At 32.1% G+C, this 72,089-nt stretch overlaps 1 protein-coding gene and 2 long non-coding RNA genes across 3 annotated transcripts; all 3 read left to right on the plus strand.

The window, feature by feature from the left end:
• Positions 1 to 9,142: 9,142 nt before the first annotated feature.
• On the plus strand, positions 9,143 to 23,086 carry LOC143070885 (uncharacterized). Its single transcript, XR_012976756.1, has 13 exons — positions 9,143 to 9,674; positions 10,422 to 10,490; positions 11,253 to 11,876; positions 12,625 to 12,693; positions 13,456 to 14,079; positions 14,828 to 14,896; positions 15,659 to 16,282; positions 17,031 to 17,099; positions 17,862 to 18,485; positions 19,233 to 19,301; positions 20,065 to 20,688; positions 21,436 to 21,504; positions 22,267 to 23,086. It is a non-coding gene; the product is annotated as an uncharacterized LOC143070885 (long non-coding RNA).
• A 2,853-nt stretch (positions 23,087 to 25,939) lies between these two features.
• LOC143070999 (uncharacterized) lies at positions 25,940 to 31,736 on the plus strand. The gene is made up of 6 exons (XR_012976766.1): positions 25,940 to 26,023; positions 26,786 to 27,409; positions 28,157 to 28,225; positions 28,989 to 29,613; positions 30,361 to 30,429; positions 31,192 to 31,736. It is a non-coding gene; the product is annotated as an uncharacterized LOC143070999 (long non-coding RNA).
• A 35,363-nt stretch (positions 31,737 to 67,099) lies between these two features.
• Positions 67,100 to 71,136, plus strand: LOC143070892 (beta-1,3-galactosyltransferase brn-like). Its single transcript, XM_076245001.1, has 2 exons — positions 67,100 to 67,694; positions 68,003 to 71,136. Exon 2 carries the CDS (start codon positions 68,413 to 68,415, stop codon positions 69,085 to 69,087), a length of 675 nt encoding a protein of 224 aa, XP_076101116.1. The 5' UTR covers positions 67,100 to 67,694; positions 68,003 to 68,412; the 3' UTR covers positions 69,088 to 71,136.
• The last annotated feature ends 953 nt before the right edge of the window (positions 71,137 to 72,089 follow it).

Below are 72,089 nucleotides of genomic sequence, written 5' to 3' on the forward strand. Positions count from 1 at the left end.
GAAAATCAATTGGTAGCTGCCTTACGGGTTCGGCAATGATGCTGCTTTGAGTCTTGATCAGGGGTTAATGAAGTACGTTATTTAAAAAAAAACAAAAAAAACTGTAAAATTTAGACAACAATTTCTGTAAAGAACTATACTAATAATTATCAAAAATATCAGTTTTACTCAAAAATAGTTTCCTCCTTAAATATATACACGGTAAAACTAATGTCCTAAATGCCTAGTTTTGTGTACACTTAACCTACACAAGGCCTACATTGACTATCGACTGTGTGTAAATAAAACATCATTTAAACTACATGTAAACATTGAGTTTTATCAATGGGAACGCAATTGTGTTTAGTTTACGTGTGAGTTACACTAACACAACACCGATTTTAGGTCAATGTGAACACGGCCTAACCTAACGACTACATAACGATAACATTTACGTGTGTTTCATAAAGAAAACGTAGAACAATAACTCCAATAAGGGAAATTTAACAATTTCATCACTTTTACTGTTATAATATAAAAAAGAAGATGTGGTATGATTGCCAATGAGACAACTGTCCACAAGAGACCAAAATGACCCAGACATTAATAACTATACGTCACCGTACGGCCTTCAACAATGATCAAAGCCTATACCGCATAGTTAGCTATAAAAGGCCCCGATAAGACAATGTAAAACAATTTAAACGAGAAAACTAACGGCCTTAATTATATAAAAAAAATGAACGAAAAACAAATATGTAACACATAAACAAACGACAACCACTGAATACGTCTGTTTACAGTTTCTCTTTATCTATTATACTGTTCGAGTCCCTAATATGAACTGGACTGTAAACAAAAATCGTGTTATACAAATGGTCGGAAGATTTCATGGCGGTGCTTTAGGTTTGAGATACAAGCCAAAAAACCCAATCCCCACTTTATGTTCAATTATTAACAATGGTGGCCATTTTTATTACGGATCAAATCCCGGCCCAGATACAATTGATAAACTAGACACAACTATAAAGAACATCCAGTTAAAGATGGATGTATTTTGAAAAGTTATTTCAGAGAAGATTTCTAAAATAATTTACGAAGACGGACGTCAATAGTTGACATAGGCTCTGAGGCACCGTTAAAGTTCACAGTTCTTATAAAAGTCCACCACACTGCTAAATTCCACAACAAAATTTGTCAAACATCTTATTTCTTGATGATGTTTGCTTCCAAGACACTTTTAGCAATAAGTGAACTTAATTTAGTGTTTGGAATTTCTTTGTCTGAAATATTTTAAAAGATTCTTAACAAAGTATGAATTTTTCAAAGGAAATTCTTGATTTTTCTTGACAAATGTCTTAAAGGTTTCCTCAATTCGACCCCAAATAATTACAGAGAAACATATTTTTTTTGTATTAATTAGAAAGATGTATGCTATATAATTTGAGCTTTACTTGGCTAATGATGACCTTACATTTCGGTAAAATAGATATAAAAAGATGTGGTATGACACAAAACTCTCGTGTATTCAGTTTTGAGTCTGTACAATCTCTCAACAATTCAAAATATGCAAATAAAATGATGAATTCTTAATATCTCTCATTCTAATCCAGACTAGTATTATCATTTTACATGTACACATATTGTATTTCCATCCTGTTTGTCGAGCTTGCGAATTTGTTTTCTCAAAAGCGGGACATACCGATATTAGATTATGTCAGAAGCGTCAGCAGCGCCGAGGTCAACATTAAGGTTTAGTATTGTTAAAGTTTTTTTTTGATACATCAATAACAATAACGACCAAAAGTATCCACTGTGAAGTTTTTTCAGCATTTTACTTTTAAAAATACTTCGATTTTTTTTACAATTAACAAGTCTGGGGTGAAAAAAAAATGTAAACATTCATGGATTTTTATGAAACTAGCTAATCTTCAAGACCAAGAAATTGCATCTAAAGAGAAGTTTTTCTTTATTCTGTAGTTCACTGATAAATGCACTTTTATTTTAGTTAACAGTACTATTTTACGCTAAAAGAAGCAACACAGGCAATACAAAGGGTTATAATATGGTACGCTAGACGTGCGTAGTGTCTACATGTTACATTTTCTGGTAATATTTTCCTACTCCTTTCCTTAACACCGTAATATTTTTTGTTGTGTAATAAACCTTTTGAAACGAAAACGATCAATAAAATACACACAGTTATCAGTTTCTTCTTCTTTTTTTAAGACATGAGTTTTATTTTATGACAATAACACGTTATATAAAGAGAACTGTTTTAATAAAAATGATTAGACCTGAACCATCCACATCAACAAAGATATTTAATGTACAACAAAAACTTATTAATGCGTTTACCTTACGTCTGAAAACATTAATTGTCTGTTTAATGACATAATTTACATTCCCAGGACATATCTGGTCTTATTGTTCGATATTAGGTTGTTTAACTGAAGTAAAATGATTGCTGCTATTTTTTAGACTTCCTATTCAAACCAGAGTTATATTATCGATCACTCTAAACATACTAGACAGTACTAAGACTTTTGATAAATAATAGATAAAGGAACAGCTTTACTTGGTCTACAGATTTATTATGTAAAGAATAATTATTCCTCTAGTCTTTTCAATTAGCACGTATTCGGCAAAACACCCAAACGACAGATATTTATTACTAGTATGTAATAAGGTATGAGGACAGTCAAGGGGTCTTAATCAGTTAAATCCTTGTCAGATTATGAAATAAACTTTCTTGTGTCTCACCTGGAAACAAAGTCACATATTTTTTGTGGCTTTTGTGGTCACTTCCAAAGCGACCATCAAAGAATATTTTTACAAATTAATTACATACAGTACTGGTGGAATTACTGCAAACACCATCAATGTCCTCAGCCGAGGCCATCCGTCATCATGTGTTTCGACCCCTTGCGTATTTGTGGTGGGTTTCCAGCTACTACTGTCTCTCTTCATTCATATCCAGCAAGGTGCTTTCTCTCCTGCTTGGTCCAGTTTCTGAATTGCTGCTCTTCTATGCCGGCCAGTCACTCCAACTTACGAAAACAACCACCACACTCACTGTGCAGGGAAACCTCTGCAACCAAGCTCAACAGGAAAGTTCCATGTCTGCCATTTTCTATCTCTGCACTCTGCCAACAGTAAATCATATTTTGCACTCTCTTTTTTATTGGCTACGCCACATCTCTCCTCTCATGTAATTGTCAACTCGATAATTACTACTTTTGTACTGCTGGTAGACAATAGAATCATGTCTGGTCTTAGATAAGTTGATACAATATCAGGAAATTGCAGCTTCTTTCCTATGTCAACCTCTAACTGACAATCTCTCGCCAGATTTAGTATCCCAGATATGATCTGTTTACTTTTCTGACATAATTCCCCTCCTTCACAAACTGGATCTTGATTGGTTTGTTTCTAATGTGTTTTGCATCTTTTTTTTTGTTTCTCTATCACTTCAGCAAGTTCCCGGAGTACTTGACTGTGTCGCCATGTTTATCACATCTGTGTAAGAGTGATATTGCACCCTGAAAGTATATGTTGTAGAGTTTCTCTGTTTCTGCACAAGGAACAATCTGGTGTTTCTGCAAAGTTCCATCTGTGCAGATTTGCAGGTGTTAGTAACACATCACACACTGATCTAAGAAGGAACTGTAGTTGGTAATGAAGATATCTCCACATTTCCGACCATGTAACGGATCGTTGTTTAAATTCCCATCTCGACCAAAAACCTTGGCTCGCTAATTCTACTGTCATTGCTTGTCTGTTTTGTTTTCTTCTCTAGATTGTATTCCTTATTTAACTAGACTTCGCCTCTCTTGTGTGTTAGCGTTTGTCCAGTAGCAACATTTTGATATATCAAGGCCCTGTCTTCCTACTGTCACTGTTCCTACGATATCTGTATGCCTTAATCTACTCTCTGCCTCTAAAACTGCTTTGGAGGCTAACCACTTCATCCTGTTCTTACTTGGTCACCTGCTGTTTTTAATTTGTCATATCTGGATTCTTTTTATGTCATTATATGGCGAGTTTTGCTAACTTTAATCTCTTCCACTATAAATGTTAATTGTAGCTGTAACTTAAAGGTCCTTCTGTACACTCCTACATTTGTAAAACTTGGAGGGACACCCAACTATTTCCTCAGATGTCTGTTGATAGGTTTTTACAAACTTCTCAACTATTGTCAATGTAATTTCGTACAACCTAAGTGGCCATGATATCCTTGTCAGAAGTACATGTATATATATATATAAATGCCTTTAATTTTCCTGTAAGACCTGTCTTGTCGATGTTCCTTATTCCCTCTGAAACCTATGGTCGATTCTGCTGATATTTTTCTTAACACTTAAAGCGTCATCTTACCACTTTCCGAAACACTTGATGGGATTGTCAATTATTGATGGAATTGACATTGCTATGGTTATATTTATAAATTTACTGTTTACAATTGTTTTTTAATTTTTTGAAATATTAAGGCTTTTCTTCCTCAGGCATAGATTACCTTAGCTGACTATTCCTTTTTGTAGTTTCTGTCATGTTCTTGTAAATGTGCTTGTTGTAAACCGCTGCTAAATTCCACTGAGATAACTTCTTATTACTCTCTTAAAGTGGTCGGGAATATAGAAACGATCTAGTGACTAATGTATCAGCATGTGAGGAATAGTGCCGTAGGCATTGGCCAAATCTAACCATACTAATGTAAAATCTTTCTTGTTCACTTTCACCTCTTGAATCAGTTTTAAAATAATGCTTGTATGTTCAATGCATCCTGATAATCCTGGTACTCCTCCCTTCTGTACTGAAGTGTCCACATAGTTGTTATCTTTTGTAAATGATGTCATCCTTCTAACCATGATAGAGAAAAAGATCTGTCCTTCTACATTTAGAAGAGAGACTGTGCGAAATTGTTTGTTTCTTCATGGCTGGATTTTTTATTTTGTTCCTACCGACTTGATAACAAAATAAACCAATATTCAGCCTCCACTGTCTAATGTCAGATTAAATCCTTAAAATATGTTGTTTGATGTTAAATAATAGTAGAAATAGAGTTTTAAATACAACTATTTTTAATATTTTGTTTCAAGTATGATTTTCAATAAGACAACTCTCCATTTAAGTTCAAACAAAGTGGAGACAAGCAATGATAGAACGTTATCAAAGATACCAGGATTATAATTTAATACGCCGGACGCGCGTTTCGTCTACATAAGACTCATCAGTGACGCTCAGATCAAAATAGTTATAAAGCCAAACAAGTACAAAGTTGAAGAGCATTGAGGACCCAATATAGGCCAGTGCACGGTCTTCAACAATCAGAAAATCCCATACCGTATAATCAGATAAAAAATGCTCCCACATGAAAAATATGAAAAAATTCAGATGAGAAAATTTACGGCCTAATTTAGAACGAAACAATTTACGAAAACAAAAAAATGACAGATGTGAACTAACTACAATTACTGAACTACAGGCTCCTGACATGGGACAGGCACAGACAGAACACCAAACCCTTTTTCTGAAATTATTTTAGATTTTCATAAATATCGTTCTTTACACCAGAAATGTTATTTATAAACAAACGTATGCGTTTAGTAATGACTAGTATATCACAATCGGACACGCAAGACAGATATGTATGTTATTTTCCATATCACGTTAGTTAGTCAGCTAAAACAACCGTACGCTATCGGCACACAATTACGACTACGTTAGGTTACTGCTGGTTTTGGTCCTTTGTGATATATCGTGTTATATAAACCGAGAAGATGTAAAAATGACCACCCGAAGAGAATTGATACTCCAAATTTAAAATCGTTGGTGATCTCATATCTAGCAGAATAAAATATGTATTAATTTGTGCTGTTTTATACAGAATGGACATAATATCAACTTTTAATTTTTTTTCAAGTTTCCCTTTAAGTGTAATAAAGAACAGCTTGGTGCCTTTTAGAAATACAAACTCGTTAACGTTGGAGTTGACATAGTTGTACCGTATTGTAATATTTAATGTTTTGTAAATATTTACCTCTAGTTTGGCTTTATAACTGTTTATTCGTGTATAGAGAAAAATTTATGACTCAAGGCTTATTTGACAAGTGGCTAGTTTTATTATCTGCAGTTAAAGTTGAACTGTCAGATGTGATTAAGACCAGAAACGATGTCTTGGTGTGTAGGGGAATAAAATTAGTTATGCCTATTTGTTTGTCTAGATATGAAGTAATTAAACTTTATTATAAGGTCAGTTGCTCAAGAGACTGGCATATTATGTATCAGCTGTGATACTGGAAGGATGTTGTGTATTCCTTAAGTCTTGAATCAGTGAAATTGCGGAGGACTTGTATTTAAAAGTTGATATGTTTAAACTTTGTAGCTAACTGTCAATAAGTCGGAAGTAATGTACATTTGTTAATAAACTTGTATATAAATACCGTATTATTTTGTTACTGGGAATTTATCACAGGATATATTGTCGTGCCATATATGGCTATGTCCGTCCGTTTGTGTCGGTGTTGACCTCCCCTCGATCACGTTACATTGTTTGGTGGCAGCGGTGGGATATTATTAACATTGTTTAATTATATTCAGTGGATTTATAGTAATGTTCCGATAATTTTGTGTGATAGGATTATTTCAAATGAAATAAGATATTTCGTGTGCGTAAATTAAGTAACTGTAATTGAATTGTTATAAAATGGATAAACGTGATTCCTCTGATATATTTCGGAGGTGCAACACCTAAAGTATCAATGGATACGGGAATAGGATTAAGTTCAACTGTGTTATCAGCTTCAACGCGTAGAATGATTTAAACACAAAGAGAAATTCAGCGTTTAACTAAAGAGTATGAAACTCTTCAGGAAGAAATTTCAAGTGCTCAGACTCCGAGAAGATCACCGATTCAATCCGTGTTCCAACCTTTCGGTAATCAAGGATCGCATTCATCCATGCGTATGAAAATTGAAAAGCCAGTTGTCCCACCCTAAAAATATGATGGTTCTGTTCCTTGGGAAGATTACAAAATTCAGTTTGAAATGATATTCGAATTAAATTGTTGGACATATAATCAGAAAGCGATGTTCCTTGCGACAAGTCTAAGGGGGAATGCGCAAAGTGTTTTAGCTGATATTGATCCGATAATGCGTAAAGATTATTAATCAATATGTGCAGCATTAACAAGTAGATTTGGAACCGAAAACAGAACAGAGCTTTTCCGTGTGCAGCTTAAGAATAACCGTAAAAGAAGAGATCATGAACTGCCTGAATTGGTGCAGCATATCAAGAGACTAAGCCGTAAAGCATATACCAAAGCTCAACTGGAATTACAATAGATGTTGAGCCAAGATCATTTCATTGATGCATTAGATTACGCGGATACACGGTTGCGTATACATCAAGCTCATCCAAAGACACTAGATGATGCAGTTAAGTTGGCTGTTGAGCTCGAGGCTTTTTTTTATTGCGCATAAACAGAGGGACAAACCTTCAAGTGGACGAAATTTTACTATTTCGGAAAATTCAGAAGTGTCTGGTCAAATTAAAACACTGACTGATGTGGTAGAAGAACTTCGACGTGAGCTTCAGTTTCTGAAGAACTATATGATTCAACAGAGACGCGGATTTAACAACAATAACAGCAAGCAGTGGAAAAGCAGATGTTGGACTTATGGAGAGATAGGCCATATTAGAAGAAATTGTCCTAAACATGACAAAAGTAACACAAAAATATCGACAAAAAAACAGAGTTAGAACTGGTCTTGTTGCGAGCGACGATGAAGAAATGTATATTCCTGTTAAATTTCAAGATACAAACGTTCAATGTTTAGTAGATACAGTTGCAAATGTGACAATTTTGAACGATAAGGTATACGATTCCCTGTCCGTTGGAAACAAAGTGGTGTTGCGTCAAACACAAACCAGCATGAAACTTGCCGATGGTAAACCACTTAAAGTTAGAGGAACTTTTCTCACACACGAGGTTTGGGTAGCTGATATTAATGAAGATATAGACTGTATTATCGGTTATGACTTCATGAAACAAAATATGTGTTGCATTGGTGTGTCTAACAATACAATGACTGTGAACAAAGAACAGATATCTTGCATGTGCTGTATTAAATACACAAGGTGTGCGATGTTGTCGGGTTGCTGTGTCAGAGACAACAGTTATTCCGACGGGTGTCCAGCAGATTATTCCGGAGAAAGTTATTGATTTTGGTTTTGCTCCAGATTGTAGCATGTTAGATAGATTTGTGGAGAAGCATCCGCTCCTGTTGGCCAAAAAGGTAGTTAATTCATCATCAGATGTCGTTCCGATTCCAGAATTGAACGCAACAGATAAGTCTGTAAAGGTGTATGAACAAACTATTGACAAGCCATGTGGAGATGTAACAATACTTATTTAGTTAGCTTGTTCTCAAGATTCGCCGAAAGAAGATATTCCAGAACATTTATTCAGTTTAATCACAAACAGTATTAGTGACTTGGTATACCGGATTCAAAAGTTAGAATCGTCAAAACCAAGAGTTGTTCATAACAACAGACGTAAACCGTATCATGGAGATTTTGACAATTGGCTAATTAATTTGTAATTCAAAGAGACACCGAGTCTCACGCTTCCGCAATCGAAAAAAATAACATTGAGTCTGACCTTGAATTGGGTGAAAATGAACAGTGTGATATGTCTAATTTCCCAACTGACAATATTGAATACGTTCGCGGATATCGTGTGAAACGTCCACCCTACAGATACGTGTCTGATTAGAACTTTGTTTAAGTTATGAACATTTAATATTGAAATGAACATTGCATGTTTTCATGATTATGATTGAGTTATTTGATTTATTTTATTGCTAAAATATCGAAATTATTTTTTGATATATTTTGATTTTTTCTGATTATTTTTATTGCGTATTTTTTTTGGTTTAATTTATGAAAGAGGGACGAAAGATACATTTGTACCAGTGGGACATTCAAACTCATAAATCGAAAATAAACTGACAACGCCATGGCTAAAAATGAAAAGGACAAACAGACAAACAATAGTACACATGACACAACAAAGACAACTAAAGAATTAACAACACGAACCTTACCAAAAACTAGGGGTGATCTCAGGTACTCCGGAAGGGTAAGCAGATCCTGCTCCACATGGGTCAGGATCCCTAATAGACCTTGAGATGAGGAACTCAGATGACGTAATTAAAAAAAAAATATTAGTCCGCCATACCATTGTGGATGCTGTGATTTTAAAAATGGACATAAATGAACAATAAGAACTGTTTTATAGAGCTGATGTGATGAGAAAAGAAAGATGTAGATTTGACCTGAAATAAATTATTAGAAAGGACTATTTTTTTATTGAATTTTATGATCAGAATTTTGGGATTATTTCATGAGGAGAGTGACATTTTCACCATCTTCCGGGGTCCAGCAATTTGCGAAAAAAGTAATCTCACTTGCCACCCCGAAAATTTAACCAGACATGTATAAATGTATCAGCTTCGATATGAGCCATCATACATGTTCAAGTAAACGATATGGACTGAGCAACGGAGGAAAACGTTACCATTACGGCCTATGGAGAATTAATTGTAAATGTATACCCAAATTAGAAGCTTGATTCCAGAAGTTTTCAGGCTGATTTATGGATGATTTCACCTTGTACACCACCGAAAATGATGGTTAGTAGTTTTTTATTTATACCTAGTTATTATAAATGGTTTAAGATAAATATTATTGATAAAGATCAGCAAAAACTCAATGAAATTTTCGCTTTTAAAATGCATTACTGGCACGGGGCTGAACCCTTTTTTAGGCACAATCATAACTTTGTTTACTTCCGAGATATCCGAAAGGAATTTGTTTACTATATTGAAAAAGGCAAGAAATAACTTTTAAATATTATTAAATTGTAAGTAAACATGACACAATATAGTCTTTGTTATGTAATTATCACTTCGGTCTACAGGAATACCTGATAATCATGGGAGATAACACACTTCATACGAGTAAAGTGAGATACATCATCGCATGTGCTTTTATCCAATGATTTGACCCCTGGTCAGTAGATATCATATGCAAAAAAACAGAAAACACATGTACATGTTTTAAGAAAATCATGAATTATTATTTTTAATGCACTTGAGCAAAACAAAAGATATTGTCATTTCTCAGTGAAAAAGGGGGAGGGTCAAACCTTTTTGAAAACAATATTTCTGCACCGATTCAACTATTAAGCTAGTTAGCTACTACCCATTGCTTCTAATATAAAAGGTTTAAATGAAGGTTACTAAGCCACAAGGGAGAAGCATTTGTCTATCTTTGTAATTAAACTTTCAAGAAATAGATTTTTCTCTCTCAATAATACTTATATTTATTTAAATCAAATGATAACACAGCCTGAGTAATTTTTTTTTGTCTTATTTCAGTTCCAGACATATCATTACTTTTTAAACTGAGATGGCAAACTAGAGGTTTTAAAAAGTCCTGAATAACTGGTAAGCATTTTCTTTTGTTAGGCAAGCTCTAAATTGTTTATTTATGGTATTTATGCAATTGAAATTACAGTCGGTATGTTAAAAATATGCAAATATGAAAACTGTTGCTATGGTCTTGATATTGAATGGAAAGGCTTAGTTACAGATCGTTTCGACTCAATATTTCGAGTTAAATCTTGCGGCAACTGTTTCTCACGTAACACTGCAAACTATATTTAGCACTATTTTGATCTGTCGTTATTTAATGACGCCATAATACATGTGATGTCACAATGTTTCCTTTAAAACCTCATGTGGATTTCTCACTGATAAAAGGTTTTCACTGAAATACATGTTAAAAACATTTTTTCTCAAATAGAATTATGTGAAAGGACAAGTTTTGAAAATTTGCACTATATTGCACTCTAATTATATGATAAGGATGACTTTCCCAGTAGTTTAGAGTGCTTTCCACAGTTTTAAATACCAGATTTCCACTAGTAAGAATAATTATTTTGGTGTTGGTTTTTTTATAAAATCTTCATTTTTGCATAATTTCTCTGCCAAAATGCACTTTAAGACACAAGAAAATTTTATAGAATGCTTTAACAGGGTCTGTGTATTGTCATTAAAGGTTATAATCAGAAGTTTTGTCCTTGTTTTGACTAGTGAATGTATTCTGGAAGAAATTATTTATACATACACATTGTATTCAAAATAAATGAATATAGCGACGAAAGTGTCATTGCCTTATAGTGCTAAAACAACTTTATTTTTTTTCAGAAATGGACAAAAATACACAGATTTATTCAGAATGTTATACCGATGAAGATCACATAAAAATATTTGGAAAAATCAGAAGTATTGATTTCAATATGGGTCAGGATCCCTAATAGACCTTGAGATGAGGAACTCAGATGACGTAATTAAAAAAAAATATTAGTCCGCCATACCATTGTGGATGCTGTGATTTTAAAAATGGACATAAATGAACAATAAGAACTGTTTTATAGAGCTGATGTGATGAGAAAAGAAAGATGTAGATTTGACCTGAAATAAATTATTAGAAAGGACTATTTTTTTATTGAATTTTATGATCAGAATTTTGGGATTATTTCATGAGGAGAGTGACATTTTCACCATCTTCCGGGGTCCAGCAATTTGCGAAAAAAGTAATCTCACTTGCCACCCCGAAAATTTAACCAGACATGTATAAATGTATCAGCTTCGATATGAGCCATCATACATGTTCAAGTAAACGATATGGACTGAGCAACGGAGGAAAACGTTACCATTACGGCCTATGGAGAATTAATTGTAAATGTATACCCAAATTAGAAGCTTGATTCCAGAAGTTTTCAGGCTGATTTATGGATGATTTCACCTTGTACACCACCGAAAATGATGGTTAGTAGTTTTTTATTTATACCTAGTTATTATAAATGGTTTAAGATAAATATTATTGATAAAGATCAGCAAAAACTCAATGAAATTTTCGCTTTTAAAATGCATTACTGGCACGGGGCTGAACCCTTTTTTAGGCACAATCATAACTTTGTTTACTTCCGAGATATCCGAAAGGAATTTGTTTACTATATTGAAAAAGGCAAGAAATAACTTTTAAATATTATTAAATTGTAAGTAAACATGACACAATATAGTCTTTGTTATGTAATTATCACTTCGGTCTACAGGAATACCTGATAATCATGGGAGATAACACACTTCATACGAGTAAAGTGAGATACATCATCGCATGTGCTTTTATCCAATGATTTGACCCCTGGTCAGTAGATATCATATGCAAAAAAACAGAAAACACATGTACATGTTTTAAGAAAATCATGAATTATTATTTTTAATGCACTTGAGCAAAACAAAAGATATTGTCATTTCTCAGTGAAAAAGGGGGAGGGTCAAACCTTTTTGAAAACAATATTTCTGCACCGATTCAACTATTAAGCTAGTTAGCTACTACCCATTGCTTCTAATATAAAAGGTTTAAATGAAGGTTACTAAGCCACAAGGGAGAAGCATTTGTCTATCTTTGTAATTAAACTTTCAAGAAATAGATTTTTCTCTCTCAATAATACTTATATTTATTTAAATCAAATGATAACACAGCCTGAGTAATTTTTTTTTTGTCTTATTTCAGTTCCAGACATATCATTACTTTTTAAACTGAGATGGCAAACTAGAGGTTTTAAAAAGTCCTGAATAACTGGTAAGCATTTTCTTTTGTTAGGCAAGCTCTAAATTATTTATTTATGGTATTTATGCAATTGAAATTACAGTCGGTATGTTAAAAATATGCAAATATGAAAACTGTTGCTATGGTCTTGATATTGAATGGAAAGGCTTAGTTACAGATCGTTTCGACTCAATATTTCGAGTTAAATCTTGCGGCAACTGTTTCTCACGTAACACTGCAAACTATATTTAGCACTATTTTGATCTGTCGTTATTTAATGACGCCATAATACATGTGATGTCACAATGTTTCCTTTAAAACCTCATGTGGATTTCTCACTGATAAAAGGTTTTCACTGAAATACATGTTAAAAACATTTTTTCTCAAATAGAATTATGTGAAAGGACAAGTTTTGAAAATTTGCACTATATTGCACTCTAATTATATGATAAGGATGACTTTCCCAGTAGTTTAGAGTGCTTTCCACAGTTTTAAATACCAGATTTCCACTAGTAAGAATAATTATTTTGGTGTTGGTTTTTTTATAAAATCTTCATTTTTGCATAATTTCTCTGCCAAAATGCACTTTAAGACACAAGAAAATTTTATAGAATGCTTTAACAGGGTCTGTGTATTGTCATTAAAGGTTATAATCAGAAGTTTTGTCCTTGTTTTGACTAGTGAATGTATTCTGGAAGAAATTATTTATACATACACATTGTATTCAAAATAAATGAATATAGCGACGAAAGTGTCATTGCCTTATAGTGCTAAAACAACTTTATTTTTTTTCAGAAATGGACAAAAATACACAGATTTATTCAGAATGTTATACCGATGAAGATCACATAAAAATATTTGGAAAAATCAGAAGTATTGATTTCAATATGGGTCAGGATCCCTAATAGACCTTGAGATGAGGAACTCAGATGACGTAATTAAAAAAAAATATTAGTCCGCCATACCATTGTGGATGCTGTGATTTTAAAAATGGACATAAATGAACAATAAGAACTGTTTTATAGAGCTGATGTGATGAGAAAAGAAAGATGTAGATTTGACCTGAAATAAATTATTAGAAAGGACTATTTTTTTATTGAATTTTATGATCAGAATTTTGGGATTATTTCATGAGGAGAGTGACATTTTCACCATCTTCCGGGGTCCAGCAATTTGCGAAAAAAGTAATCTCACTTGCCACCCCGAAAATTTAACCAGACATGTATAAATGTATCAGCTTCGATATGAGCCATCATACATGTTCAAGTAAACGATATGGACTGAGCAACGGAGGAAAACGTTACCATTACGGCCTATGGAGAATTAATTGTAAATGTATACCCAAATTAGAAGCTTGATTCCAGAAGTTTTCAGGCTGATTTATGGATGATTTCACCTTGTACACCACCGAAAATGATGGTTAGTAGTTTTTTATTTATACCTAGTTATTATAAATGGTTTAAGATAAATATTATTGATAAAGATCAGCAAAAACTCAATGAAATTTTCGCTTTTAAAATGCATTACTGGCACGGGGCTGAACCCTTTTTTAGGCACAATCATAACTTTGTTTACTTCCGAGATATCCGAAAGGAATTTGTTTACTATATTGAAAAAGGCAAGAAATAACTTTTAAATATTATTAAATTGTAAGTAAACATGACACAATATAGTCTTTGTTATGTAATTATCACTTCGGTCTACAGGAATACCTGATAATCATGGGAGATAACACACTTCATACGAGTAAAGTGAGATACATCATCGCATGTGCTTTTATCCAATGATTTGACCCCTGGTCAGTAGATATCATATGCAAAAAAACAGAAAACACATGTACATGTTTTAAGAAAATCATGAATTATTATTTTTAATGCACTTGAGCAAAACAAAAGATATTGTCATTTCTCAGTGAAAAAGGGGGAGGGTCAAACCTTTTTGAAAACAATATTTCTGCACCGATTCAACTATTAAGCTAGTTAGCTACTACCCATTGCTTCTAATATAAAAGGTTTAAATGAAGGTTACTAAGCCACAAGGGAGAAGCATTTGTCTATCTTTGTAATTAAACTTTCAAGAAATAGATTTTTCTCTCTCAATAATACTTATATTTATTTAAATCAAATGATAACACAGCCTGAGTAATTTTTTTTTTGTCTTATTTCAGTTCCAGACATATCATTACTTTTTAAACTGAGATGGCAAACTAGAGGTTTTAAAAAGTCCTGAATAACTGGTAAGCATTTTCTTTTGTTAGGCAAGCTCTAAATTATTTATTTATGGTATTTATGCAATTGAAATTACAGTCGGTATGTTAAAAATATGCAAATATGAAAACTGTTGCTATGGTCTTGATATTGAATGGAAAGGCTTAGTTACAGATCGTTTCGACTCAATATTTCGAGTTAAATCTTGCGGCAACTGTTTCTCACGTAACACTGCAAACTATATTTAGCACTATTTTGATCTGTCGTTATTTAATGACGCCATAATACATGTGATGTCACAATGTTTCCTTTAAAACCTCATGTGGATTTCTCACTGATAAAAGGTTTTCACTGAAATACATGTTAAAAACATTTTTTCTCAAATAGAATTATGTGAAAGGACAAGTTTTGAAAATTTGCACTATATTGCACTCTAATTATATGATAAGGATGACTTTCCCAGTAGTTTAGAGTGCTTTCCACAGTTTTAAATACCAGATTTCCACTAGTAAGAATAATTATTTTGGTGTTGGTTTTTTTATAAAATCTTCATTTTTGCATAATTTCTCTGCCAAAATGCACTTTAAGACACAAGAAAATTTTATAGAATGCTTTAACAGGGTCTGTGTATTGTCATTAAAGGTTATAATCAGAAGTTTTGTCCTTGTTTTGACTAGTGAATGTATTCTGGAAGAAATTATTTATACATACACATTGTATTCAAAATAAATGAATATAGCGACGAAAGTGTCATTGCCTTATAGTGCTAAAACAACTTTATTTTTTTTCAGAAATGGACAAAAATACACAGATTTATTCAGAATGTTATACCGATGAAGATCACATAAAAATATTTGGAAAAATCAGAAGTATTGATTTCAATATGGGTCAGGATCCCTAATAGACCTTGAGATGAGGAACTCAGATGACGTAATTAAAAAAAAATATTAGTCCGCCATACCATTGTGGATGCTGTGATTTTAAAAATGGACATAAATGAACAATAAGAACTGTTTTATAGAGCTGATGTGATGAGAAAAGAAAGATGTAGATTTGACCTGAAATAAATTATTAGAAAGGACTATTTTTTTATTGAATTTTATGATCAGAATTTTGGGATTATTTCATGAGGAGAGTGACATTTTCACCATCTTCCGGGGTCCAGCAATTTGCGAAAAAAGTAATCTCACTTGCCACCCCGAAAATTTAACCAGACATGTATAAATGTATCAGCTTCGATATGAGCCATCATACATGTTCAAGTAAACGATATGGACTGAGCAACGGAGGAAAACGTTACCATTACGGCCTATGGAGAATTAATTGTAAATGTATACCCAAATTAGAAGCTTGATTCCAGAAGTTTTCAGGCTGATTTATGGATGATTTCACCTTGTACACCACCGAAAATGATGGTTAGTAGTTTTTTATTTATACCTAGTTATTATAAATGGTTTAAGATAAATATTATTGATAAAGATCAGCAAAAACTCAATGAAATTTTCGCTTTTAAAATGCATTACTGGCACGGGGCTGAACCCTTTTTTAGGCACAATCATAACTTTGTTTACTTCCGAGATATCCGAAAGGAATTTGTTTACTATATTGAAAAAGGCAAGAAATAACTTTTAAATATTATTAAATTGTAAGTAAACATGACACAATATAGTCTTTGTTATGTAATTATCACTTCGGTCTACAGGAATACCTGATAATCATGGGAGATAACACACTTCATACGAGTAAAGTGAGATACATCATCGCATGTGCTTTTATCCAATGATTTGACCCCTGGTCAGTAGATATCATATGCAAAAAAACAGAAAACACATGTACATGTTTTAAGAAAATCATGAATTATTATTTTTAATGCACTTGAGCAAAACAAAAGATATTGTCATTTCTCAGTGAAAAAGGGGGAGGGTCAAACCTTTTTGAAAACAATATTTCTGCACCGATTCAACTATTAAGCTAGTTAGCTACTACCCATTGCTTCTAATATAAAAGGTTTAAATGAAGGTTACTAAGCCACAAGGGAGAAGCATTTGTCTATCTTTGTAATTAAACTTTCAAGAAATAGATTTTTCTCTCTCAATAATACTTATATTTATTTAAATCAAATGATAACACAGCCTGAGTAATTTTTTTTTTGTCTTATTTCAGTTCCAGACATATCATTACTTTTTAAACTGAGATGGCAAACTAGAGGTTTTAAAAAGTCCTGAATAACTGGTAAGCATTTTCTTTTGTTAGGCAAGCTCTAAATTATTTATTTATGGTATTTATGCAATTGAAATTACAGTCGGTATGTTAAAAATATGCAAATATGAAAACTGTTGCTATGGTCTTGATATTGAATGGAAAGGCTTAGTTACAGATCGTTTCGACTCAATATTTCGAGTTAAATCTTGCGGCAACTGTTTCTCACGTAACACTGCAAACTATATTTAGCACTATTTTGATCTGTCGTTATTTAATGACGCCATAATACATGTGATGTCACAATGTTTCCTTTAAAACCTCATGTGGATTTCTCACTGATAAAAGGTTTTCACTGAAATACATGTTAAAAACATTTTTTCTCAAATAGAATTATGTGAAAGGACAAGTTTTGAAAATTTGCACTATATTGCACTCTAATTATATGATAAGGATGACTTTCCCAGTAGTTTAGAGTGCTTTCCACAGTTTTAAATACCAGATTTCCACTAGTAAGAATAATTATTTTGGTGTTGGTTTTTTTATAAAATCTTCATTTTTGCATAATTTCTCTGCCAAAATGCACTTTAAGACACAAGAAAATTTTATAGAATGCTTTAACAGGGTCTGTGTATTGTCATTAAAGGTTATAATCAGAAGTTTTGTCCTTGTTTTGACTAGTGAATGTATTCTGGAAGAAATTATTTATACATACACATTGTATTCAAAATAAATGAATATAGCGACGAAAGTGTCATTGCCTTATAGTGCTAAAACAACTTTATTTTTTTTCAGAAATGGACAAAAATACACAGATTTATTCAGAATGTTATACCGATGAAGATCACATAAAAATATTTGGAAAAATCAGAAGTATTGATTTCAATATGGGTCAGGATCCCTAATAGACCTTGAGATGAGGAACTCAGATGACGTAATTAAAAAAAAATATTAGTCCGCCATACCATTGTGGATGCTGTGATTTTAAAAATGGACATAAATGAACAATAAGAACTGTTTTATAGAGCTGATGTGATGAGAAAAGAAAGATGTAGATTTGACCTGAAATAAATTATTAGAAAGGACTATTTTTTTATTGAATTTTATGATCAGAATTTTGGGATTATTTCATGAGGAGAGTGACATTTTCACCATCTTCCGGGGTCCAGCAATTTGCGAAAAAAGTAATCTCACTTGCCACCCCGAAAATTTAACCAGACATGTATAAATGTATCAGCTTCGATATGAGCCATCATACATGTTCAAGTAAACGATATGGACTGAGCAACGGAGGAAAACGTTACCATTACGGCCTATGGAGAATTAATTGTAAATGTATACCCAAATTAGAAGCTTGATTCCAGAAGTTTTCAGGCTGATTTATGGATGATTTCACCTTGTACACCACCGAAAATGATGGTTAGTAGTTTTTTATTTATACCTAGTTATTATAAATGGTTTAAGATAAATATTATTGATAAAGATCAGCAAAAACTCAATGAAATTTTCGCTTTTAAAATGCATTACTGGCACGGGGCTGAACCCTTTTTTAGGCACAATCATAACTTTGTTTACTTCCGAGATATCCGAAAGGAATTTGTTTACTATATTGAAAAAGGCAAGAAATAACTTTTAAATATTATTAAATTGTAAGTAAACATGACACAATATAGTCTTTGTTATGTAATTATCACTTCGGTCTACAGGAATACCTGATAATCATGGGAGATAACACACTTCATACGAGTAAAGTGAGATACATCATCGCATGTGCTTTTATCCAATGATTTGACCCCTGGTCAGTAGATATCATATGCAAAAAAACAGAAAACACATGTACATGTTTTAAGAAAATCATGAATTATTATTTTTAATGCACTTGAGCAAAACAAAAGATATTGTCATTTCTCAGTGAAAAAGGGGGAGGGTCAAACCTTTTTGAAAACAATATTTCTGCACCGATTCAACTATTAAGCTAGTTAGCTACTACCCATTGCTTCTAATATAAAAGGTTTAAATGAAGGTTACTAAGCCACAAGGGAGAAGCATTTGTCTATCTTTGTAATTAAACTTTCAAGAAATAGATTTTTCTCTCTCAATAATACTTATATTTATTTAAATCAAATGATAACACAGCCTGAGTAATTTTTTTTTGTCTTATTTCAGTTCCAGACATATCATTACTTTTTAAACTGAGATGGCAAACTAGAGGTTTTAAAAAGTCCTGAATAACTGGTAAGCATTTTCTTTTGTTAGGCAAGCTCTAAATTATTTATTTATGGTATTTATGCAATTGAAATTACAGTCGGTATGTTAAAAATATGCAAATATGAAAACTGTTGCTATGGTCTTGATATTGAATGGAAAGGCTTAGTTACAGATCGTTTCGACTCAATATTTCGAGTTAAATCTTGCGGCAACTGTTTCTCACGTAACACTGCAAACTATATTTAGCACTATTTTGATCTGTCGTTATTTAATGACGCCATAATACATGTGATGTCACAATGTTTCCTTTAAAACCTCATGTGGATTTCTCACTGATAAAAGGTTTTCACTGAAATACATGTTAAAAACATTTTTTCTCAAATAGAATTATGTGAAAGGACAAGTTTTGAAAATTTGCACTATATTGCACTCTAATTATATGATAAGGATGACTTTCCCAGTAGTTTAGAGTGCTTTCCACAGTTTTAAATACCAGATTTCCACTAGTAAGAATAATTATTTTGGTGTTGGTTTTTTTTATAAAATCTTCATTTTTGCATAATTTCTCTGCCAAAATGCACTTTAAGACACAAGAAAATTTTATAGAATGCTTTAACAGGGTCTGTGTATTGTCATTAAAGGTTATAATCAGAAGTTTTGTCCTTGTTTTGACTAGTGAATGTATTCTGGAAGAAATTATTTATACATACACATTGTATTCAAAATAAATGAATATAGCGACGAAAGTGTCATTGCCTTATAGTGCTAAAACAACTTTATTTTTTTTCAGAAATGGACAAAAATACACAGATTTATTCAGAATGTTATACCGATGAAGATCACATAAAAATATTTGGAAAAATCAGAAGTATTGATTTCAATATGGGTCAGGATCCCTAATAGACCTTGAGATGAGGAACTCAGATGACGTAATTAAAAAAAAATATTAGTCCGCCATACCATTGTGGATGCTGTGATTTTAAAAATGGACATAAATGAACAATAAGAACTGTTTTATAGAGCTGATGTGATGAGAAAAGAAAGATGTAGATTTGACCTGAAATAAATTATTAGAAAGGACTATTTTTTTATTGAATTTTATGATCAGAATTTTGGGATTATTTCATGAGGAGAGTGACATTTTCACCATCTTCCGGGGTCCAGCAATTTGCGAAAAAAGTAATCTCACTTGCCACCCCGAAAATTTAACCAGACATGTATAAATGTATCAGCTTCGATATGAGCCATCATACATGTTCAAGTAAACGATATGGACTGAGCAACGGAGGAAAACGTTACCATTACGGCCTATGGAGAATTAATTGTAAATGTATACCCAAATTAGAAGCTTGATTCCAGAAGTTTTCAGGCTGATTTATGGATGATTTCACCTTGTACACCACCGAAAATGATGGTTAGTAGTTTTTTATTTATACCTAGTTATTATAAATGGTTTAAGATAAATATTATTGATAAAGATCAGCAAAAACTCAATGAAATTTTCGCTTTTAAAATGCATTACTGGCACGGGGCTGAACCCTTTTTTAGGCACAATCATAACTTTGTTTACTTCCGAGATATCCGAAAGGAATTTGTTTACTATATTGAAAAAGGCAAGAAATAACTTTTAAATATTATTAAATTGTAAGTAAACATGACACAATATAGTCTTTGTTATGTAATTATCACTTCGGTCTACAGGAATACCTGATAATCATGGGAGATAACACACTTCATACGAGTAAAGTGAGATACATCATCGCATGTGCTTTTATCCAATGATTTGACCCCTGGTCAGTAGATATCATATGCAAAAAAACAGAAAACACATGTACATGTTTTAAGAAAATCATGAATTATTATTTTTAATGCACTTGAGCAAAACAAAAGATATTGTCATTTCTCAGTGAAAAAGGGGGAGGGTCAAACCTTTTTGAAAACAATATTTCTGCACCGATTCAACTATTAAGCTAGTTAGCTACTACCCATTGCTTCTAATATAAAAGGTTTAAATGAAGGTTACTAAGCCACAAGGGAGAAGCATTTGTCTATCTTTGTAATTAAACTTTCAAGAAATAGATTTTTCTCTCTCAATAATACTTATATTTATTTAAATCAAATGATAACACAGCCTGAGTATTTTTTTTTTGTCTTATTTCAGTTCCAGACATATCATTACTTTTTAAACTGAGATGGCAAACTAGAGGTTTTAAAAAGTCCTGAATAACTGGTAAGCATTTTCTTTTGTTAGGCAAGCTCTAAATTGTTTATTTATGGTATTTATGCAATTGAAATTACAGTCGGTATGTTAAAAATATGCAAATATGAAAACTGTTGCTATGGTCTTGATATTGAATGGAAAGGCTTAGTTACAGATCGTTTCGACTCAATATTTCGAGTTAAATCTTGCGGCAACTGTTTCTCACGTAACACTGCAAACTATATTTAGCACTATTTTGATCTGTCGTTATTTAATGACGCCATAATACATGTGATGTCACAATGTTTCCTTTAAAACCTCATGTGGATTTCTCACTGATAAAAGGTTTTCACTGAAATACATGTTAAAAACATTTTTTCTCAAATAGAATTATGTGAAAGGACAAGTTTTGAAAATTTGCACTATATTGCACTCTAATTATATGATAAGGATGACTTTCCCAGTAGTTTAGAGTGCTTTCCACAGTTTTAAATACCAGATTTCCACTAGTAAGAATAATTATTTTGGTGTTGGTTTTTTTATAAAATCTTCATTTTTGCATAATTTCTCTGCCAAAATGCACTTTAAGACACAAGAAAATTTTATAGAATGCTTTAACAGGGTCTGTGTATTGTCATTAAAGGTTATAATCAGAAGTTTTGTCCTTGTTTTGACTAGTGAATGTATTCTGGAAGAAATTATTTATACATACACATTGTATTCAAAATAAATGAATATAGCGACGAAAGTGTCATTGCCTTATAGTGCTAAAACAACTTTATTTTTTTTCAGAAATGGAAAAAAATACACAGATTTATTCAGAATGTTATACCGATGAAGATCACATAAAAATATTTGGAAAAATCAGAAGTATTGATTTCAATATGGGTCAGGATCCCTAATAGACCTTGAGATGAGGAACTCAGATGACGTAATTAAAAAAAAATATTAGTCCGCCATACCATTGTGGATGCTGTGATTTTAAAAATGGACATAAATGAACAATAAGAACTGTTTTATAGAGCTGATGTGATGAGAAAAGAAAGATGTAGATTTGACCTGAAATAAATTATTAGAAAGGACTATTTTTTTATTGAATTTTATGATCAGAATTTTGGGATTATTTCATGAGGAGAGTGACATTTTCACCATCTTCCGGGGTCCAGCAATTTGCGAAAAAAGTAATCTCACTTGCCACCCCGAAAATTTAACCAGACATGTATAAATGTATCAGCTTCGATATGAGCCATCATACATGTTCAAGTAAACGATATGGACTGAGCAACGGAGGAAAACGTTACCATTACGGCCTATGGAGAATTAATTGTAAATGTATACCCAAATTAGAAGCTTGATTCCAGAAGTTTTCAGGCTGATTTATGGATGATTTCACCTTGTACACCACCGAAAATGATGGTTAGTAGTTTTTTATTTATACCTAGTTATTATAAATGGTTTAAGATAAATATTATTGATAAAGATCAGCAAAAACTCAATGAAATTTTCGCTTTTAAAATGCATTACTGGCACGGGGCTGAACCCTTTTTTAGGCACAATCATAACTTTGTTTACTTCCGAGATATCCGAAAGGAATTTGTTTACTATATTGAAAAAGGCAAGAAATAACTTTTAAATATTATTAAATTGTAAGTAAACATGACACAATATAGTCTTTGTTATGTAATTATCACTTCGATCTACAGGAATACCTGATAATCATGGGAGATAACACACTTCATACGAGTAAAGTGAGATACATTATATATTTGTTGAGTTTGGAGGATTTATATTTCAACAGACAGTCGGTATTCCAATGGGTACTAATTGTGCACCCCTGCTGGCTGATTTGTTTTTGTATTCGTATGAAGCAGAATTTATTCAGAACCTTCTAAAAGACAAAAAGAAAAAGCACCTTGCGAAATTCTTTAATTTTACTTTCCGATATATTGATGATGTTTTATCATTGAACAACCCATACTTCAGCCAATACTTACATCTCATATATCCTAGTGAACTTGAAATTAAGGATACTACTGATACTAGAAGGACTGCTTCATACCTTGATCTTTTCCTCAATATTGACGTAGATGGACGACTTCACACGAAAATCTATGATAAACGGGACGATTTCAACTTCCCAATTATCAATTTCCCATTTCTTAGCAGTAACATACCCTCTGCCCCTTCGTATGGTGTTTACATATCACAATTGATACGTTATTCACGTGCTTGTTCACACTATACGGACTTCATATACAGGAGTGTGCTCCTTACGCAGAAACTGCTCCAACAAAGTTATGAGGAGGACAGATTAAAATTGACACTCCGTAAATTTTATGGACACCATCACGAATTGGTGGATCCATATGATGGCTCTTTAACCAAACTAGCTAAGGACATTTTTACCACATGGTAGATTGTGGTTTGTCATTATGTTGTCTAATCTTTTAATTACCAAACGTGACTTATTCCCGATTGTGACTTTTTTGCTGAATGTGAATTCGTATTACTATAAGACGTGTTTCTGTACTTGTTTATCCCAAATTCATGTATTTAGTTTACATGTTTAATGTTATATTTGTAATTCTCATTTTGTCAAAATGTATTGACGTCTTTTTATTATATTTAGGTGTTACGGATGGAAAAATTAATCACCGCCTTTATTTATTATATTTAATTTCGTACGATTAATTACGTTTGAAGTTGGATTCATAACAAACTTGACATATATATATTACAGTTAATTGCTATTAATAAGTATTGCAATATGCATTTTGTTTTAATAAATTATCAGTATTTAGTTCTAATATAATCTTTAAGCAATCCTAATTCTATCTCACTTTTGAATTATAGTTTTTCATGTGTGACGTCATGCTGTTTCTAAATTTCATAAATTCAAATGTGGCATAACGTTTGCCTTTTCACCATCGTATGTGACGTCATTTTTTTAATTGCGTTGACGCCTGGATTGATTCGGGTGTGTCTATGCTGCATCATGCATTCGGGTTTAGTTTTCTGTAATAAGTTAATACTTCAGTTTCATTATGAATATATCTTTCACATTCATTTGTTAAAATTTACTGTTTGCAATAGCATGAATCGTTCTATATAAAAGTGTTCTTATCCCGGGCATAAAAACAATGCCGTATTTGGCAAAACCTTTTCAACTTTTGATCTTCAGTGCTGTACAACTTTGTACTTTTTTCACTTTCGATCTTTTATATCTGGGCGTTATGTATTCGGGTTTAGTTTTCTGTAATTAGTTAATACTTCAGTTTCATTATCATGATTATGTATATCTCTTTCATATTCATTTGATAAAATTTACTGTTTGCAATAGCATGAATTGTTCTATATAATAAGAATGTTCTTATCCCGGGCATACAAACAATGCCGTATTTGGCAAAACCTTTTCAACTTTTGATCTTCAGTGCTGTACAACTTTGTACTTTTTTCACTTTCGATCTTTTATATCTGGGCGTCACTATTGAGTCTTGTGTGGACAAGACGCGTTTTTGGCGTATTGAATTTTAAACTTGATGCTTTTGTTGTCTATTAATCATGCTTTTCTTTGTCTAATATGGTCTCCTTTTTGTTTGTATTGTAGTCCTGTAATATTATGTTGTCATTTCAATGTTATATTTAACTTTGTCATTAAAGTGCGAGGTTTGGCATGCCATAAAACCAGGTTCAACCCACCACTTTTATTCCCCTTTAAAAGTGTCCTGTACCAAGTCAGGAAGATGGCCATTGTTATAATATTGTTCGTTTCTGTGTGTGTTGCATTTTAACGTTGAGTCGTTTGTGTTTTCTCTTATTTTTTTAGATAAGACGTGGCACGGTACTTATCTATCCCAAATTCTTGTATTTGGTTTTGATGTTATATTTGTTATTCTCGTGGTGTTTTGTCTGTTGCTTGGTCTGTTTCTGTGTGTGTTGCGTTTCGGTGTTGTGTCGTTGTTCTCCTCTTATATTTAATGCGTTTCCCTCGGTTTTAGTTTGTTACCCCGATTTTGTTTTTTGTCCATGGATTTATGAGTTTTGAACAGCGGTATACTACTGTTGCCTTTATACATCATCGCATGTGCTTTTATCCAATGATTTGACCCCTGGTCAGTAGATATCATATGCAAAAAAACAGAAAACACATGTACATGTTTTAAGAAAATCATGAATTATTATTTTTAATGCACTTGAGCAAAATAAAAGATATTGTCATTTCTCAGTGAAAAAGGGGGAGGGTCAAACCTTTTTGAAAACAATATTTCTGCACCGATTCAACTATTAAGCTAGTTAGCTACTACCCATTGCTTCTAATATAAAAGGTTTAAATGAAGGTTACTAAGCCACAAGGGAGAAGCATTTGTCTATCTTTGTAATTAAACTTTCAAGAAATAGATTTTTCTCTCTCAATAATACTTATATTTATTTAAATCAAATGATAACACAGCCTGAGTAATTTTTTTTTGTCTTATTTCAGTTCCAGACATATCATTACTTTTTAAACTGAGATGGCAAACTAGAGGTTTTAAAAAGTCCTGAATAACTGGTAAGCATTTTCTTTTGTTAGGCAAGCTCTAAATTGTTTATTTATGGTATTTATGCAATTGAAATTACAGTCGGTATGTTAAAAATATGCAAATATGAAAACTGTTGCTATGGTCTTGATATTGAATGGAAAGGCTTAGTTACAGATCGTTTCGACTCAATATTTCGAGTTAAATCTTGCGGCAACTGTTTCTCACGTAACACTGCAAACTATATTTAGCACTATTTTGATCTGTCGTTATTTAATGACGCCATAATACATGTGATGTCACAATGTTTCCTTTAAAACCTCATGTGGATTTCTCACTGATAAAAGGTTTTCACTGAAATACATGTTAAAAACATTTTTTGTCAAATAGAATTATGTGAAAGGACAAGTTTTGAAAATTTGCACTATATTGCACTCTAATTATATGATAAGGATGACTTTCCCAGTAGTTTAGAGTGCTTTCCACAGTTTTAAATACCAGATTTCCACTAGTAAGAATAATTATTTTGGTGTTGGTTTTTTTATAAAATCTTCATTTTTGCATAATTTCTCTGCCAAAATGCACTTTAAGACACAAGAAAATTTTATAGAATGCTTTAACAGGGTCTGTGTATTGTCATTAAAGGTTATAATCAGAAGTTTTGTCCTTGTTTTGACTAGTGAATGTATTCTGGAAGAAATTATTTATACATACACATTGTATTCAAAATAAATGAATATAGCGACGAAAGTGTCATTGCCTTATAGTGCTAAAACAACTTTATTTTTTTTCAGAAATGGACAAAAATACACAGATTTATTCGGAATGTTATACCGATGAAGATCACATAAAAATATTTGGAAAAATCAGAAGTATTGATTTCAATATGGGTCAGGATCCCTAATAGACCTTGAGATGAGGAACTCAGATGACGTAATTAAAAAAAAATATTAGTCCGCCATACCATTGTGGATGCTGTGATTTTAAAAATGGACATAAATGAACAATAAGAACTGTTTTATAGAGCTGATGTGATGAGAAAAGAAAGATGTAGATTTGACCTGAAATAAATTATTAGAAAGGACTATTTTTTTATTGAATTTTATGATCAGAATTTTGGGATTATTTCATGAGGAGAGTGACATTTTCACCATCTTCCGGGGTCCAGCAATTTGCGAAAAAAGTAATCTCACTTGCCACCCCGAAAATTTAACCAGACATGTATAAATGTATCAGCTTCGATATGAGCCATCATACATGTTCAAGTAAACGATATGGACTGAGCAACGGAGGAAAACGTTACCATTACGGCCTATGGAGAATTAATTGTAAATGTATACCCAAATTAGAAGCTTGATTCCAGAAGTTTTCAGGCTGATTTATGGATGATTTCACCTTGTACACCACCGAAAATGATGGTTAGTAGTTTTTTATTTATACCTAGTTATTATAAATGGTTTAAGATAAATATTATTGATAAAGATCAGCAAAAACTCAATGAAATTTTCGCTTTTAAAATGCATTACTGGCACGGGGCTGAACCCTTTTTTAGGCACAATCATAACTTTGTTTACTTCCGAGATATCCGAAAGGAATTTGTTTACTATATTGAAAAAGGCAAGAAATAACTTTTAAATATTATTAAATTGTAAGTAAACATGACACAATATAGTCTTTGTTATGTAATTATCACTTCGGTCTACAGGAATACCTGATAATCATGGGAGATAACACACTTCATACGAGTAAAGTGAGATACATCATCGCATGTGCTTTTATCCAATGATTTGACCCCTGGTCAGTAGATATCATATGCAAAAAAACAGAAAACACATGTACATGTTTTAAGAAAATCATGAATTATTATTTTTAATGCACTTGAGCAAAATAAAAGATATTGTCATTTCTCAGTGAAAAAGGGGGAGGGTCAAACCTTTTTGAAAACAATATTTCTGCGCCGATTCAACTATTAAGCTAGTTAGCTACTACCCATTGCTTCTAATATAAAAGGTTTAAATGAAGGTTACTAAGCCACAAGGGAGAAGCATTTGTCTATCTTTGTAATTAAACTTTCAAGAAATAGATTTTTCTCTCTCAATAATACTTATATTTATTTAAATCAAATGATAACACAGCCTGAGTAATTTTTTTTTGTCTTATTTCAGTTCCAGACATATCATTACTTTTTAAACTGAGATGGCAAACTAGAGGTTTTAAAAAGTCCTGAATAACTGGTAAGCATTTTCTTTTGTTAGGCAAGCTCTAAATTGTTTATTTATTGTATTTATGCAATTGAAATTACAGTCGGTATGTTAAAAATATGCAAATATGAAAACTGTTGCTATGGTCTTGATATTGAATGGAAAGGCTTAGTTACAGATCGTTTCGACTCAATATTTCGAGTTAAATCTTGCGGCAACTGTTTCTCACGTAACACTGCAAACTATATTTAGCACTATTTTGATCTGTCGTTATTTAATGACGCCATAATACATGTGATGTCACAATGTTTCCTTTAAAACCTCATGTGGATTTCTCACTGATAAAAGGTTTTCACTGAAATACATGTTAAAAACATTTTTTCTCAAATAGAATTATGTGAAAGGACAAGTTTTGAAAATTTGCACTATATTGCACTCTAATTATATGATAAGGATGACTTTCCCAGTAGTTTAGAGTGCTTTCCACAGTTTTAAATACCAGATTTCCACTAGTAAGAATAATTATTTTGGTGTTGGTTTTTTTTATAAAATCTTCATTTTTGCATAATTTCTCTGCCAAAATGCACTTTAAGACACAAGAAAATTTCATAGAATGCTTTAACAGGGTCTGTGTATTGTCATTAAAGGTTATAATCAGAAGTTTTGTCCTTGTTTTGACTAGTGAATGTATTCTGGAAGAAATTATTTATACATACACATTGTATTCAAAATAAATGAATATAGCGACGAAAGTGTCATTGCCTTATAGTGCTAAAACAACTTTATTTTTTTTCAGAAATGGACAAAAATACACAGATTTATTCAGAATGTTATACCGATGAAGATCACATAAAAATATTTGGAAAAATCAGAAGTATTGATTTCAATATGGGTCAGGATCCCTAATAGACCTTGAGATGAGGAACTCAGATGACGTAATTAAAAAAAAATATTAGTCCGCCATACCATTGTGGATGCTGTGATTTTAAAAATGGACATAAATGAACAATAAGAACTGTTTTATAGAGCTGATGTGATGAGAAAAGAAAGATGTAGATTTGACCTGAAATAAATTATTAGAAAGGACAATTTTTTTATTGAATTTTATGATCAGAATTTTGGGATTATTTCATGAGGAGAGTGACATTTTTCACCATCTTCCGGGGTCCAGCAATTTTCGAAAAAAGTAATCTCACTTGCCACCCCGAAAATTTAACCAGACATGTATAAATGTATCAGCTTCGATATGAGCCATCATACATGTTCAAGTAAACGATATGGACTGAGCAACGGAGGAAAACGTTACCATTACGGCCTATGGAGAATTAATTGTAAATGTATACCCAAATTAGAAGCTTGATTCCAGAAGTTTTCAGGCTGATTTATGGATGATTTCACCTTGTACACCACCGAAAATGATGGTTAGTAGTTTTTTATTTATACCTAGTTATTATAAATGGTTTAAGATAAATATTATTGATAAAGATCAGCAAAAACTCAATGAAATTTTCGCTTTTAAAATGCATTACTGGCACGGGGCTGAACCCTTTTTTAGGCACAATCATAACTTTGTTTACTTCCGAGATATCCGAAAGGAATTTGTTTACTATATTGAAAAAGGCAAGAAATAACTTTTAAATATTATTAAATTGTAAGTAAACATGACACAATATAGTCTTTGTTATGTAATTATCACTTCGGTCTACAGGAATACCTGATAATCATGGGAGATAACACACTTCATACGAGTAAAGTGAGATACATCATCGCATGTGCTTTTATCCAATGATTTGACCCCTGGTCAGTAGATATCATATGCAAAAAAACAGAAAACACATGTACATGTTTTAAGAAAATCATGAATTATTATTTTTAATGCACTTGAGCAAAATAAAAGATATTGTCATTTCTCAGTGAAAAAGGGGGAGGGTCAAACCTTTTTGAAAACAATATTTCTGCACCGATTCAACTATTAAGCTAGTTAGCTACTACCCATTGCTTCTAATATAAAAGGTTTAAATGAAGGTTACTAAGCCACAAGGGAGAAGCATTTGTCTATCTTTGTAATTAAACTTTCAAGAAATAGATTTTTCTCTCTCAATAATACTTATATTTATTTAAATCAAATGATAACACAGCCTGAGTAATTTTTTTTTGTCTTATTTCAGTTCCAGACATATCATTACTTTTTAAACTGAGATGGCAAACTAGAGGTTTTAAAAAGTCCTGAATAACTGGTAAGCATTTTCTTTTGTTAGGCAAGCTCTAAATTGTTTATTTATGGTATTTATGCAATTGAAATTACAGTCGGTATGTTAAAAATATGCAAATATGAAAACTGTTGCTATGGTCTTGATATTGAATGGAAAGGCTTAGTTACAGATCGTTTCGACTCAATATTTCGAGTTAAATCTTGCGGCAACTGTTTCTCACGTAACACTGCAAACTATATTTAGCACTATTTTGATCTGTCGTTATTTAATGACGCCATAATACATGTGATGTCACAATGTTTCCTTTAAAACCTCATGTGGATTTCTCACTGATAAAAGGTTTTCACTGAAATACATGTTAAAAACATTTTTTCTCAAATAGAATTATGTGAAAGGACAAGTTTTGAAAATTTGCACTATATTGCACTCTAATTATATGATAAGGATGACTTTCCCAGTAGTTTAGAGTGCTTTCCACAGTTTTAAATACCAGATTTCCACTAGTAAGAATAATTATTTTGGTGTTGGTTTTTTTATAAAATCTTCATTTTTGCATAATTTCTCTGCCAAAATGCACTTTAAGACACAAGAAAATTTTATAGAATGCTTTAACAGGGTCTGTGTATTGTCATTAAAGGTTATAATCAGAAGTTTTGTCCTTGTTTTGACTAGTGAATGTATTCTGGAAGAAATTATTTATACATACACATTGTATTCAAAATAAATGAATATAGCGACGAAAGTGTCATTGCCTTATAGTGCTAAAACAACTTTATTTTTTTTCAGAAATGGACAAAAATACACAGATTTATTCAGAATGTTATACCGATGAAGATCACATAAAAATATTTGGAAAAATCAGAAGTATTGATTTCAATATGGGTCAGGATCCCTAATAGACCTTGAGATGAGGAACTCAGATGACGTAATTAAAAATAAATATTAGTCCGCCATACCATTGTGGATGCTGTGATTTTAAAAATGGACATAAATGAACAATAAGAACTGTTTTATAGAGCTGATGTGATGAGAAAAGAAAGATGTAGATTTGACCTGAAATAAATTATTAGAAAGGACAATTTTTTTATTGAATTTTATGATCAGAATTTTGGGATTATTTCATGAGGAGAGTGACATTTTTCACCATCTTCCGGGGTCCAGCAATTTTCGAAAAAAGTAATCTCACTTGCCACCCCGAAAATTTAACCAGACATGTATAAATGTATCAGCTTCGATATGAGCCATCATACATGTTCAAGTAAACGATATGGACTGAGCAACGGAGGAAAACGTTACCATTACGGCCTATGGAGAATTAATTGTAAATGTATACCCACATGTGGCACCCGTCGTGTTGCTTATGAGATAACAAATCCGGTAAATAGTCTAATTCGGTAGGTCACATTCGTGAAAGGGAAGGGGATTGGAGTTACGACGTAAGGAACATATTCAATATCATTTGTGAAACGGTTATTCCATAACAGTCAATCAACACATGATGGCGTCCGTAAAATTTACGAAGAGATGATTTCAACTTCACCATTTGATACTCTTGATTTAATAGCTTTCTTGTGAGCAGCAACCTCTATCAAGAAATTCATGATTGGAAATGCAAGCACCGGAATATCGTATCGATTGGGAGATATATACACCGTATGAAAAGTGGTCTTCCATACTTTAATAAGTTAAAGTTATTTTTTGTTTACATGTGAGACACATGTTTTCAAAGAAGGAGGCAATGTAATATTTTAATGTTTTGTTAATATTGACCTCTAGTTAGTTTGGCTTTATAACTGTTTATTTGTGTAAAGAGTAAAAATAATGAAGCAAGGCTATGTACAACGAAACGGGAGAAAACCAGATAAGCCATGATATTTGTCCTGTTTCTGAAGTCTGTAAAGATGAAATGTATACATTCCGCATCGTGAATATTTTGCATATTTGAATTAAAACATTTTTTTCTAGATCTTCGTAGGAAGTTGACAATATATACACATGAAAAAATGTATTGCAACACCTTGAATTTTTACAAATTGAAAAATCAGGTTCTTATTTTGGATGGAATATGAAAAAATATTTGTAAAATAATATTGAAACGTAGTTAATGATACCATTGGCATTAAAACGAACAAAAAATATATGAAAAAAAATGTTTTATCTAACCAAAATTTTTATATCAAAATGAATTGTTTTTTGTACTTTTACTAAAGTCGAACTTTACAATGTCAGACATTTCAAAATTGATCTTTAGATGATTGTTTACATCATGTTTGATCGTTATACGCCAAAGAATTAGTACTTTGTGGGCAGCCTCTGTTCAAACGGATAACCGCATCTTAACGTCTTCTGATTTCTGCCATAAGTCGACTAATGTGTTGCTAAGGTAGCAGCAACCATTCCTGGCGAAGGGTATTGTTTATTTCATGACGTGTTTGACTGGGGTGTCCTTTCGTGCACTTTACACCCAATAGTGTCCCATATATGCCCGATATGGTTCGATATGGTTCAAATTCGGGCTACGATCGGGCCAAGGAAGATAAATCGAATTCCATTGGAACAATGGATCTTCCTCCACGATGCTTATTTCCCACTTTGGCGATCTCTGCACTATATTTGATACGGGCAACTGTGTTTTTGTTCGTAGGCAAAGGTCGCAAAAATGGTCTTATCGCACGATAAGCAGTAGCGATGAGCCGATCTCGAACAGTTATTGTTTAAAGGCTCCTGTATGGTCATCACTCTCTTTTTAGGATTGTATTGTTTGCAATGGGTTTCCTTCTGACCAACCTTCATTATGCTTGATTTTCCCTAGCAGATGTTATAAGGGGTCTTCTTGATCTCGGAAGGTCTTTAACATCGTTTGTTGCCTGATTTTTATTCTCAAAACGACTGATAGTGGAATGGTGAAGAATACCTACTTCTCTCATGCTGATTTTCTGCCATATTGCTGCAGTTATGAGTTGTGGATGACCAATTACAAGGTGTCAATCACATAACTTTATAAACTTGGTTATTTAAAGTGTTGAAAACAATGAGGATAAAAACATCTGTTTTATTGTTTACGAGTGCAGTAGCTGCATGTGCAGATAAGAACTTATCGAGTCGATATTTATTGATTAAACTCAGGTGATGTTTAAATAATGTTTAAATAGTTCTATTTCAACAGATTATATCACAAAAAAATAAAGAGTGTTTTTTTAATTTGAATTTCAATTTGGTGTTGCAATACTTTTTTCCATGAGAATATAACCTCATTGGTTGATATCTTTGGCGGAAGTACATGTGATACATCCTCATTCTTTCAGTATCCAAGCTGTGGAAAGGTCGTGCTCCACGTGTTGTCGGCAAAGTAACTATATTCTTTAACTTTTACTTACATATGCCTTGGTGGCAATTTAGCCTTGGTGGCTTTAAGACCTTGGTGGTCGTTTATATATGCCTTGGTGGCAAAAAACCTAGGTGGTCATTTATATATGCCTTGGTGGCAAAAGACCTTGGTGGTCATTTATAAATGCCTTGGTTGCAATAGACCTAGGTGGTCATTTATATGATTTTTACATTTGCCTTGGTGGCAACATTAATTTAATAAAACTAGCCTTGAGGGCGTTAAGACCTTGGTGGTCATTTATATTCGCCTTGGTGTCTTCTTGATAGAACTACGGATGGTAATGTTTGACCTTGGTGGCAAAATGTTTTGAGATTTAGAACTTGGGTAGTTATAATTAACCCAGGTGGTCAGATATTTGTTATTCCGTGCGCCGGTTAAAAGCAAGGCAAAGTGCTATCGCTATATATTTTATGTGGAAGTTGGGCTCTGGACATTTTGGAGACCTGTATTTGAAATGAGAATAATGAATTGTTTTTGGGTAAATAGTTGCTTTTGTTACTTTTGTTTTTTTGTGGTGGACTTTTCATTAATTATTACATCGTACATACCGATAGAAAATGCTCTTTAAAGACTTTGTTAGAAAAGAAGAGAAATATTGAGAAAGTGGAATAATTTAGTGTGACAAGTCACTTGATATTAATGTTGTTTACCGGAGTGATGTGTATCGAATTATAAGGTGTCTTCGTCGAGGTCCGCGTTCATCGGTCTGTTTGATTGTACATAAAATTGAATAGAATGTTTTTGTTTTCAGATGGTGACAGGCTGATGAATGAAAGAAAAGTAATATGACATTGCATGATGATTCATGTCAATGAGTTCGAACAACCTAAAAGGAAAGGACTTTTTCTGATCAAAATATGGTGAGAACAAATTGCAATTTAAGTAATGTTTTGATTTCCGAAAATAGGAAAATAATTATAAAAAAAAGAGAAAGGCAGAAGATGCCAATATAGCACGGTACTAAAAAAAAGGTTTACTATTGCATGTGTATATTATTTCATTAATGTGTTGAAATATGTTACAACAATCTGTTGGTCTTGGGAGATTAAATAATGGTTGCAATATTTTTGTTTTGTTTTATTGAATAAATATAATGTTGAACGATTTTGTGTTACTGTACAACAGTAAAGAAGGAGACAAGCCAGCATAGTTTACACTTGGAGGTGAAGTCCCTTTGCTTACAACAAGCTTTCCACATGCTGAAGATGTTATTCGATTAATGACAATGTTCATTTTGATATGAGTTCATTGCCTTAGCGCAACTTTTAAAAGTTTGTATGTGGTCAAATGCATGAGAATTTATTGAATTATGAAGCTATTTATAAAGAACTGTGTACACGTATCTTGAAATGTTTAGTAGTGTTGTAAAGTAATTAAGGAATAATATTTAATAAAAGATATTTTTGTTTTGAGTATTGGGAATACTATTCCTTAAGGAAAAGCCTTGCTAGTGGTGTAATTTGAGATTGGCCTGCAAATATGATGTATGGACTATAGAGTTTTCTATGCCCATAACTTAACATGAACTGGATGCAAGATTATATCAATTACTGAGGATATGTGTATAACCTCATTGGTTGATATCTTTGGCGGAGGTACATGTGATACATCCTAATTCTTTCAATATCCAAATGGTGGTTTGTTTAAGGGCTATGTTTGGTCAGGCAATATGCATTGCCTGTTTGGGTTGATGAGGTTCTTGATAAGTTCCCCCCTCTCCAACCCATAAGTACCAAAATGTGGATATGTTTTTATATTTATATTTTAATATTGGAATAACATGTATGCATTTTGGGTTGATGAGCACGAGACAACATTAGAAAAACAAAAGAATGACCATGTGGTAATGTTGACAAAACAAACCTTCGCTTTATCGATTTTCAAGGGAAAGGTCAATTAAGGCAAGTGGAATCGTATTTTTGTGTTTACTATTTCATCACAGTGGTAAAAATAAGATTATATTTATCTCAGATGACAATTTTGATTTTAATACTTCATTTTAATAGCTCCAGTTTAGTTATATAAGAAACAAATGCGCACTATATCCAGTGAGCTCTTATGGATACCATTGTGCATAGTAGTCCACATTTTGGTTTCTGAAACGTATATATATTATCTTGTATTCGGTTCTTTCCCATCGCGTTTTCTATGCCCATAACTTAACATGAACTGGATGCAAGATTATATCAATCACTGAGGATATGTGTATTACAATACTAGATTTCATAAGGTTTGACGGCACAATTGCACACTGTCCTAATCCTGACAAAAGCTGCCTATGTGTTTTATATCTTTGAATATATGGCTGTCAATAATGTTATACACATTGTTTAGCAATACATACAATGTTCCTCCTACATGTACATGTATACACATCGAAAGTGCATGCGTTTCATATCCATCTTCCCATGTAGTTAACGACATTAAAATCATATGAAATTGAAGCAAACACATTCAAGACTTTTTCCAAAAATTAAGTCAGCTACACAATTAAATACTAGCATTAGAAAGTAATCAGTTGTCCATCTGCATTATTGAAACTATATAATAAATAAAGTGATCACATCCATGTACTATTTTTTGTTATATCTGCAGATGCGTATACGTCAACGTATATGATACGGTTGAAACGTCTTTAAATGACCGAACTATAATTAAAGATAGTATACAGACATTTAATAGAAATTATAACCTTGAACGGTTTATGAGTAAAGAATAACAAGGGTGTCTCTGCATTAATCGCGTGAGGTGATTTGTTGTTAAGGTGGTCTATTGGTTTTTAAAAATTTTGCTTTTATTTATTATAAAATGTAAATATACAGCAACAGTTAATTAAATATAGAAAGTCTAGCATTAGTGTTTAAAGCTTTAGTAGTGTTACTTTGTTGGTATTGTAGCTAATCATTATAATGGATTAATGTATACATTTAACGTTGATTATTCCGTGCAAAAGTACACTATCGTTTGAACAAAATCTGTGAAGAGTACATGTAATTAAATATCTATCAACTTTACCCGTAAACTGAAATTAATATCAATATTTAGTATCTTGCACCGATGGATTTAGATTTGACCTGAACAAGGCGTTAAAAGGTTAAAATATCCACTAAAATTTAACTTATTTAATTTTTCACTAAGAACAGATGTTGACAATTTTCCATCGAATCATTAAATGTACCAATTGAACTGCACCAGATTCACATTCCAACAAATAATGTGTCTGCAGTGATGTTCGAGGCCAACATATTTGATTATACAAAATATTATACAAATATTGAAAAGCAAAAAAGTTCACCTGGCCCAAAGAACATGTATTATCACTTGACCTCCATCTCCGTCCTCCGTAGTGTGATTTCATTCGTCGTCATTCATTTACTTTTACAATTACTGGACTACATCTTATCAAACTCAGCCATATTCATCATTAGGCTTATTTCAAATAGTTGGCCGAGGACCTCACTTGCCAACCATAACGGCTAACATGGCAAGATCAAAACATAGGAATAAAATGCTAGTTTTTCTAATATTTTTAAATATATAAAACATAGAGTAACTATGACAGAGCAGAACAGTTTAGTGTGTTGAACTCTATCCACTGTCTTATTACTTCAAAACTCTTAACGGACTTATTCATGAGCTTTTGTCCTTTAATGACACACTTTGCCGTGTTTTCCATCTTTAATTATTGTCTTGTAAACTTTCATAAATACAGGGAAAATTTTAAATTATCAGCAAGACAAGATCCACAAATAATCATCAAGACCAAAATCGTCGGTCGACCTCTTGTAAGAGTTTTTGCCCTTTGGTGACTTTTTTTTATCAAAGTTTAGCGTTTTTTCTTGATATCTTAAAAATTATAATAAAAAATAGATAGACCCTCTTATAGGAATAAATGACCAACAAGCCGGTAACTGCATCTAAGACAATGAAGAGGAAATTGTTCTACGACTTGTTATATGAGTTTTTTTCCTTTGATGTTAATTTTTTGTTGGCCTTATATGATAAACACTATATTAGATGAATGTATATATGTTCCGGACCATATGAGTATTTGGACCATACGCGTATGGTCATGACCATATGCGTATACTCATATGGTCCGACCATACGCGTATGGTCCGACCGTACGCGTATGGTCGGACCATATGAGTATAATACTCGTTTGGTTATTAACGGGCCGGACCATATGAGTATTTGGACTATATAGGTATTTTTTCAAATTACATTATAAACGTTTCAATAATACAAAAACTTTATCTAAAAACAACAGTGATGATTACATGACAATATATTAATTTTATAATACAAAAACTACGTAAAAATTAGATATTGATGCGATAGTTAGTTTTCATCACTAGTTAAATTCTTACATGTAGGCTTAGTTGACATTCTCTTCCACACGGCATCATAGCTTTTTTGCATTTGCAAGAATTTTGTGCACGATCCTTTTCATTTACACCTTTTGCTTGCAAGTGAAAAGCTACCCTTTTTGCAGCTACAGTTATACTTTTTTTTAAGAAGCTCTAGATCTCAATTTTCGTAAAATGACTGCAATACACCATATTCACAAGACAACTTAAATAAAGTGTGTTTTTTTTCAGTGACTTCTTGTGTAACAGTTCATAAAGAATTTTTTTTTTTAGTCGATATATTGCCATTCACTCGTAATAACAAATCGGTAATGACCATGTGTAATGACCATTGGTATAAAATGTGTTTACTATAAACTTGACAATTCAGTAAAATTAAGTATGTGAAACTTCTTATTATTTTTTAGTATATCTTTTTAATATAATATAGTAATAAAATAACCTATATGATAGCTTCTTTTTAATGAACGGTCATACCATGTGAAGAGTTTAGAAGTATTAAAAGTAAACTGTAACAGTGTTAACTACCCGACCATATGAGTATATACCCAAATGGTCATGACCATACGAGTATGGTCCAAATACTCATATGGTCCGGAACATATACATATATAACGTAATTTTCTTTCATAACGAAGAATCAACTAAGACCATACTATGTTTCAATGAAATATGCTTAAAGGCATAAAATAATGACCTGTGCGAGGTCATTATTTTCCTTGATAAAAATGCAAACTGTAACTAACTTTAAAATGTAATTCGTTACATAGTTTCTTGTTGCAAATTAAAGAATTTATTTCCTAAAGTTCAATCTATGATAGTTTTTTTTATCTTTATAAATGCGCTTTTAACTATAGAAGGGACATTATCATATAATGTAAAACTATCCATTACTTATTTAAAACAGGCCAGATTTAAAACATTTGTGTGTTAGATTTGGACAATCTGGTTGATGCTCACTAACTAGGGAATAATACATGTTTTGATATTCGTTTTCGTGTTAAATGTACCTGTAAAAAGGGGGGTATAGATTTTAATCCTGATTATCTGTTAAAAATGTATTGCAATTCAAAAGAAATTATTCTGAATGTTTTCTTCGTTTAAAGTTTTTGAAAAAAACATGGAAAATCCTTTTTCTGCAATACAAAAATCATTACAAATAGAAAAAACCTTCATCAACTAAGTTGGTACAATAAATTTCTTACAAAGTGACTTGCACTTTTCATACACCACTACCGATGATAACAATTCATTTGTGTCTTAAATTTGTACTCCATGCAGTTACAGTAATATTTTCATTGTGTCTGGATAATAATTTCTGAGCTTATATGTAGATTAATTAGTGGATTTTATTTCACATTCTAAACCAGCCAAAGAGCGTATAAAAACCTGAACACATTCGAAACGAATATCCCACTTTAACTTGGTCGGTAAAATAAGATGCTACTTCTGAAAATCTTTGTAGAAAATAATATTTGCTTGACACTATATACGTCAGATAATGCTAATGATATGTTACGGTTTTTCTAAAAAATACCTTCCGGGGTGTTCTACGACAAGAAAACCCTGAAAACATGCATTATTTAGAACTTAAACTGAATCTTAAACCAAAAAGATCAGCTATTCATGCACGTCAAAAAATGCCAAGATAGTTAGTAGATTGCTTTTCTTGAGTGGAGTGGTTGCCCTTAAATGAGCACTTGTTTTGAGAAAAACGAAGGAAGAAAGAGAAATACTAAACAGACAAAACGATCATCAACAAAAGATCAAAATGAAAGACTTTTTTCATCAACTGTGTTCTCGTCTTAGTAAGTAAGAAAGTAAGTAAAACTTTATTTTCATTTGTCATATTGACAAACATTACAAACATTAACTCTAATGAGCTTTTGGCCGAATATAAAAACATACGCAATAACAAATAAAACAAGGCATACAGGATGCAAATAAATAATAAAAAGAAGCACCACATTTAACTCTACCATATATTAACCATGTAATTTGCTAGATACCAAAGAATAATTTAAATAAAAATATAATTTGCAGTTTAAAATTTTATAAATAATTCATAAATAAAAAATTTCAAATCTTGTAATTCTTAAAATGTAAAAACAAAATAAAATTTCGGTTGCAATGCAAGCTGTTAATGCAGCATAAAAAGCATAAATAATGTTACACAGATTACCTACAGGCAGAGCAAAAACAGTCTGTTCCACTCCAGGACTGAACAAGACTTCTAAAATGTGAGAAGCTGTTAACAGTTTTGAAGTGGTCTGGTAAGCTCTTCCATAAAGAAGCAGCAGCAAAGCTAAAAGATTTTTTTCCATATGAGGTAGTTCTACCTGTGGTCTATCCAAAATATTACTGTATCTAAAAGAATATTTAATGTGTTTAATTTGGAGTAAATTTTGTAAACATAAAGGAGCCAAATTATTTAAAATTTTATAAGTCTCAAGTGCCATTGTCCTGATGCGTCTTACTTGTAGGGTTGAAAGCTGTGCGTTCTAAGGAAGAATTTCAGAGGATGATAAATAGTCGTCATATACAAATCGTAATGCTCTCTCTTGTATTTTGTACAGTTTTTGAGAATTTTTCTCTGTACAAAAATGCCAAGCCAAAGGGCAAAAATGAAAATTACTCAAAATAAAAGTATCAAAAATAGTAAATTTATTTAATATGTTTAAAAAGGATCCATTTATCTTGAGAACATTCAGCTGTTGTGATGCCTTTCTACACAAGTTATTTATATGTGCATCAAAATTTAGTTGGTAATCAATATCACTTCCTAGACACTCTACTGTTTTTTCACATGATAAAATATTTGGCTGAATTTGTATAGATGGATTGATTGCAAAGGTTTTTTTCCCTACAGCAATAACTTGAAATTTATCAGGATTTGCCTGCATCTTATTTTCTTTAAACCAATCGATCAGCACTTGAGACTCTGATTCTAATATGGATATGAGATGGTCATAATCAGGACTTCTAACAGACAGAGTATTGTCGTCAGCATAATTGTATAAGGTACTATGTTTAACAAAATAAAAAAAATGTCCTTTATAAAGACATTAAATAAAAGGGGCCCCGGTATTGAACCTTGGGGTACCCCTTTTGGATGTCAGTCCAGCTACTCAGAACTCGGTTCACTTTAATTTGCTGTTTTCTGTCAGAAAGGTATGATTTTAATAAAGATACAGAATGTGGAGAAACACCATATGCTAATAATTTATCTAGTTAAATATCATAAGGTAATCTGACATCCATGTCCTCTACGGAAGCACATAGATAAGGATTAAAAATGGAATCAAAGAAATCATATAACTGTATTTCAAATATCTTTTCATGAAATTGTTAAAAAATAGGTAACTGACTGGTCTATAGTTTGATTTCAGTAGTGGGTCGTTCTTTTTGTGTAAGGCTGTGACTTGGGCTTCTTTGAGTCGATATACCCGTGTCTACAGTCAAACTTATAAGACTCGTCAGCTGAGGTGCAAAAACAGATTTACTTGCTTTAACTATTTTAGCTGGCATATAGAATCTCGATAATGAAGCTTTCGGTGGCCGGGTGTTACCTATCTTCGTCAGTTTTTATTTAGCATCGTAACATAGTACATGATACACCAGACATGAAGATAACATTTTACTGATCATCTCAATTATCTATCAAACAGGATCTTATGAATTAATGTAGGATACAGTCATAGACATAATGTTATTATAAGTACATCGGAAATAATGACAACTCTACGAGCGATATAAAATGTCTACATATTAGTCAACGAACTGTCCCACGAGAATGCTGGATCGTTACGAGTAACGTTTCATCTCACACAATAAATAAATCATATAAACGCATAAAAGTGTACAAAACAGCACCAAAAACAAAGAAAGGAAACAATTAATGTAAATATCTATAAATATTTAGGAAAAATGATATCCTTCATCAGTGTGATTATGATATAAAATGAATCATATCACTCTATTCTGATAAAATTATAACAATCTTGAAATTTATACAATAAAATAGTTAAAACTAGACACAAAGACGCTTTTACAATTTAAAAATCTTACAAGGGACGTAGGTTAAACAACTATTTACACCAGAAACTGCAAAAATATGACGGAGATGAAAATAGTAATGTGCTATATTCACTGGTACAATTCTAAAATTGTAGAGGTAACGACAGTTACTTGTTGCATCAACGATTGCGTTGAAATACATTCCCGAGATAGTGCACACATCGATCTAAGCTGGTACAATATTTTAATTTTAATTGAGTGAAAACTGACTGACGGGCATTATATACGCCCATATCAAATAGAATTACCGTATAACTCATATCAAGAGAAATATTAAGAATATTAAAAATCTTAACTTATTTTTCAAGAAGTCATGAAAATGAATTCAAGGACAATGGACATGTGTCAGACAGAAAGTTCGTAACATAAGGCATGTATATACTTAGTATGAAAAATCCAGGTCTTCTACCTTCTGACAAATTAAGTTTTTGAGAAGTTAACTATAAACGCCGCCGCCGAAGTTGCCGGATTAATATCCCTATGTTGAGCTTTCTGCGAAAAAAACTACATGCTCGTCAACAATGTTAGATAAAAAAAAATATGCTAACATTTATTAAAACTAAAGGTGTATCCTCTTTACTAGGGACATCATAACACATAACAGCATTTAACAGCGTAACAATGTACTAGAAAATGTGTGCTTTTTATACAATTATGATGTTTACTGAAAAGACACCGTTGATGATAAAATAATGTACATATTTAAAACAAAACAAAGTAATGTTGATAGTCCTCTCTTTTTTCCGGAATCCATCTTTGTTTGCCAGAGGACCTTGATCCAGTGAAGGATATTAAGAGCATTTATTGAGTCTTGTATACAGAAGCCTGGTCCAAAGCCTTGGAAACTGAATGGTTTTAACAGGAATATGGTGAAACAGAAAATATATGACATGTACCGGGGAAAAAGAAGGTTTCATGCCCTGACTGAATGAATTTCTCAACGAGAAAAGCATTAATGCATCTTTGTCCACAGTAGTGAGAACAGTGAAGTCACTGGACTTTCGGTAAATATATATTAAAATGTAATTTTTTTGTTACTTTTTAGAGAAAAAACAACTGCGTGTTCATTTTTAGGGGTACCACTTTTCTTGGATTTTTCCATTAAATGTAATGAGTTTTTCGAATGATTATTCTGAAACCGAGCATGATTTCCCTCAATCCAGGAAAAATCGGTACCCGCAAAAATAAATGGATCAACAGTATTCCTGAAAAACAACTTATTTAGCAATTACTTAAAAATGTTCTCCTTATCAATAATAATCAATAAGATCTTATCAATGAAAACAAAATTAGAATGTAGGGCCCCTGTAAACAAATTCTCTGCTTAATGGTGGTCTACCAATGCTTTGTACGGTTGAGCAGGGCGGGATTTTTGTTTCCTTTTATGTTTGACAAAGAAAATGTATGTTTATTGTTTTACACAAGAAAATGAAGTTACAGCACAAAAATAACTCTATTTCAAATATATTTAACAGTCCATACCTGATGCAAAACACAAGACATCTGTACTATCTTGAAATAGTTGATTGGCACACTGAGATCATCAACCAAAATAAGTATCACTTGAACGATGCATTAAGAACAAAGATTATTTTTGCAGTTAAAAAATATTTATAAACTGGCGAATTTCATTTCTACTAATTATACCTCAATTCAGAAGGGGAATGCCAGTAGTAATACAAACATACAACACATCTAAATAGGAAAACATGAATAAATAAAAACAATTGTTACCAGAAAAAAGTTGTAGATGTTAAACATATATACATCATCAATGAATGAAGGCTATTACTTTTGTCAAGTTGTATTTCCTGTACCAGTATTTCACTAATGTATTTTGAAACTGTTGTCATCGTTAATGTGTAATTCTAATTCAGACATGACTTTAAACTGGTCTCTTTTTTTCATGTTTTCTAAGAAAGGATCGGACCGAGGTCATGTCTTTGCGAGAGATGTGAGTGTTGCTCTGCGTCATCATTATCTGCTTCATTACGTAATCACTGGCAGAAAGAACGTCATATTATGTAGTTATATGAGACTTGGTTGAATTCTGATCATGAGGATGACTGACTGAATGAACCTTGCACATTCATGTCAGTCTTTGAGCCACACTGGGAGGACAGAGCACGTTTTTGTCATCTGTAAAAGGCACTTGTTTGATAATCCCAGATGCTAGATCTTCTCAACAAGGCCTCATTCCTGATGTTGGTCTTATCTTTGTGTTGGAATCATTGTAAAATGATTAGTGAACACTTTACAGAATGGTTCAGAGACACACACACTCATTCCTATGCTATCATCCCAGTCTGCACGTGTAATGGATGGACAATGATCCATATCACAGCCACTCAGATCTTCATTCAAAGGAACCTACATGTACTACAAATGCCAGAAAACCAGATATCTCGGCATGCCTGGATACGCATAATATTCAATATAAAACAAAAATTTTCTACCAACAAAATAAAAGATAATAGGCAGCTTATAGAGGAGACCAAGTCTTGTTTCAGTGCGGAGCGCGGGGCTAAATTTGAGACTTCTGTGGCCAACAGTATCATGAGGAAAAGCTATTGCAGATCGAGGGTTTTCGAGACAAAGTTCTTTCTCCAGTCAATATTCACATGACTGACGATGATACAGATGACAGTAAGGCGACAATTGACCATTGGCATGAAAGGGAAATGACAATTGTTGACGATACTGTCTCTGATACCTGTAATGAAGCTTATGTTATTTTTGCAACATGTATCACGAGACTGACCCTCCAGGATGTGTACCCAATTACAAAAAATCATTTCCAATAATTATTTTACTAAGTAGTAGATTTTCTATATTTTCTTTTCAAAGTTGCATGTACAAACATCTAGGCGGATAGAAAGGTTATTCAACGCATCGGAAAAATATTGTATATGATGGGATATAAACATCAGGGTTTACGTTGCTTCGTACCACATTTTTTACAGTCTCTTCCTAAATATAAGCATGTTGATACATAGATTTTAAACCGTTATTCACCTTGTTTGCCTTGGATTAAAATGATTTTAGATTCTGTTATGCCAAATGTTTTAAAGTAATTGTACAGTGTATATATAGGTTTATCAATTAGGTTTTAACATGAATATCAATATTGTGGTCATTTTATAAATTTCCTGTATACAAAACTTTGAAATTTTCTAAAAACTAAGGATTTTCTTATCCCAGGCATAGATTACCTTAGCCGTATTTGGCACAACTTTTTGAAATTTTGGATTCTCAATGCTCTTCAACTTTGTACTTTTTTGGCTTTATAAATATTCTGATATGAGCGTCACTGATAAGTCTTATGTAGATGAAACGCGCGTCTGGCGTACTAAATTATAATCCTGGTACCTTTGATAACTATTGTATAAGTATGTACATGTGTACCTTCTCGTCAATTAAGACAGACTTATGCATTACGATTAAAAATGATATCTGGGACATCCGAAAAATATACTCGATCTGAACATGAATGAAATATTTGCCCCTGGATGTTCGGCTACAAACCAAATTAATCAACCTACATATTATATTAACTGTATACTATTCAAAGAAGAGCACTTCTCATACTTTCCATTATATGTCAGTGTTGGAAGATGCTGTAGAAAAGTTTTGTTTAAAATGAAATCAATCACGAACTACTGACTTTAGTGACGGTTCATTATTAAGGATACAGAGAGAAAATGATAGCACTCTAAATTGATTCAGACAGAATGTTGTAGTCCTTGTGTTTCAATATCATGAATATTGCTGTCATCATTATAATACAATCTGTCCTGACATAGAAATATCATTGATTTACAAAAAGTCCATAAAATATATTTACATGATAATGTGCAGATATGGCCAGTTTGGTATATGCGGACATATCATTGTGTTATACGAGTCATCTTGAGGTTGCAAAACTACTGAAATTTGTTCGCGGTTCAATATTTTGAATAAAAAGAGGACATGCTGGTTCTTTAAATTGATGCGATAAATTTCGTAACACACTGTGTTACATTTGTATTATATAGTCCATCCTGATATTAATAAAAATAACTGATTTACTACCAAGAATTTACTCACGTTTTTTTGGTACATTTCTACCCTCGTATATATCAGTACTGTTCGTCAAGACAGAAAACTTGTAATGTTATACTTTTTGTTTATTCAGTACTGTTTTTGACAGTACTGTTCCAGTACTGATTTTGACAGTACTGTTTTAGTACTGATTTTGACAGTACTGTTTCAGTACTGATTTTGACAGTACTGGTTTAGTACTGATCTTGACAGTACTGTTTCAGAACTGATTTTAACAGTACTGTTTCAGTACTGATTTCGTCAGTACTGTTTCAGTACTGATTTTGACAGTACTGTTTCAGTACTGATTTTGTCAGTACTGTTTCATTATAACACTAGTTAAATCAGTACAGTATCTGTAGGGCATTTTCCATTACTGTTAAACATATAAACATGTACCTCTTCTTGTCAGTGCATTTATTAATAGATCACTGTGTTCATAAAAAAAGATGTCCTCTCTTTAAGTAGTACGTAAATGTGCTTTTTTTTAAGGTTACATTTTAATGCATACAGTGATGCCTATTTAAAAGGTCTTAGGTTGTTTTGTATATTTGGGGTGAGTTAATTGTTCTCTTTGGACACTTACCCCATTTCCATTCATTTTCTATATCGTGACATGTTGATGCTTTCGTTATGTTTTTTTTATTTCTCTGATTTTTTTTTGTCCTGATTTTATTTTGCTTTTAATAGTTCCAGCTCTTCGACAGTTACTTTAGCTTTTTTTCTGGCTTTATGTCATATTTATTTTCAGAATTGCATCTTGTGTGTTTTTTTTATAAGGTTTATGTTTTTAGTAAGATCTTATTAATATTTCTATTTGACAATACCATATTACATGTTTTTGTATATTGCTTGAATCAAGTCAGAACATATTGAACACGAATTGAATATTGGAACACGGTATATTTCTTTTGAGAAGATGGATGGTTGGATGGATGTTATGTTATCCAGTGGCAAGTTAAGTGCAGGAAGAGGACATGATACTCAGATATAAATACAGTGTAGTTAACATATTGTGTACAGAACTAGACCAATAATGCACTGGGCTACTTTTTTAACATGCTAGTTCAACACTAGGAGAGAATCTACTATAAGATATGTCCCTCTACATGACCAGGTACCTTCAGATTGAACAGTCTATTTTATTTCTCCTTAATGCTGTGTGCTGAGGGAATAATCAGAATACAACCCCATTTCCAGTCTTATTTCTCATAAATAATTTCCAATCATATACCCATTGTTAGATTTTTAATGGTTAAATACATTTATTGACAGATTTCTTTTTTTGTGTATACATTAATCATGCTGCAATTGCATTCACTTGTAATGTGTGGATTGTGAATAGTAACTTAGATATGCATAACTCTTGTACTCTTTCCTATAAACCTTAACTGCAGAGCGTATTTTACTAAAAGAAATATGATTTGGTGTTACAATATTTAGGCATACTGTTAATGGGAAGTTGAAAGGGTCAGATTTAAACTACATTACTCATTATAGCATGTTCACATGAGGACTGATGACTTTCAGGAAACTCATAATTTGTAGTTCCCCAGAAAACTGTGATGGATTTGAATCTTACAGACATACATACAGAGGTACATTTTGTAAAAGTATAAAAATCTAAAGACTGATTTCCAACAGACTGATTAGACTGTTTAATGTCTGACGGAGGTCATTTGGTACATATATTAACCTTTTTAGTTTTTGAACATACATGATTTGCTTATCAAAATTGATTTTTTTTTTACTGAATAAAACAATCTTAGGAACTCAATGTATTTTATTTTATCTTCTTATCAACTGCAATAACCTCCATTGTAAATACAATAAACAGTAATCTTAAGATTGAACAGCATAAAAGAGTAAAAAATGTGTTTTTCTCTCTCTCAATTTGATGTTTTAATCACTGTTTCATAATTCTCCTTCAATGTTATTTTCCTCTGCTCTTCCAATGCATGTGATATATATATCTTTGCCAACTTGTTTCTGGAAAGGAAAAAGTGGATTATAACATTTATCATTTTTCTTAAAGTCCAATAATCATGATAATAAGATCAAACATAGGTCAACTATGACAAAATGTGAATCAGTGTACATGCATTGCTAAAGGTGGTATAATATAACGTTAATTATACAAGGTTCATATTTTACATGGAGAAAAATTTTAAAAAAAAATGGAATAATGTTTGATATACCTACTTGAAAACTGGCCTTTAAGTCATAAAACTTTAGAGTCAGTTTTTCACTCATACTCGAGAATGAACAAATCAACCAATCAAAATGCTGGATTTCATGTTTCGCGCACGATTTTTTTTTTTGCTCTGAGCACTGAGAAAAGTTTTATGACTTCAGGGCCTGATCTAATACGATTTGGAGAAGAATTTTTGCGCCCGAAGTCTTGGTTCATGGCAAATTTCCCTGTTTTCAATACGGGCTGCACTTTAACATTCTTATTAAGAATTGAATGCTTCTTTTTGCAAATTCATTGCGGTGTAAAAGCGTTGACAGAAGTACATTTTGTATGAAGCGCGGAATTGCTTCATTCTAAAAATGTGCGCACGGTCAACGCTTTTACAACCATATGAAGTTACAAAATGAAGCATTCAATACTTATAATCACATTTTTTAGCTATGAGCATGAAAACACGAATTTTATAATTGTTTTATTTAATTCACCTGTGCACTTTATTGTGGGACCTTGTGTTATCATGAATGATAAGTTTAATTGAGTAATGCAATTGCGTAAGGAATAACACGTGATGTGCAGTTAGCCAATCAGAATAAAGTATTATAATGAAACATACATCTAATGTAATTATATTGTTTTGTTATAAATAAGGTCGTTAATTTTTCTACATTGAATTGTTTCATATATTGTTTATGTCTTGGTCTTTTGTAGCCGACAATACGGTATGGGTTTTCTCATTGTTGAAGTCTGCACAGTTGTATAATATTGTTCACATCTACATCGTCTCAGATTTGGTGTATAGTTGTCTCATTGGCAATCCTACAACTTTTCCTTATGTTATACACTATACAGCAGTTTAAAAATTAAAAAAAAGTATTCTTTTTGTGGAATTTTTCATTATAAGTACCAATGGCATTTCTCAATTTATTATCTTTTTAATTTGTTATTCAGTTTCAGAGAAGGAGATCTTTGTTTATATTTCCTTCAGGTTCCTAAGTTAAACTATGTCCTGTTGTTACACTCATCTTTCGATCGGCACCAAAACACATATGTATTAACATAATCTGATTATTCGAGCACAATATCAATGCAATCTGTGAAACAGTTAACTGAGAAGTTGTGTGTACGGATATATACTCCCCATAGACTTCTTTGTTAACTTTAATGACATCTTTCAATTGTTGTAGACTTGTATTGCTTCTCTTTATTCTTTTAAATTTGCTCGTTGTTGGTTTGTTGTCCTATGAACACACTACAACATTTCATGTTATTGAAATAAACAAAATAGGAAAAACTGCAAATACTTACTTAAAAATTTATAATTGAGTGTAAAGCTACACCTACCTTTCAAATTATTTCAATGTTCTACTGTCACCTTTCATACTAGTTCTATCTCTATCCCGTATTTTTCTGTTCATTACAGTTATTAGTTGTTGATCTGGGACTTTATTTTCCTCATAGATCAAGTCTGTGTGTTCTGGTGGGATCCATTTTTAGATGCCTATAACAATAGATACTGCATCAAATATTTTGCATGAGTTTATAAAAAGTAGTTTTTCCCAATATGCATTTTATGGTATTATTTATGGACGTAACACTTTATAAATTGTCCTTTGATAAATATTAACTGCTAGTAATCTTATGTTATTTTATGTATTGTTGTCATTTTGTTTATTTTCTTTGGTTACATCTTCTGACATCAGACTCGGACTTCTCTTGAACTGAATTTTAATGTGCGTATTGTTATGCGTTTACTTTTCTGCATTTACTAGAGGTATAGGGGGAGGGTTGAGATCTCATCAACATGTTTAACCCCGCCGCATTTTTGCGCCTGTCCCAAGTTAGGAGCCTCTGGCCTTTGATAGTCTTGTATTATTTTTAATTTTAGTTTTTTGTGTACAATTTGGAGTTTAGTATGGCGTTCATTATCACTGAACTAGTATATATATTTGTTTAGGGACCAGCTGAAGGACGCCTCCGGGTGCAGGAATTTCTCGCTGCATTGCAATCTAATTAAAAACCGATCTCTCATCGCTCCCGTTTTCTGATATTTCGCGTGGGAGATCTAACGAAATCCGCTTTGAGGTCACATGTGAGTATATATGGAAGTGTTAAACGACCTTGACTGGCTTTTCAGCCCTCGCACGGTCGGTACATGTGAGTGCACTGGAAGTTATGAATTTATAATGATACGCAAATGAGTTGACGACCTATTAATAAGCCAAAATTCAAAAAAGTTTATGAATTATTTTGACTGACGATTTCTTCATAAATAAAATTAGTTACATCCCTTTACCTTACGATAAACTTTCAAGATCGTGGAAGACTCATTTTCATTGGTCGGAAAAGACACACCTACGAGGTCACTCACATGTGACCTCAAAGCGGGTTTCGTTAGATCTCCAACGCGACATATCCAAAAACGGGAGCAATGAGAGATCGGTTTTTAATTAGAATGGCTGCATTGAAGACCTGTTGATAACCTTCTGCTGTTGTTTTCTCTATGGTCGGGTTGTTGTCTCTTTGAAACATTCCCCATTTCCATTCTCAATTTTATCATGAAATAAAGATTGTATCGATGATTTAAAAAATGCTGTCAAGTGGTTCAGGAACAATTGACACATGCGTGGGACATAAGGACAAGATTTGTTCCATATATATTCCACTAAGGTTATGTCACCAGAAGTGCATGTCTGTCATCATAAAGGATAATGTGTATGTGATACAGTACAAACAGGTAAAAACATCGATAGTAAAATTGTGCGGGATGTATAATTTTCAACAAATGTGACAGTGAGATTGGTCACGTTTGATTGGAAGCCTCATATAGAAAGAAAGTGTCAAAATCTCTGCAGGTTATGAACTATTGCAACAACTCTGTAAGGGGCTGTGAGGGGCCGTCGGTGGCCTTTTGTCTAAACCTGCCTCAGGGCAAATTACTGTCCCTATTGAATATATATACTTGCATTGTCCAGTGGCAGTCCAAGTTTTTTTTACCTTCTTTCACCCCAGATGACATCTATTACAGGACTTACCTATTGTACTTATATAACAATTGTTTTATACATGCATGTAATATTTGCCACTGGAATTTAAGCACATTTTTAATACATGTACATTATGAATATGTTATTGTTTTTAGGAATCTCAGTAGGATTTTTTTTAACTATTGGGATAATCCTCTCGAAATAAAGATTTTTTATACAAAATATTGCTCAATAACATTACTATGTGTCGGTTTATTCGTGTGTCGTTCCAATGTGTGGTCGGACTATTAGGGCGTTGAGCTATTGGGCAATCGGACCAATGTGGTGTCGGACTAAAGGGGCATCGGAATCATGGTGCTGCCCCACAGAGCTCTATTGAGCTTTGAACCAACATAAATTCATTCATTGACCAATAAAATAAATATATATCTAAAAAGTATATGTACATTATCTCTTCATATAAATTTCACATGCAGTTTTATTTGCAGTAAGAAAATCGAGACAAGACCGGTCCAAACAGGAAGATTTAGAAGGCAAAACAAAATAAAATGTGCAACTTATAAAAGAGTCTGGATGTGATTTGTTCATTTCTGTACTGTGTAATATTCTATACCATTTTTCATTATTTATTATAAATTTTGCCTGTTATTCTCTTTTCTTTATGTTCAAGCACCACACTATTATCGATTATTCATTGCTTCTTTCTACTTTATAACAACAATGGGAATGATATGAAAGCCAACCATTTTGAAGTTGCATTAACTCCGTGAAAAAAAGGACATTGGAAAATTGTTTCTTGGTCTATTCTCGCTTGGCGTTTGAGGCAAAATTTATGTCTATCTGTCTCTTTAGTTTTAAGTGTAAACAAGAATGTGTTCATAGTAAACGGATGCCCCACTCGCACTATCATTTTCCATGTTCAGTGGATCCTGAAATTGGGGTCAAAACTTTAATTTGACATTTAAATTAGAAAGATCATATCATAGGGAACATGTGTACTAAGTTTAAAGTTGATTGGACTTCAACTTCATCAAAAACTACCTTGACCAAAAACTTTAACCTGAAGCGTGACGAACGGACGCACGGACGAACAGACGCACGGAGGAACGGACGCACAGATGCACGAACAGACGGACGAACGAACGGAAGCACAGACCAGAAAACATAATGCCCCTCTACTATCTTAGGTTGGGCATGAACATTATGAACTAAGTCTTAGAAGTTAGATGATGATTTTTGTTACTAGTTGTTAGTGGCTTTGAACTAGCTGTCAGTAACTCTAAGTGCTCTCAGATCTGTATTTAGTGACTTTGTTTAATTTGTTGTTGGGATATATACAAGTATCCGGCAACGTCCATTATGTTTTTGTTAGATGTATTTCTACTTGTACTCATCTGATTAGTTAAATAAGCCTTTTTCAACTTAATTTCATAGTTTGTTGTTATGTAGTACTGTTACAACTCTGTCCTAGGTTTAGGGTGAATACCTTAACATGTTTAACCCCGCCACATTCTGTATATATGTGCCTGTCCGAAGTCAGGAGCTGTAATTCAGTGGTTGTCGTTTGTTGATGTGTTACATGTTCATTGCTCGTTCATTTTTTGTATATAAATAAGAACGTTAGTTTTCTTGTTTGAATTGTTTGACATTTGTCATTTCGGGGCCTTTTATAGCTGACTATGCGACATGGCTTTGCTAATTATTGATGGCCGTATTGTGATCTTTAGTGGTTAATTTCTGGTCATTTTGGTCTTTTGTGGAGAATTGTCTCGTTGGCAATAAAACAACATCTTTTTTTATAAACACATATATATATATATATATATATATATATATTTAAATCTAATGTTCTGTTTCCCCTTATGAAGCTCGTTTGAACTTAATTCGTGAAGGGAAAGACATTTTTTTTGTATAAATGTCAACAGAATACAGAATCAACATGCATATAAACCAAATGTAGATTTCAATACAGTGACACACTTAGAAAAACATCATACATTGACATTGTTAATATGTCTGTTGCTATCTGTGATAAAGCTCGAAGGTCTAGGGAGCTTGTAAAAGTTAATAAAAAATTCCATGTTCATTAAGGGATACACGTTTTATCCTTTGAACTTTAGTCTTTAGAAGCAATCTCTATGACTCTCACAGACTTGCATTTTAAACATTTTTATTGAATGCATTTTCTTAATAGTTATACGAAGTGTGTATTTGTGTTTAGAAACTAACTATTGATTTAGCACTCAAAAAAGTGCGTTGAAATAGGCCTATTTTTTTTCAAAAAAGATGACAAAATATCCCGGCAAAATATATGATCTGACCAAATGGTCACGAAATAAAACTTGTGATGGAAGAAAACATACATTTGTAAAACATACATGAACAATAGAAATCCGTAGATGATTCGAAAAGGATCTGCATCCATCTCTCACTTGTCGTAACTTTAAGACTTTCTGCAAGTGGCTGCAATATTTTCTCTGCTGTTGTCTCAAAATTTTGCCGTTGATGTTATTATCGTATGCGGCTATATAGATTTACATAATAAAGAGCAAATCTGGTCAGTTTTGGTTGATGCTGACAAATGATTGTGTCATACGAGGCATCCTGATGTATGAAAACTACTGAAATTTGTTCCAGTACATAATAAATAACATATATGGTCAGTTTTAGTTGTTGCGGACAAATACTTGTGTTGTCAGTCTGAGATATCAAAACTACTGAAAGTGCTTACATTTCAATATTTTGAAAAGAAGGAGAACATGCTGGCACTCTAATTAAATTGATGAGGAAATCTTTTTGTAGTCATTGTGTTCCAATATTGCTGACCTTTGTATCATATACATGATATAGTCCCTCCTGACATAAACATAAACCTGATTTACTATGTGGCTATATAGATTTACATAATAAAGAGCAAATACGGTCAGTATACGGTCAATATGAGTAAGTCTGAGGTATGAAAACTACTGTTATTTGTAAAAGATTCGATATTTTGAATAAAGGAGGATAAGCTGACTCTCTGAATTGATGCAAATAAAATTTTGTAGTCATTATGTTCCAATATTGCTATCATTTGTATTATACAATCCATCCTTACATGAAAATATTACTGATTTATTATGCGAATATTAAAAGTCCAAATATGGTCAGTTTAGGTTGCTGCAGACAAATTATTTTTTGTATACGAGTCAGTCTGAAGAATGAAAACTACTAAAATTTGTTAACGATTCAATATTTTGAATAAAAAGAAGACACGCTGGCACACTAAATTGATTCGAACATAAATATGTAGTTATTGTGTCACAATATTACTGTCATTTGTATTACCTAGTTCATCCTTACATACAAATATAGCTGATTTACTAACGATTTGCATGATAAAGTCCAAATATGGTCAGTTTAGGTTGATGCTGTCAAATCATTGTGTAATATGAGGCGTCCTGAGGTATCAAAACTACTGAAATTTGTTTATGGTTCAATATTTTGAATAAAAAGAGGACAAGATGGAACTTTTGATTGATGCAAACAAAATTGTGTTCCAATATTGATACGATGACATTCTGCTTTAATGCGCGTTTACTACAAACACTAAACGTGCGTTCACTTTTTTACGGAAATAGAAGGCACGCCTCCTTTCACGTTGACGCGGAAGTAAACGCGAAAGTAAACGCCCGTTTACTCTTTACAAATTAAGAAGATGCACCGTTGTTGCGTTCACGCGGGGGTAAACGTGAAAGTAAACGTCCGTTTACTTTTTATGTCTACTAAAATTTGGGAGTTAACGCACATGTGCTTGGTCTTCACCCAACTGTAATGTGTCCTCTACGCTATTCTCTTATTCCCACCGAAATCTCAAGTGAAACAATAATTGCACCACTGGAAGATACGGAGTTATAATGTCTTTCCTCAATGTTGGCCGAATGCAGATAATTAGTCTAACAGTTTCAGGACTTCTGAAGAATAGACAACTTGTAAGAAGCATATATGTGTTAATATCATATCTGTTATAACAGTATATCTGTGATTATAGTATATCTGTGATAAAAGTATATATTTGATAATAGTTTATCTTTGATAATAGTAAATCTGTGATACTACAGTTGGGTGCAGACAAAGCATTACATGTAGACGGGTCGAAAAAGTCATCGCTGCGTTTACTCGCGTGCACTTCATTTTAACGCCGCTTTAACTATGCGTTAACTCCAAAATTTCAGTAGACATAAAAAGTAAACGGGCGTTTACTTTCGCGTTAACCTCTGCGTAACACAAAAACGGCGCTTTTTCTAATTTTGAAAAGAGAAAACGCGCGTTTACTTTTGCGTTTACCTCCGCGTTAACGTGAAGAAATGCGCGTCTTCAATTTTTTTATAAGTAAACGCGCGTTAACGCAGATTGTCATCGTACCCTAGATACACTGACCTAAAATATCAAATAATAATGTACATTAAAATCAAATGACCAACTGGTCATTTTCGATTGACATATTTACGATTAGATTTAATTAATAATGTTATCACACCTCTTTAATTAAGGGGGTACCCAACACTATACCTCAAAAACTTCCTGTCGTTTAATTTTTTTTAATTTTTTTTCATTGATAAACTAGGCCAACCTAAACATCTTGTAAAAATTTTAAAAGATTTGAACCATAGGTTTAATAGATTTGGCAACTCAAACATGGCATCTTTTACATACTAGTATTGGCCAGAACTGGAAGTTTCTGAAATATGGGTATAGGGTTAAATATTTTAAATATTTTAAAATTAAATCCTAAATTGACAATAGCATAGCTAATTATGATAGCTGAGGTGAATATTCAGTCATTTATTCCCTTTTCTTGTAAGTTTTTTTATTCCGGATTTAAAATTTTTCCAGAATTTTACAAGGGGTATCAGAATCAGCCCCAAAAAGTGATTGCTGTGCTTCTAGTATTTGAAGAAGGAATTTTTTTTTTTAAATGTGTCGTTTAATTTTTTTTTTAAACTAAGCATTTGGAGTGCTATACTAGTCGGTTGTTCTTGTAAAATCTTTTAAAATTTAACCGTTAGATGTTTTGGTATTTAATTTTCAAATCCGCCCCTCCCTCAAATTGATTCATTAAATAAGAGCAAAATCTATTCAAAAAGTGCATAATGGCCATATATTTTTCCGTCTTTTGAACTATGCCTTATATATTTTGCATGTAGATGTATCATCACGGGGTTGAGTGTTTTGCATCATGATGACCTTTTTGTGACCTTCAAATGTGACCTCAAGGTCAACCTTATGTTGTTTTTTTGTTGTGAAAAACACAACCTTGTAGGCCATTACTTCTTCGTCTTTTGACCTAGGCCTTACATCTTTGGCATGTGGATGTATCATGAGTAGGTGTGCCTTCTTTAAATTTGACCTTCATTTGACCTTGAACTTTGACCTTGAGGATGATAATTGTGTTTTTTGGTAAGAAACACTTGTACGGGCCATGACTTTTATGTAGTTATGAATTCATCTTTATTTTAAAAAATCATAAAACACAAGCTTCAATCGACCATACAACAATATAGACACATTTTATAACATGTCAACCCATTCCATGCACAAGGAATACATAATGGACATGTAGTCACATAAAATTGCTTGAAAAAGGAATAGTCTCTATTTAAGCGCAATGTACATACTAAACTACTCAACAGACAGCCAAGTGAAAACTTCCTAGGAATCAAACAGAAGGAGGAGTTATGCTGAATAACTATATATATATATACCAATAATGGGACGGACGGAAGGACAGACGGACAGAGGCAAAACAATACCCCCCCCCCAAAAAAAAAAGGATTTAACTGATTTTTGATTTGAGATACGAGCTGTTGAAATTAAAAGCATGACACGCCAAAAATACATATGATACATAGGAAGAAGCTATTAAGTTGGCAGTTGCTTTACATGATCAAGATTTTCACTTTATTGGTCCACAAATTAAAAAATATACAATTAAAAATATAAGAACAAAACTATTCGTACAAAGAACCACGGTTCATGGGAGATGAAATAGAGCTGACTGTGCAAAATCCTTATACTGTGAAATCTAGTTCGTTAAACATAGAACTTTTATTTTAGTATTTCTGCAGAGGTTATGAAAATTAAATACAACTGTTTAGTGAAAAAAAAAGCACGGCAGTATTAACAAGTTTCACATTATTTTTTGGTGCCCTTATTATTATAGAGAATAACTATACTCAGTAATAATCTTGAATTGAGACTTGAGAAGAAACATTTTCACTTGTCACTTGCATTAACACCACACTTTCTTTTTTATATTTATTTCAAAATTGCATTTGATTTAGAAATTCGGAAAGATATACAAACATGACAAAAGCACAACAAAAGAAAAATAATAAATTTTGCTATCCCTTCGAAATTTAAATTTGATAAAGCAAAAATAACATGTTCTATTTATATCATACATGTGTAGTTTCAGTTTTGACCATGATTCTAAATATAGACCTCACTTTCCTAAAAATTGTGGACGGAATAGAAGACACCCATTTAATTTCTACACTTGTCAGGATAAAGGTTGAAAAAAGATACTAGAAAGATGTATTATCTTTTTTATTCACATGATAGTGAGAGTGCATACTAATGTGTAGTGTTTTGTGGACTGAATCGGATGTTTGTTTTTCTTCTTTTTGTCTTTGTAAAAACATGTAAATAATGCACTGGTGGTTGATTATTCCTCTCGGTATCTTCTAACTTTTTACATGAATATAAATCATGGAATAAAATATTCAATTGCACTTTTTAAACATGTTAAAAATATGCCAGAATTTTTAAAATTAAAAATTGTTCGTAATTACCTATTTAACATTACTACATGTATTACTAAGCCCATAGTGTATTTCATTAAAAACTACAGGTATGGTTTTAAAAAAATAAGTATTGTGGAGTCAATTCAGTTTTGATTTTAATCAATTTAGTAGGACGATCTGCGAACAGAAGCATTGTATAATTGTCCATGGTTTATTTATTTATTTTGTTAAAATTGTATTGTCAGAGGGAACTACCATTTGAGGAGGGAGGCTTGGATAAAAATTTTAAAAAAAAGGCAAGACAGGCTTTTGAGCAAACAAAGGCAGGAACAGTACTTTGGCATAACAAGCAAATTACAAATCATGTAAACAATTTCAGGATAAACTAATGAAAATTAAAGGTCCCTATAAAGAATTAAAAATAAAAATGCAGGAAAATGATGTCAGATAAGGGAGGGTAGAAGGGTCCTGATCCCGAAATCCAGGGCTTAAAACATGAAATCCCGAGTTAAAATAAATTTAAATCCCGACATCCCGAAATTCAAAAAAACAATTCCCGGATCCCGAAATCCTGAGCTTAAAAAATAACCTGGTCCACTCCTCCCTCCCCCAATGATTACAACTAGAAAAATGCAGGACAACATTTTTAATTCTAGCCCTCCACTCCCCCCATACAATCAAATGGTAGCATCCTTAGAGTTTTGACTTGTTGTACTTTATTTCAATTTATGTAAGACCTAGGCATTGGCAAGTAAAAACGAAAACAGTTATCATGGTCCTTTGACCTTTCTGTTTCCCTCCTTCTCTAACGTCCTGTTTTTCTGTTGCTAAATTTATTTCACTCTGAAATCTCCCTATTATGTCTCTTTAAAGATTCATTATTGGAAAATGAGTAACTTTAAATGGATTAAAAGATTAAATAAATAACAATAGGTGTACAGCTGCTCTTAGCAATAATGTAAACATTCTAATCATGATCTTTTAAAAGCTTGCATATTGCACATGATTTTAAAACGTAGCAATGAATCAGACCATGAGTAAGAGTTATCGTTTCTTAAGTGTTCTGTACCCCCTTAAGTGAACATTATTCATAGTAAATTTCGTTTTCTTCACAAATAAATAGTTCAAATATGTCCTTCTTTTATTCAAATGATTTAATCATCACCAAAATCAAATAATTATCACATCTCAGACTGGCTGACTCTGGATGACTCGTAAACAAAACTATTTCATCTAATTAACCAAAACTGCCCATATTTGCTCTTTATCCAGTTATCTATATAGACGCATAGTAATTCAGTTATTTTTTTATGTCATTATTGACCATATATTACAATTGACAGCAATATTGGAACACAATGACTATAAAATGGTGTTGGCATCAATTTAGAGTGCCAGCATGTCCTCTTTTTATTCAAAATATTGAATCGTAAATAAATATAAATGGTTTTCATACCTCCGACTGACTCTTGTAACAACAATATTTGTCCGCATCAACCAAAACTGACCATATTAGCACTTTACTATATAAATATTATAGTCGCATATAGTAAATTAGTAAAATTTTCAGTAATGATGGATTGTATAAAACAAATTATATCAATATTGGAACAAAATAACTACAAAATAATTTCTGTATCAATTAAGAGTACCAGTATGTCCTCTTTTTATTCAAAATATTGAATCGTAAACAACGTTCAGTACTTTTCTCACCTCAGACTGACTCATATAATAAAATGATTTGTCCGCATCAACCTCCACTGACCATATTAGCACTTTATTATGTAAATATATATCGCCGCATAGTAAATGAGTTATATTTTCATGTAAGGATGTATTGTATAACACAAATAATAGCAATATAGGAACAAAATGACTAATGAATTTTGAAAAATTGAAAAATTATAAAAAATATTTTAAAAATTGAAAAATTAAAAACAAAATTGATTTATAACATTTTCACATAGTGGTACTTCAGGATAAAGGAGACAGACATGAATAAAGCTAAAACAAAATGACATATAATTAAATCTACAAGCATGATGTATGTGTAATGTTATTCCTTATGATCTGGACAGGACAGTAATATGAATAACTAGACATCATGCAAACGGGAGCCATCTCTGTGAGCCCCGCTGTGAATGATGTGTTGTAAAAACAATTACTATAGGACATAGGGTTGTCAATTGAAACCAAAAGTATTGACTTTGACTTTGGAACTCAGAAGTTGTACATACATTAAGACACACCCTCTGGTGCCTGGTTCATATACATATCAAGTATGAAGTATGAAATTATAACGGGTCTCTATATATAGAGCAGACATAATTTGTGACAGACGGATGGACGGACGAACTGATCACAATATGGCATCTTAGGAGCTCTAACTGAAACATGAGGACAAGGGGGCAAAACAAGACTAACGTAGTAACAAGTGGTACATTAATAAATGAATTTCAAACGCTTCCAAAACTCACTTATCAATATGAACAGTGCATACATATATCATGACTTGAAAGACATTTGAATAAATAGATGTGTTAATGTGGTTAAAAGCCACAATGCTACAACTCTCAATATGCTCAATTAACACAAATACCATTTCTACTTCAACTTTTTTAGCAAGCGTATTTGTGTTTCAGTGATGCATAGATATAACATCAAGCTCTTTTTGTCTAGGATTTTCATAGCTACACTAAGCTACTATTTCTCATAAATGTAGAATTCTTATCGGTGAAAACACATGTACGAAATTAGTTCCATTCCATTGTATACGATTCAGTGCATCATTAAGAGCATAATCTTAATCTTGGATTGAATATGTTGTCCTCCGATATCATTCCGTACAATATATAGCGTAAAAATACCGAATACAAGATCAAATTTGCAGAAAATAAATAACGATTCCATAATTTCTACTCTCTAATCTTGCTTGGAAACTCCGGAAAGTCACGAACATTCATAAACAACAAGATCCTCAAAGAAACCAATCAGTGCAAACGTGTCTAGGAAAATACAAAGGTCGGAGTTTTAACCGTCCAATACACAAGGGTTGCCATAGAAATTGGGGAAAATCACCACCGAACAAAATGCGTTAAGAGAACATGATTTTGATATTTTCTCGTATTCGACGATTAAGTCCAATCTGGATAATTGGATTGGACTGTAGTTTAACATCTTGATAATCCAGGTTTTAATCGTTCGTTATAACGAGTTTTTTTAAGTTTCCAGTATAATAACGGTAGATTTTCGTAGTTTTCATTCATGGTAATATCAAACGAAAGACGGACAGATTGGTGATTTTGTAAAATTTCATCCCTTATAAGTGATGTTTAAGAATACGTAAGAAAAACTGTTTTTCAAATTGTTGTTTATCCAAGCTATTGTATGAGACATTTCAATTAATGGTTTTCACATACCAAGACTCTATTACTGAAGACTTTATCTGCTGGAACAACGACATATTTGTAATGCAAAGAGTATAAAGCATCCACAACTGCCGGGTTCTTTGATTGGATAGAAGGCTATGTGCCCACAGTGCATAGTAGTTTCTGAATGCGTTTTTGAATTAAAAAACGAACAGCTTTGATTCATACAGATAATGTGTTTAGTTCTGGTTCATCTTGTTTGTTCTTAACCTAATTTCTTTATGTTGAATAAGAATGCATACATTTGTTGATGTTAATGGAACTAATTGACCGCCATTGGATTTTCTTACTTTTTGTACATCAGAATGATTTGAGTTTTTTTTCACAATTGTATTTCATTCTCTCATAAATCTTCAATGAGGTTTGCAAAATCAATTCATAAGAGATCACTAAATTCAATTGGGTATAACATTTATTCTATTGATGTTTGAAATCTGAGACACGGTTTTGGAGGTCAAGCTGTGTTGTACAAGAATCTATAAAATATGTTGGGATGCTATGAAGAATTAAGACGCTAAATTTATTCACGTGTGGACATCACAATATAGCAACTAATTACATAACAATTGAGTATGTAATAATTATGTCATAATAAAATTATCACAATTTGAAAGATTGATCTTTCTTCTTTCTTTTGGTACCTCATTTATAAAATATAAAGAAGGATGAAATGAATTACATCAGTTTCAAGTTGTCTGATTGGGAGTGAAAAAAATCTTTGTATTGTGCTACCTTAAATTAGTATCAGAGAATAGATACCAAAATGTTGCTCGCATTGTTTATAATATCCATTATTTCTTCTGTTTATCCAAGATAATGCAATATTATTTGTAACTAGTTATTGCACAAGCCACAATATTTAACATCCTTATAATTGATTAAATTCTTTACTGCTACCAAGCAAATATGTTTTCATATATTTTTATAGAAATTAAGAAATAAAATGTAATACAAGTTTAATTGTAAGAAAACAGCAGTAAACAAAATGATATTTGGAGGATTGACATTTCAATCATAAAATTGCATTGTAGAAAGTTTAAAAAGGACTGTAATATTAAAAAAATGTTAATGCATTATATTTTGAAGTGGATATTGAAACTCAAAAAAGAGATGATTGAATTAAAAATTAATTATCGGTGAACGCTTGAGACAGGAAGTAGAACAAATGTTGATATAATTCAACTTCTGTATCCTTCGTCAAATTAATATAAGAAAGCTTTTATAGAAATTACGTTCACGGAACTAGTTAAAAGTTGTCACATTGTCAACCATACCACATCTTTCTGGGGTTTTTTCTGTAATCGATTATGTTTATTTGTGCATCTGTAGTATCCACTCACTACAAACCATTAAAGTCTGAAATGGCCTATATCTGTACTCGACTGTACTGATTTTTACTCGACCAGTCTGAATTGGTCTGACTTTTACTTGACATTACTCGACCTCAGTCTGAACCATACTTGACTGTACTGAATCGTACTTGACCCTTATCTTTGCCGTTGAAAATAGTCTGAACTATTACTCGACCAGTCTGAAACAGTCTTAACCCATTCTCGACATGTACTCGACCTATTTTTCCAGTCTAAACCATACTTAACTAAAGGTCTGAACAATACTCGACCAGTCTGAACCATACTAGACCAGTCTGAACCATACTAGACCAGTCTGAACCATACTAGACCAAAAAAAACCTCTAATTTTTTAACTGTTAAAATAAATTTCTTTTAACTGATATATATAACAACAGCCAACAAAATTTATAAAAAAATTTAACCGTATAAAAGAAATATATCTCTGATTATATTTAGGATACAAAAAAATATATATTATATATAGCTTACATAAAAAAAGGGATAAAATTAAATAAATAAATAAAATTGTTTTTCTGATTAGTGGTGAAATATAAAGTATAACCTCTGCTTGGGGGCAAACTCATAAATAAGATCACACCTGGCAAGAGGTATTAAATTCTAAATAACATTGATTCAAAATTGCAACATCCTGTTTAAATTAAATAACAAGGCCTTTCGAATATACATGTATGTACTAGATAAGTAATACACGAATTAAAGAAAATAGGGCTTTCTTTTTACGTGTAAAACACACATGTACTGAGGTAATAAGAAAATATTAAAGTGCTTTATGTATGCCATGTTAATTTGACAAAAAAATACTTAAATCAATTAAAATATTTTTTTTACTGTTACTTTGGAATACATTTCCTTTTTTAAAAAGGTTATCAAGGATTGCTATGGAAATTCTATTATCATGATTATATTAAATTCTTGGTTTAATAAAATAAAACAATTAAGCTCTCATTTTTTTTTTTAATTTATTAAGTTGTTTTATATACTATTTTATATATATCTTAATAAAAAAACATTCACTGCATTATTACCTGAACTCAACTGACACCATAAATCTATACTAGGCTTAAGTTAATGGTGAAAATAGTCCAGTTACCATAAAATACTTCCGAAATATTCATAAAATTTTGAATGATATTGAAAATATTAGTCACAACTCATTTTTGTTAGATTATTTGATCAGCTTGTTTTATTTATATTTTAAAAGTTGATATACATTATTATGTAAGTGTTGATTACTATTGAGTTGAAGTTATATTATGGTTGATTATTGTGAAATTTTAATTTCAATACTTATTGAATACATTTTTAATTTCAAGTTGTTGTTCAAATTTCATTTTTATTAATAGAATTCCTAAATTGATAACATTCAGTTGATAGATACAAAGAATAGGTCTAAGTTGGTAAAGACTTGGTCGAGTATGGTTCAGACAGACTAGGTCGAGTATGGTTCAGACTAGGTCGAGTACGGTTCAGACTAGGTCGAGTACGGTTCAGACTCGTATAAAATGGCTAAGTACTGGTCAAGTACACATTCAGACTGTTAAGTATGGTTCAGACTACAGTCGAGTATTATCAAGTTAATCTCAGACGAATTCAGACTGGTCGAGTAAAAATCAGTACAGTCGAGTACAGATATAGGCCATTTCAGACTTTTAATGGTTTGTAGTGACTGTATTGCTTTTTTGTCTAAAAAAAGCCATCTAACATTATGGACTTTGATACCAAACATTTGTATCAATTTTCATTTACATGTACGTTTTAGTGTAGAGGAAAGAGACTTTTTAACTGAATACATATATCATGCAAAGCTCTACAGTTTTTTATTGGTTCACGAAATAAGATCTTAAATATTATACATTTCATTTTAACGATACATCAGCATCACAAATCAACAGAGCACATAAATAATTTGAATGTTTCTACTGTCATTGATTATACCTTTACTTTAATTATACATTATCACTTGGGGTAAGTATGCATATTAGTTCATTAGTAACAAATAATTTGCAGTTTAAACATTGACTTTATTAGGAAATCTGCTGGCAAACTAAATGGTTAAACCATATAGACGACAACTTGAATTCAACAATCAATTAAATTTTGAGGATTAAACTTTCTAAAACTGTACTGAGCTAGGAAGTGTTCTGGTTTCCTTTCTATTTATTTATCAGTTAATCATTCTTAAGTCAATTTTAATTGTATAGTTTCACTTATTCACATGTGCATCATATAGAAATGGATTTAAAAATTCTCTGTTACTTTTTTCCCAACTAAGCGCAAATTGACGTTTAAGATTACAATTAGTGTAATCTATGTATTACTAGTAATTATGAAGTCAGTTATTTCGTTCCTATCAATGACTTAAAACTATTAATAAATTCTTCGAAAGAAACAAAGACTTGGTTTGCATTTTTTCTTAGATTTTAGAAAACTTTCTTTTAACGCAATATATATCAATCACATCCTATATTTTACATTGATGCTATCAACTGAGTCCGAAAAACTAGACACGATCCAGGTAAACATGTTGATCTTATCAAAAGAAATATTCTAAAAGTTTGCAAATTGTACACTGTATTAGAATCTTTGAATACTATTTTTATAGATATAAATAATTTAGAAAATTATAATCCTGATAAAAAATACTGTTTTTCACATGTGTATTTTAATGGTACATTTACTACTTTATGTATATACCTATATTTTATAATTGCACAAGGCCATGTTTTTCATGTCGGGACCTTGTTTATCTGAGTTAACTGTATAACTTTCTTCTCAAGTCGTAAGATTGTCTATAATGCTTACATCCACTGCATTTGAACACTGGTGGGAATTAGTCTCATTTGCAATCATGCAAAATCTTCGTATTCTTTATACGGTTAGATACATTTGTACCTCTCACTAGGAATACTAGATTTTCCATTGCAAGCAATAGCAGAGTATGTCACCCCGTACTGGACATTGTCACAGTAGCAGTAACCATTTTGGGTGTATCAAAGTCACATGGCACATCTAGTTGATATGCCTTTGATTTCCCATTTTTTCTCTTTTCGTAGAATAAGATTGATGTCTATATATAGTTGGGTAACTCTTTTGAATCTTGAATAAAACACACGCGCGAGGAGAAAGATGGCGTCACGTGAAACTCAAGTATATTATATATGGACTTAGTACATGAATAGTCTTTTTAGAGGGAACCTTTGAACAGACAACACGTGTATATATTGACGGAGCGGCATACTAACTGTTCATTTGATTCTTCATTTGCTCGCGTATCACACGATACATGTATATTATCTCTAAAATTTGATTACACGCTCATCGATTGATTTCAGCTAATGTGTATAGTTTAGCAGATGTTCGATTAATGGATGATTGTGTACTTTAATGCAAGTGCAGAAAGTCACTTATGTGTAATCTTGTGTTTCTCTTTCTCTCAGTGTCGATTTTCTCATCAAAGCACGATTTTTGTAAACAATAGAAGAACGTTAAATTATATATTCGTTTTCTTCTAGCATATTCCAGAAGATGTTTTACAGTACAGATTTGCATTTGATCGTATGCACATACTCTTGATTACAGAATTTTGCCTCAAATTTGCGAGGTGTTATATGATGGGTTTTTTTTGCTGTTTCCATGGCAACGTAGGCTATTTTAAAAATTTCAAAGACAGATAACATTTCAATAGCATTTAACCGGGAATGAGCTTAACATTTGTAAGAAAATGTTATTTTGACGTGTTTTCCCATATGGGTCAATATTGCACTTTTCGCCTTATTTCCATAGTTATATCAGCAATCTCAAAAATTCCAAAGGCAATGCATTCTACTGTTTATACTTTTGTTACGCAAGAGTAGGTTTAGGGGTCGTATCTGGAACGGTTGATTTACTATGAATTAATTAAGGAATTATTTTGGGTTTTTCACGTTTGGACTGTTTCCATGGCAACGGTAGCTATTTTGAAAGTTCTTAATATAGATGGCACGTTTTCGAAGAATAAGTTATAATGTCTGAAAGTTTCATTTAATTTGGACAATTTTTTGGTTTTTCACATTTTTGCCGTTTCCATGGTAACGTCGGCCATCATGGAAATTGCACATCTGCACCTGGGGGTTGTCATTATGATGCAGTTTTACCAATGTGTGTCAAGTCATCTCCGAGAACTATGCTGGACTAAAAAAGTAGAAGGGAAAATTTGAACAATAACAATATATCATACCATAGGGGTGGCACAATAAAAAATGGTGGTGTAAAATGCAAATATCTAATAATCATCACAAATCCAACTGGTCTTTCCAAAGAGAAATAAACAGACAAATTTCTCTTCTTTTCCGTGAAATTTGAATTAAGAATGGATGTACGTAAGTGAATTGTAAGAAGACTATTGAATAAGTTATAAGAGAAAGAAGAATTCTTATTAAAATCAGTATGCTAGGAAATCCCCATGTTAACGTTTATGGCATTGCTATGTTTCAAATTATATATTCCATCAAATTTATTCATATACTTACAGAATAAAACTTAAACAGACAATACAAAAGTTTAATTTGAGCGACGGCACTTAGACAAACGTGATTGGTGGTTAACTCTAGGTGATACTTGTAGATACTCAGGTAACTATTACACTTACTTTAAGATCATTACAAAGTTCTTTGGGAACGTGTTTGATTAAAATTATAAAGATGTTGACCTATAATACATATTAATAACAACAAGAAAAATAAATCAATGTTCAAGATGTATCTGATAGTAAATTGTAGTAAGCATGGTATATTTCACTGAGATTTTTATTTTTGTTTAATTCATTATCACGAGGTTTATATCACATGATAAACTTGCCGTGTTTAACAACAGAATAAACATTACATTGCTTGTTGTAATTACTTTAGACATGTCCTGCATTTTTTTTTATCTTTTGCAGGATAAATGTGAGAGTTTACAAGATTTGAATTAAAGAATCATGTTATTAATCCAAAGCTTTTTTCCTTCCAATCGAATTTATAGACATTTTCTGATTACAGTATTTGCTTTGTCATGTGTTTTATACTTTTCTGTATGGTCACGCACTTTGCAATCATTTCCTACTAGTTGCATACATTGTTCCTCCCCAAATAACAACACACACGAATTTGTTCACAAAATTAACACAAATAAAACAAATTTCAAACAACATGTTACCCAACGAATATCGAATATATTCATAAACCGTTAAATGTGTGTGATCGGCATAACGGACCAGATTTGCTATTAGTGCTAGTAAAATCAGATGCTTTAAACATTTCTCATCGATTGTCCATCAGAAAAACATGGGGGAATATATCAAATCCTCATATGAAGGTAATATATCTTCTAGGATATAATAGTATTGTTCAGGATATGATTGTTTTGGAATCTAAAATATACAAAGATATTCTGCAGGGCGAATTTGTTGACATTTACCATAACAATATGAATAAAACAGCTATGGCATTCCAATATGCTGTAGAAAATTGTTTTGATACTAAGTTTCTGTTTTTCGTAGATGATGACTTTGTCATTAACATTTTAAAAATACATGAGTATTTGAAAAAAATAACTTATCCTTCCCAATCGAAACTGTTTACCGGATTTATCATCAAAAGAGGTAGGCCGTTCAGAAATAAATCCTCAAAGTGGTACATATCTCGAGAAGAATATCCGCATGAGTTTTATCCGACCTATCCAGCTGGTGGAGCTATTATCATGTCGATGACTATAGCTCAGTTATTAAAAGCAGAATTCCCATATGTGCGTTACATTCATATAGACGATGCTTATCTTGGAATAGTGGCTATGAAACTGAAAATTCAAATGCAAAATGATAAACGTTTTACGAATTCGTATACACAACCTCTACATTTGAAGAATATTTTTGCATCTCATGGTTATAGCGGCGCTAAAAACCTTTTGGAAAAATGGGATGTCTTTCTACATACAATGTCCTTGAACTCGTCCACAGATATCAACACACAGATATACAAATCATGAAAACGACAGCTTTAGAATAACTGGATAATCTTAGTTTGTCATTTTACAGAAATCGTTATAACATTCAATTAGTCATGTTTTATATTTTCGAATGGTACTAGACATTTGCTCAAAATAGGCATATACCTAGGATTACACTTATACTTACAGCTAACAGTTTACTAAAAAACAAGGGGTAATCTCAAAATAGAAAAAAAATAATAGGAATAAATACTAGTAGTAAAACCAAAAGGTTTTTTTTTCTTATTGTAAAAATGTGTTTTTGATCACAGATTATAATCGCTGTATTGGATTTCACCAAAAGTAATCACATAATTTGGTATATATTTTTTTCAAATTTCTACCTTTACACTATTGTGTGTAATAAATACGTCTATTTGATATTCTGGGGGTTTCGAATAATCTTTTGTAAGGTGTCAATGCATGCTTGATGTTGTTGGATATATTTTATCGCACACCAAAAACAGCAGGGAACCATGCGATCTCTCAGATAAACGGAGATCTCCTCTTTATGTCATAATCAAAAGTTGGTTCTTCAATAATTTAATCAAGAACTAATGCGGACATAGATTAGTGTGGATAGTATGTTTTGATGTTTGACAGTGTTTTCTGACAAAAAGAGTTTCAATATTGAGCTGTTGTGCCCAATGACAGCCAACCTGTACCTAACACTGAAAAAAAACAGTGTCTTTTATTTGATATTGCGTTTCAATGTTCTATATATATTAAAGATGTGGTATGAGTGCCAATGAGTCAACTCTCAATCCAAGTCACAATTTGTAAAAGTAAACCGTTATAGGTCAATCAAGACTGTCGTGGAGGTAAATCTACTTTAAATCAGTGGTGACTGTTCATAGATTGTATTAAAGCTAGAGATTTCTTCTAATATCAAATCTACATATTGGCTAACGTTCTCTGAGTGCTTTCTGTGTATGATGCGTACATTCCTGTAAATAAATTTTGTGCATGTGAAATAACTTCTATATTAATATATTTAAAATAATATGTTAAGGGAACACAGCTATCTGAGTGTGGTCCAACACTGGATAGATTTGTGTAAAGAAGCAAAAGATTGGAAGGATTGCAATATGATTCCAATATATTAGTTCCAAAATTTGAATTTGGATAGCAGCAAAAAGTCAATATTAGATGAGGACTACATTAGATGCATTTTCTCACGATGGACATGTAATTATAGTATGCGAGATTGTGTCCGAGAACCTAATTGCATGTAACATTTGTATGATACTATTTATGTTCCTTTGATGTGTTCATTTTCTACTTGAGTTTGTCCACATAAAACTGAAAATTTGATCACACACCAAGTTAAATATACAAACTTCAAGTGGAAGTATATAGCTATCATGATGTTACAATAGCAAATAAAATACATTTTAAGTTTGTTGATATTGTGATTGTGTTGGTTAGTTTTCATTTAATTATAGGGTGCTGCTAATATCTTTTGTAATCTCTAATTATAATTGTAAAAAATGTAAATGTTTATTTTACTTTAAACCATATTGTTTTCCTAAAGAATTGTGAATATAACATGTGCTTTGTAACTTTAAAGAAGGATCTGATATTAGAAAATAACACTCAGGCCCCATAATTTTGTACTTTTTTCATTCTTCATAGAACTGTGAAAATAACGTGCTGCACATTTTGTTAACCGCCTATTCATATTTGTATGAGTTTTTTGTATGTTTTTGTAGTTCAATTGTTAGAATAGACGGATCCTATTGAGGGACTACAAGCATTTCTTAATTTTTAAATGATAGTCATTTCTCTTATATTAAAGCAAGTAATGTGATGGTTTACCAATCAAATGATAATTCATATATTAAACAAATTACTACAAAACAGAGTGTATGGTATTTTTTAATGATGAAAGACATTTAGTGACCAAATGTCGTGTCTCGTGTTGAATAAAAACTAACTATATGATATTTCTTAAATATATGATTTATATTCACTTTTCATTCAAAAGGGATATCATTTTATGCTTCCGGTTTACAACATATGACGTCCAGTTTCAATAAGAAATATTATTTTACGTTGGTTACAAACGTTAATGGTTCAAAATACCTTCAGATTAAAATAATTTAAACTTCCAGTACAAAGGATGACACATTTTATCCTAGCTCATCTGTCACCCAGCCTACCTTTAAATGTGTGTATCTTTATTTTGTACCACTTTAAAGAGTGAGTCGTAGTGGTAATCCGATTCAATAGTCTGACAATCCAATGATCCGACGGTCGATGGTTCGACGGTTCAATAGTTCGACGGTCGATGGTTCGACGGATCAAGGGTCCGACGGTTCGATAGTCTGACGGTTCGATAGTCTGACAGTTCGAATGTTTGACGTTTCAGGGGTTTTATGATGACTATTCATTACTGGTAGAAAAAAGTGTTCTCTCTCTATTTATCACATATTTTCCTACCTTTATTTGTTTAAAAAATACTTCTTTTTTTCAGTCAAAAAAATGGCGATATTTATAACACACAATATATATAGATAAAAGCAAAAGCATTAAAAAATAAATATCTGGAAACATTTCCTATAGAGAAACTGACGAATTTGGTAATTTGGTAACCAATAGGTTGATCAGTTTGGTTTGCATCTAGGACCCGGTCTATTAATGCGACACTTTATCATTCCAGATACTCCTTATTACCAGAAACACTGTTTGTCGGTTCTTTAAAATATATTTTTCTTATTACATTTTATGCCGTGTATTTCAACAACCTGTCTTATCCGGCATAATTTATTATTGTTATAGGGTGTGTCATATCAGAGGCATCGGTCATTGTCTTATATAAATATCTAAAAAATATTTTAAATTATCTACAAAAAAGAACACTCACTAAACTGCAGACTACGACTTTGAACAGATAGTTGCAGTATATAAGCAGCGGAGTATAGTCACCGTCAGCTGAAATTCGTAGCGGTTATCTAATATTAAAAATAATCTAAAGTATCAATCACGTTCACTCGAGATAT

Source organism: Mytilus galloprovincialis, chromosome 1 (assembly GCF_965363235.1).
Source record: "Mytilus galloprovincialis chromosome 1, xbMytGall1.hap1.1, whole genome shotgun sequence".
NCBI classification, from domain to species: Eukaryota; Metazoa; Mollusca; class Bivalvia; order Mytilida; family Mytilidae; genus Mytilus; species Mytilus galloprovincialis.

Bases quoted from the DNA above. Each gene is read 5' to 3' on its own strand.
- LOC143070892 (XM_076245001.1), top strand. From the start codon at position 68,413: ATGAAGGTAATATATCTTCTAGGATATAATAGTATTGTTCAGGATATG.